General features: G+C 39.4%; 1 protein-coding gene across 1 annotated transcript; it reads left to right on the plus strand.

Moving 5' to 3' along the window:
* The first annotated feature begins 10,991 nt into the window (after positions 1-10,991).
* crhr2 (corticotropin releasing hormone receptor 2) lies at positions 10,992-51,784 on the plus strand. Its single transcript, XM_026149967.1, has 12 exons — positions 10,992-11,179; positions 11,311-11,430; positions 28,595-28,680; positions 29,600-29,706; positions 32,309-32,426; positions 32,527-32,680; positions 36,876-36,936; positions 37,036-37,108; positions 38,347-38,432; positions 40,913-41,048; positions 41,551-41,592; positions 51,198-51,784. Exons 1-12 carry the CDS (start codon positions 11,059-11,061, stop codon positions 51,336-51,338), a joined length of 1,245 nt encoding a protein of 414 aa, XP_026005752.1. The 5' UTR covers positions 10,992-11,058; the 3' UTR covers positions 51,339-51,784.
* Positions 51,785-54,636: the final 2,852 nt, after the last annotated feature.

The raw sequence follows: 54,636 nt of genomic DNA on the forward strand, positions 1-54,636 counted from the left end.
TTCCCGTGAGGGTATTATTTACTTAACCAACTTGTTGACGAGGGGGTGCAGGACCACCACCTGTCTTTTTTTGCTCTGCCCTTTTCTTGGTTGCTGTTATAAACAAACAAACAGATTATTTCAGGGTCTCTTTTCAAGAGACTAAAGGCAATATAAGTGATAAATATTACCATTCTGTAGAATATTCTTATATTCCACTTTTACTTGTTCCCATGTTCTAGTGGGTCCTGTTGTGGCTCTAATGTGAAAGAGGATATAATGTAATATAATAAATTTACCCTACTGCCTACTGGTGTTGGCCAGAGGGGCCGATGGCGCGATATGGCAGCCTGGCTTCTGTCAGTCTGCCCCAGGGCAGCTGTGGCTACAACCGTAGCTGCCTCCACCAGTGTGTGAATGTGAGAGTGAATGAATAATGGCATTGTAAAGCGCTTTGGGTGCCTTGAAAAGCGCTATATCAATCCAATCCATTATTATTATTATTATTATTATTATTATTATTATTATTATTATTAAATTACTTACGAGCTTAATTTGTCAGCAACTTTGTGCCAGCCCTCCCTCCTTGCTTTTGCAGCCTTTGCAGTGTTCCCTTGCGTTTTAATTAAACTCTGAAACTCCTGAAATCCCTCACTCAAGAGTTCTTGCTCTGCTGCCGAAAAATACCGAGCGCTCTCCTTTGACATTTTCGCCGACCAATCAGAGGGTTGCCGATCAATGTTTCTACTATCGATGCGTAGCCCCTGTTAAGCCACCCAGTGATCTCACATTACTTCATCCAGCTATACTAATCGTCAACGACAGGTGTGTTCGGAGAACTGGAATAGTGAGCTCAAAGTTGGCGCAATGATTTGATCTTGGATGTAGTAAGCGAGGTACGAAGAAAGGACCCCTGTACTGCAAACTAAACACCTTAGCACCAAACTCTCTCACACAGTATTTTCATGAATACTGCATAATGGAGACAAATTTAGTATATTTCAATTAGTTTTGCTCAGCATTTCATAATATGAAAAATTTAACTTAAGCCACACATCATGTGTAGATCCAATATCTGCAAAAAAATTCTAAAATGTATGAGGACATTACATATGAACTTTAGATTTTCACCTTATCAAATGTCACTTAGCTGCTCTTACCTTTAAGTATAACCTCTTTTTATCCTCTCCTGCCCTGCCTCTCTTACATCTTTCTCCATTTCGCAGTGATGTTATCTCACATTATTTTCTTTCTATGGGAAATACAACAGCTGGACATTTGGCTCACAGACATGCCGCGCAATAAACTGCATAGAAACAGTTTGTATGTTTACTGATATTTGTTGAACTGTTGAAAATACCTGCCACTTAAAAATGTTACTTCCTTTTTTATTGCTACATTAGTGAAGTGTTAGCTAGATGCTAAAGTACTGCAATGTCATCTTCACTTACACCTGCAAAAACACTGTTCTGGATCATTCTGGTCAACTTGAACCCATGAGTGTAATTCTATAAATGATATAACATTATATTTGGAAATTTAGAGAGTGAAAGTAAAAGTTGGCTGAAAAGTAAATTCTCAGTGAAAGATACTAAAAATTCGACTTAAGTGCGGCAACAAAGTATTTGTACTTCTACTACTGAACCTCCCACCTCTGCAAGAAGGACACACAAAATCCAAATGACGTTGCTGGGCCTCAACACACGGACACACACTGTGGGTATGGTGACACACACTTATTTTATTATTGCTGTGGTTTCAGCTTAAACACAAGGGACACAGACACTCCCGCTCAATGGTCACTCCACTCTCCTTCCTCGACTGTCACTGAAAACACAAGAAGAGTCACAATCAGTCACTCGTCCCAAACACCTGTTCAGCCCCGCCTCTGTGCCACCCCTCCTCTGCAGCGGGCCAGAGACCGCACCCGTGCCGCAGTGACCAAAAAGCTAAACAATTGAGCTTAATTGATCAGAAAAGGCTCTGACAATAGTGAGGATGCACTGAGTCTGTCAACTTTATACATTAAAAAAATAATAAAATTTGATACACTTTTTACATGTATGAACACAATATGTGCACATTTGATTTATATCGATCGTTTAATGCAATGAACTGAAGTTTCATTCTTTAGTTACAAATGCACAGAGGTTATCTAAAGAAGGACTGCAAAGAGATCATCTTAGTGGCTAATATTTATTATTCACTCTTCACTGGTGATGCACGTATTGTCCCTTGTGCAAATATTCATTCAGATTAAATTAGTATAAAATCAAGAAAACTTTCCAAAGACCTTTGACAAGGACACAACATAATGTTAGAAGTTCCAAGCCATTAAGTCTTTAAATAAAATGATACGTCTATCAAACAACCTCGGCTTATGGCTTTTAGATCTGCTTGAGACTTTAGAAACTGCTTGAGACTTTTGAGGCTTCAAAAGATCTGTCCCCAGGGTATAGTTTGTGGAGAAACCCAGCTTTTCATACTGCATACTACTGCTTTGCCATAATTGTGTTTGAAGTGCTTTCACTCACATTGGGGGCACTATTATAGACAAGCTCTCCTGTCTGGCAGAACTTCTTTTAAATGAAAATGTTTACATTTTGAATGATTACACAATTTCACCTCAAACTGTGCAGCAAGATGAGGGGGGACATTTCAAATCTTCAAAAGTTGGACCGAGAATGCTCTTGTGGCATAGGTTAATCGTTTAGGTTTATGGACCAAAAAGAACGCTGTGCGGCATCATTAGCTGAAGCGAATCTCAAACTGTGGTAATGTTTGTGTGTTTTTCCTATTACACTGTGTTCTTCCTGAGAGCTTCCTAAAAAGTCTCTAAAACAGATGTCTCATGTAACATTTAAAACTAGTAGAACTTGTAGAAAACTATAAAAGGCACTAATACGTATGGTCTAAAAGAGCCTCGGAAGCATATGCATTTCACACAAGGTTAAACCGAAGCATTCAGTGGGAATAAGATCCCATAAGGCAGTCCTTTTTGTCAAGCAATTTCACAAAGGCACTCAGGGCGTGCCAGTCTAGCATCAATAATATGATGAGGATCATGGATGGAATCAGCCTCTGGATAATAAGTGGTTGAGATCAACATTTTTTCTTTATCCTCTGTGAGTAGATCCAGCATCTCACACATGCAGCCTCCCATTGTGACACTTTTCTTATTAAACTGGACAAGCATTTCTCCACAAACTGCATTTTATCGTCTGTTCATTGTCATGCATATCTTTTTATAGGTGAAGAAAAGTATTTTCACGCTTACCCCGGCATTGCCTTGTACTCCGTCCTGCAGTGTAAAAAGACAACTAGAAATGTGTGTGAAAAGAACGCCCAAAAATAATGCAAAGTTACAAAGAATTAAGTTGTAGTCTGTAAACTAAACAAAGCTTCATTTGTTCTACCAGCTTTTCTTTTAGACTGTGTTTGAATAATTATTTCATGCACAGAATTACTTTGTTTTTCCTTCAGGGGAGAACCATATCTGAGGCGGTACGGTGTTCTGTTGGTGTTGCTTTGAGTTTTCAGAAAGCACAAACAGAGCAGCGGTGAGTTGGGCTCATTTAAACCACAATTTAAATTAACCTTGAAAGTAAGTGGACCACTCGAGCAACGTACAATATAGAGTGTCTGGAAAAATGTGAGAAAGTGAAGTCAGAGAAGAACATGTGGCCTCAAGGCATCCTTTCACAAGCGAATGTATTTCTGTTTGAAGAGCCTTTGCAACGGTGAGGGGACTACAAGGGAAAAAAAGAGCATACAATTAATAAGTAAACTTTATGTGGAGTCTTTTGGAGATATCATTACAGACACATGTAGTATGTCTATGTAGGTTGTCAGTCTTCCAGGTCATGGCAGTATTAAGAGCTTGAAAGAAGACGCTTTATGTTGTATGTCAAAACTGGTTGCCAGGTTGGAGGTAGTCTGAAGTACAGTCAAATAATGTATCATATAGTGACTCACACGGAAACAACATCTCAACAATTCCAGGAAACTTAAAAGGACAAACCTTTATATGAAAAAGAGAAACAATGAGCCGAATCCTTCCCTCAGGCTTCATTTGCGTCAGTGTTCAGTGATGAAGAATTCAGCAAGATCATAGAAGCATCTCTGTCGTGTTTCAAAGAGCATAATTTACTGTGTAAATTGTCCATAAAATATTATAAGTGAATTTGATATTTTTGGGAGACCTAAGTATGCGCAGCATGCAGCTGCCACCGCTGCTGTCTGAGAACGGGCCTTAATTGTATATCTGTGTTCTCTGATAGTGGTGATTTGGGAAAATTTATTTGACAAAGAATTTAAGCTGTGACAGCCAAAATAGATATATTCAGGTAGCACCACTCTTTATAAAGCTCAGGGAGGAAATTACATGCTTTGAGACTAAAGATTTAAAAACAAAGAAAAACAAAGGCTGCAGCTGAAAAGTCTTCTCTCATCTATGCCTCAATAACTCACACTTTAGAGTCCAAACTACTAGGAGTCATTTCAGATCCTTAGCTTTAGCTCAGTGTTGGGGGGTACACACACTCTGAATTGGATTCTCTTCACAGTAGATAAGAGGGAAACTACATGCAAACGCACACACATCGACAAATAAGCAAACAAGACAAACACATCTATCAGGATAAAAAGTCCAGGCTTCGGTTGAACTTTAGTGCGAGTGTTTGTTCGAAAGCTGGAGGGGTATTCACTAACCACCCACATCTCATGGTCTCATTATAGAGCCTCTTATAGCAAAGTAACGCACCTCTGCTTTTCTTTCCTCTCTCTCTCTCTCTCTCTCTTTTTTTACCTGTTTTGTTCTATACAGAGAACAGCCTCAAGCTAATTTTCTTCACTAGATTTTTTTTCTTTTGGGTTTGTTTTTAGTGACTGTGAAACTCCTTCAGTGTGCTGTTTTTAGCATCCCCCTCCCCGAACCCTAAGAATTCATTCCCAAAAGCAGACATAAAAACACCCACACTGACATTTATACCATCGCAATTCATGCAACACGCCAGTTTCGCTTGAATCTTCTATTCCCTTAATTATATTCAAATTGTCTTAATGTCACAAAATTGTCCTTGATGCCTTTATAAGCGCACCAATAAAAATGAATGGCACAAAACTACTAGCTACTCTCTGTGATCATCTCACTAATTATATTACGCATCAACTATCATTATGCAGGTGCTCAGTGGAATCGGATCATCTAATCCCTTCTTAAAGTTAATATAGGCAACATGTTGTTTTTCAGCTTCTGTTCCAAACATTAAAACCTGTGTTCCTACTCACAGGGTGGTGGGTGAACGATTTGCAGTACAACAAAGTGACATGACACACAAAGCCAGCGTCAGTAATACAAAGCTGCGTGTTTATCTACAGTGCGACAGCAGCATCACGGTTTGAACTCAGCCCACTGTAATGATCTGTTTTTGCAAGCCACGTTGAAAAGATGTGGGATTTCCATGCAGCCTTCATAATGCATAGGAAGTTCTCTGCCTGTGATAAGGCACTGCATTCATCGTGACTCGCTCTTGGAAGCCGAGCTCGCAGAGAAATGTAGGCAGTTATTTACAAAGACGCCGCTGACAACAGCTCATTTCGTTTGGAATATTAATTGCAGTGCGGTTGCCTCCCTCTGCCCCCGAAGAGGTCACTTATGGTATTTAAACATGAAAGTGTGTTTAAACAGAAATGAAATGGAGTGTTTAACCGCTGCTTCATGTCGGCGCGGTCACTCACTTCAGACGGAGCATCAATCAGCCTGCCGTTCTAGTGGGGTTTTTTGTGTGTGATACTTAGAGGAGTGTGTCATAGCTGGCGGCAGCAGGGAATCAACAAAGTGGACTCGACCGCTCACATCCACAGCCAAATGGTCTGGGAGTTAAATGGCTACAATGAGCAGGGCTTATCAATTATGCCACCTTAGCAGGAATCAGGATGTGACTGCTTAGCTGAGCTGTCAGATGGTTTCATGCTGTGAGGCCTAAAACACCGCTCACAAGGGTATTTCTTCTGTCATTTCATAGAGTGCAGTAAGTAGCTCATACTCCACCCTGCAGCCATGCAAAGTTTCTCAGCCTTGCTCATTATCATTAAGCCCTTCGATAATGTACGGTGTCATGTTAAAATCAGTCAAAACGTGTCACTGCCCTCTATAGTATCCATTGGCTTTCTGTATTTTTCACCAAAAAGTTATTGCTTTGACCTTTTTTGTTGCTTTTATCCGGTATAATTTTTTGTTGTGTGCAGTTGTTTTTAACCTGGAAGATCATCGAGGTGCTCTGAAGTGCACTTTGTGTCCTCCCCCCTACAGTTTTCTCTCTGCGGTTGGTTGCTCTCTTGTTTGTCCTTGCTCCGAGCTACTCTTGTGCATATTTAGCCAACATATCATAGCTTTCTTAGGAGTTTGGTTCTGTCTTTGCAAAGCGAAGGAGACCATTTTTGTGCAGAATAGCTCAGCTGTATAGGCTGCAGTCTTTAGAAACAGGTCAATTAGACTCAGAGTAACTGACAAAGAGAATTTCAAGTAATATAGGGAACTCTGATACGGCATATCTGATTAGTCATCCTGAGGCAGATGAAACTTGCATCTTATCTACTTATATTACCAAATGAAACCCTGAGTCATCAAGTACCCTTAGGCTAAGGATAGCAAAGAGAAGTCCCACATAAGAGTCAACAAGCTTTTAGAAATCAGAATGTGTGCTTGAGTTATGTGGGGTTAGGTTTAAATGCCTTTGGGTCCTGAGGTACTCGGGCTCCCAGATCTGAGGCTCAGAGATGCAAGCATGGGGCCGCGCAACCGTGATGAAATGTCCCTCATCTGAGCTCAAAGTGAACACACTGTTGTTCAAACAAAAAAGTGCTGAAATCACGAGGATGATTATATATAATGAAATGGCATGCAAGCAGAAAAAAGTTTTTCATTCCATCACAAATCTGCTGTGGTGAAATATATGCATCACATTTATATATGTTCTTAAAGCAGATTCATTTTCTTCTGATTTTCCACTGAAAAATTGTGAGCATTAAGTTTTAAGACCAAAACAAATTTACTTGATACTTTTTGTAAAATATCGGCATTAATCAGGTCAAAACATTTAAATAACTGAAGTCAAAAGGCAGCTGAAAAATTATGTTAAAAAAAAAAATCAGATCTTTTGGCCAAGAGTGAAGGGCTCTGGTTATGCTGTGCAGGGTATTTTGCTGGCATTGTTTGGGCTCATGTCCCCTTTGCAGGGAGGTCAGTCAAAATCAATACAAAGGAACTCTAATTGGTCACCTCTAACCTATTATGAAAGGTTTTATCCTGAGGGGAGTGTTTTCTTCCAAAGTGACAATACCCCAATCCACAGGGCATGGAAGGTCACCAGATGACTTGATGAATATGTCAGTGTTGTAAATCATATGATTTGGCCTTCGCGGTCACGGCCGGCTCTTATCCTCGTTGAACCCCTCTGAACAAAATGCTTTCCAGCATCATTAAAACACAAATGAGGAAATATCTTTTTGTTTCACCGCTAAAACAGAGATTCAGAGACTTCTAGAAATCACACTGGAGCTGTTCTGCCAGCCCAGCAACTTAATAAGACACAGTCCACTGCTGTGAAAAAGTATTTTTTGCTTAGACTTTACAATTCACAGAATACTTTCTAAAAAAATCTCAAGGATCATCAAATGCGAGACAAGATTGCTCCTTTTTGGTCAGCTGTGGTTTTCTCGGAATTCTCCCATGGATGCCATTTTTGCTCAGTTTCTATCTTATTGCTGAATTACAAACTTTGACCTTAACTGACCTAAAGTGAGGCCTGCAGTTCTTTAGATCTTATTCTGGGGTTTTTTTGTGACCGCCTTTGTTGATGTCCCCTCGAAGTAATTTTGACAGGCTGGCCTTTCTAGTTCTTTCTCTATTCCTGGATAATTTTCACACAGTGCCAGGTAGGTTTGAATGTTATTTTTTTCCCTTAATAAATGAAAAAATAAATGGAATCATAGTTTAAAAAACTGCCTTCTGCATTCATACTCAGAGGAGCTTTTCTTAAAATCAAGGTTTGTTTAAAGAAACATTAAAGTGTTACAAATATACAAAAACGAAGAAATCAGGAAGTGAAAAATGTCTTATGAGCATATGGGCGCATATTTCGACCAATCTGAGAACTAAACATTAGGTTGTGTGTTGCTGCAAAACTTTTAGGTCATTTCAGTGGTCAAATCAATCTGTGGGCTGCATCTGACAATCATTGTTAAATTTCATTTGCTACGATTTCATTGTACCTGAAGGAAAATTCACTGATTAAAGTTTAAACTGTGGCTTCAGAAGTTTTGTGGTGCAGTTTGCTTTTTGTTTTTTTTGTTTTGTTTTTTTACCCTAGATTGGCTGGAAAATTCAGTGGGAAAAAAAAGGGAACTTGCATTGGGTTTTTTTAGGATCCAGTAATGAAATTTTCACTTTGAGCCAGGTTTGATGTCTTCTAAGCTTGGTTTCTTTTTGTTGAAGGAAAGTGTTTTCTGTGTGAGCAGCAGAGAGGCTTTCATCTGTTTTTCACTTACGACCAGGAAAAAATAGATTAGGTAAGTTACAAAGAGACAGCGACTTCTTTATTGACATTATGTTAATGATTGGAAGCATTTTGTTCTCCAGGTGACAAATGGAAGAAATTTGTTCTAAAGCTATTCACAAAGCTAATAATCTCAGATATCCCGAGAATCAAACAATGAAAGATGTTTTCTTTTCTTCAACCTAAAGTGCTTTTTTGCCTTCCCATACCTGGAAGCAGTATAACACAGAGTGGATGCTGTGGGAGAATTAATTAACTTTTTGGTGCACTATTTATAGCTGGGTAATTACAACAGTGTTCATCACATGGCCAGGTCAACCCAACAATCCGATCTATGACTGCATGACTGGAGCGTAAAGTGACATGGAGTTCTGCATGTGGAAGCTAAGAGGGAGCTTAGACAGAAAGCCTCTCGCTGGTGAAAAGGTCACGTCTCACATTTAACAGTAAACAGCCAAGATATTAAACTCTGTTATGAGTCACATTTGCAGTCTAGACACTTTTCATTAATTTGAATCAAAGTTTGAGACAAAACATTTGAATTTTTCGTCGTGCTATATTTGCAGCTCCAGAATTTATGAGAAACTGGAAGATTTAATCAAATAATGTAAGCCTTGAGATTTTATTATTGATACAGTTTATTTTGTTTTGTTTTGCCCCATAGTTAGCAGAAATTATTGGGAATAGAGCTGCGTGAATCTCACTTTTACGTTGCAGTAATTAAAACATCAAAATTGTCGAAAAAAATAACAATAAATAAAAAATGACTGTTTAAAGCAAAACAGACCACATCTTTAATAAGAAGCATTCAGTATTTTGAGTCACTCATTTGTGGAATGAACTGTACTTTCACTCAAAGGGTACTCAAAACTGTAAACCTGGCAGGGAGTGTTGGTCTGCATGATCAGTGCCATTGTGGTCATAATTATTTTCACCTTTTTACAGAAAAACTACTCAATGTACAAAAGTGCAAAATCGGGCTCTGTTTCATGAAAAATAAACAGTTGTGAGTGTACACACTCTGAAGGTACACAGTAGTATTTTTTATTTAGTTTGTACTTTCCTCAGTCTTCAAAGAGACTACCCTCTACTGCACCATGGCATTTGTTTAAATGCTTCCGGTTTTTGTGAATGGGAAAAATGTATCAGGTGCACATTTGGAGCTGACAAGATACGTTCACAAAAACCCTCTGCTGAGGTGGGTGGTTGGCTTCCAAGTGTCAGACTTTAATGCCAGAGATACAGCTTTTCTGCTACTAGAAGCACATTTGGTTCTTTCACAGTCCTCGGGTAACCTCGTAACGATTTACAGGAGGAGACAACCCAAATCCAGGACACCAGGGGCAAGAAAAAGTCCAAAAATCCAAAGATTAATGATCACAGCAAGGGTCAAACACAAGATAACCAGAAGAGACAAGGGGAAAGCAGAAAGGGCACGTATTCTGAAAATCTGTGGACACAACAATGAAAACAAACTTGAAGGGGTTCTGGCTGAAGCATATAGGTCAGGGAGCTTGTATGTCCTTTTGCATGCAGATAAAGCCAAAAAAAAAAAAAAAAAAAACCCCAGAGAGAACCAAGAAATTACTAGAAGGCTTGAGTATAAGGAGTACAAGCATCTAGTTGGAGAGTCAGGTTTAAGTATACTGCCTTATAGTGACTCCATTACATAATAGGTTAAGGATGGTGTGCAAAAGTGACAGAAAACAAATCAGTTCAACTTAATTCAGTTGAATTCAATCTTCAGTTAGTTGTATTTATATAGTGCCAAATCACAGCTTCTCCTCAAGGTGCTTTATATTACAAGGTGAAGACAATAATGGAAAAAGTAAAGCAAAAACACATAAGAATTACAGATTTCAAAGTAAAACAGGAAATGATAACAGCAATCCAAAGCAAAAGTTAAACTTGGTTATGTCCAAACATTCCAGATTAAGCTCTGCATCATCTTAAAGAGTACCGACAGAGTTGTGTCCTTAGTGCTATTTAGAAACAAAAGCCAAAGGAGCCGACGTCATCACCGAGTCTAATTATTGTACGACATACAATCAGCTTTTCAGCTTCCTGCCCTGAAAACGTCCGTTTACTATTTGCATACAGAAAAAAGGGCTCTATGATACAAATATAAAACCAATAACTGAACCCAGTATTCTTCTTGCTGCTTTCTGTTCTGTTCTGTTTCTTTCCCTTCCATTCAAGTTTCATTCGCAACAACAGGTAACCTGGCTGTACATTTCATTCTAAATCTCTCCCACACACGCTACTTTGCATTTCAAACGCAGCGACTTTTTCCTCATAAATAAACATGACACGTGGGTAGCAGGTGTGAAATGTCAGAGTAACAAGGCTCATGATCCGGTCAGTGCGGTGTGACGGCTGTCTTTCACGTGGAGGGATGAGCGGATCCGCGGCTCTGATTGGCCAGGCGCGCGCTCTCCAGAAGGCGCGCCGGGCTCTCTACTTGTCATTACGGTTGCACCGATTCACATGCCCACGAACACCAAAAGTGGCGGCTCGCACTATGGATGCTACTGTTTATGAGATCATATTTGGAGAGCTCGGGGACCTAAATTGTAGTTTAATAGAGGCTTTCCAGGACACTTTTTTGGCAAATGCTTCATTGTCATTGCTGAGCACTGATGGTAAGGCGGAATTGCTTCATTCTCCTTCCTCAGTATTGAGATGTTTTGCTGTTACATCTTAAAAATAGAAAGCTAAGCGTCGACCTTTATCTTTTATTTTATTTTCATTTATTATGTTTCCCCCCTAAAAGGTTTATATTGCAATGCCACAACCGATGAGATTGGAACCTGCTGGCCACGGAGCAGCACTGGCAGGATTGTAGAAAGACCTTGCCCTGAGTACATTAATGGGGTGAAGTACAACACAACGAGTAAGTCTTTCCATCGTGGAAAAAAGTTCCTTAACGTGTGGGAAACTGTGGAGCATTTTGTGGAAAATTATTTAGACAGTTGTGGAAAAAGAAATAGCGCAAAGCAAAAGAGCGCAACATTAGCAAGTGCGTTAATTACAGCAAGACTTCATGAAAAAAATGATTTGTGCTGCAAACAACCGCCCGTTAATATAAGCAATAACAAACAAATCCAGCAGCTTAATGATCTCTCATTTAGCCCACCGTCTTATGAATTTTCATTTCTACCCTAATTAGATAATTTTTCCACAGGCTTATTATTAGTACCCCCCCTGTGTTCACAAGTAAAGCGGCATAGACAGCGAATCAGTGATCATTATTAAACCTCCTGTTACAGGAACAGCTGCTTAAGAATGTGCGTGTGTGCTTTTCACTTAAAGGGCAAATACACCTAAGATCGCTCAAATCTCTGCTTCTGTAAGCTACTTACATGTATGTGAGGGCATCTCTTGGTTTGATTTTACTGGAGGGGGAATTTTGTTTGTTCCAATAGACAGCTGGACAATTTGGCATTGCACTGGTGTTCCAGTATCAGCAGAGAGAGTGTGTGTGCGAGAGAGCGAGCAAGGTGATCTGCTGTAAAATTGAGACTGACTGCCCATTAGAACTATTGTATAACTGTTATCATAGCAGCACCGTCTAGTGTCCAAAATAAGAGAGGATATGAAACAATGAAAGCCTCCATTGGGAGGAGGTTGCGGTGGATGGATGGGTCTACTAAACATTGGACCTTAATACTAGCCTGCTTTCTTTAAAAATCTCCTTATCTTAAACAGATGTTCAGTATTCACATGCTCGACTTCTAACAGTTAGACTGGGGTTTGAGATTTGTCTGGTGTGACCAAACAATGGACTTTATGGACGCCTTCCACTTGGGCTGCATCATACAATATAAAACAGCATAATATACAAAACTTTTATGTGTAAAAAGTGTCATATTGTGATATCACTGCTATAGCAATGGTTATTGTGCAAATTCCTTATTGCGCAAAACAACAAGACACACCCAGACATTTAGTAAAAAGGGAGATATTTGAACATCTTCCAACAAAGCACAATACTTAGCAAAGTATTTTTCATCACTTGATGTGAAAACACACCATGAAATGCAAGGAGGCCCAAAAATGGTATAACTGAGCATCATTGTAGCACTCGCGGGCCTCACTCCCTATGACAGGAAGCACAAATGGTAGAAATTACCAGTGCTGCTTCATATTTTTTGGGCAAGTATATGTAATAATATGATGTCAATTGAAATGGTGGAAAAACAGGACATTAAGCAAATTGTTTGACCTAAGTAACAACATTCCCAGGTAGAAAATGTTTTCAGCTTCAGTTTTATTGTGCTGGTTGCTGATTAGATACAAGTTACTTTAATAATTGCTTAAAAGTATCAAATAACTGTGTGTCCCCACAATCCAAATGCAAACCACCAAAATTTCCACTGAAACCACTAACCAGGCTCCTTTTACACTTACATTTGTCTTATGCTGCATCACTGAATATAATGCTGTGCCACTACTATTGCACTGTGATATTTCTGCTGCTGGGGGCACCTTGTTTCAGTAGAAGCACACTTTGAATGAGATCGTCTGTCATCGATGACAGCAGCTCATTGGAAATGAAGGACAGAAAATGTCCATTATTTTGTTTGCACAAATAAACAGTGCTGCAGGCAAGCTGCAATCTCAGATAAAACATTGTTGAGGATTATTTCTCTACATCATCAGAAATATAATTCTTGCAGATGTCTTTGAAATATCATGATACAATTTTTAGGCGCCCACCCCCGTCCCTACCTGCGTGTCACCCTGGATCACTCAGCTCCTGTAGGCTACTTATCTCCAAAATGCAACTCTAGTTCATAAGAGCTTGCGGAAATGACTTATCTGGTCAATTTCTTTGGGGGGAGGGTGGGTGTGGGATTTCAGAATAATACTTTTCATTTTGCTTCTGATTTCAACAATACGCTAAGAGGATGGTTTTAATCTGCTGGCTTGACAGGCTGAGCAGTTTCCAAACTAATCTGTGTCAGCCAACAGTTTAGCTAAGAGCTGAGAACAGCATATCACAACTCCGCCACCCAACACTGTCACCTTATGTAACTCCTGTGTTAGTCATAAGGCTGATGAACTTGTTGCCGAGAAAACAGCACCATTCATTTCACAAAATAACCGACCTGCACCAAGTGTGAGTGTCCAGAGTGTCCATATCTGGACTTTTCATTTAACACTACTGTTATCTCTGTAATAGACTCAGGTGTAGTGTCATTACCCACCAAACCTCTGATACACACCCACAATCAACTGCTGTCTGATCACCTTTGATTCAACTTTGCTCTGCTGCTGCTTAGTATTAGCTGAACACGCCTGTTGGTTTGATCCACCAGTGTGAAAAGCATACCGAAAAGCATTGAGACACCTTGTCCAGTGAAGGTTTAGATAGCACCCTGGTGAGTCAATATTACATTTTTATCAGGCTCAGGTTTAGATATTGAGGCTGTAATATACTGACTGAACTGTGTGAAGAGTTTCCCGTTAGATAATAGGAGAAGTACAAAGAACTGTACAGCTGCAGTTTCCTGCATCACCCAGGAGTGAATGAATACAGCAATCAAACAGTAAATAAAATATTGTTTGAATGTTTGTCTCAAACATATGTGCAGTTCAGAAATTAGATAGAGGAGGTGACAGATTTTTCGCCCTTGCGCGAAAAAGTTGATGAGTAAGTTAATTACAGGGATTGGTTCTTGTGACAGCAGAGATTACAGGTTTTATTCTTTCACTGTCACCAACATTTGTAATTACATGGATTGTTATATTTTTAACACAGATCTGACATGTGACATGTGCAGCTAATACGCTTTGAAATGCTTGGATTATCTTAGCTATGTAAACAAATCTTTTTTTCTTCTTCCTGTCAAATCAGGAAATAGACTTTCAGTTTTTTAGGATGTCAAACATGCAACAATAAATGCATTGTTTTAAGTCAGACTATTAAAGAAGCCAAAGCAGAATATTTAATAGATTGCGGTTCGACACAGCAGGGAGGCCATTACAAAACTCTTCACAACTGATAGCTTAACTGCAGGATTCTGCGTGTTTTCACAGCAAAGTGATGTGACACCAGAGACAATGTAGGTGATTATTCTCATCCTCCTAGGTCACATTAGCAGCCCTCATTTGCATTCAGGAAAAAAAATACAAATTTTAAACCACAAAATAGGTCAGACTAAGAATAGAAGTAGGCCCTAACATCCCATGAGCAGGTGTTAATTAAAACAATGCAAAAAAAAAAAAAAAAGAACTGTGAAAATGCAGCGCAGCAATTTGCAAACTGAAGCCAAACAAGATGTGTTTTAAGCCAATCACTTTGACCACATGCCTAGCAGCAGCCATTTGCCCAGCATATATCCAAGAGCCAGGTATTTCATGCTTCTATACAAGCCTGCATATTAGAAATGAATGACCCAGGATATTTTAAGGAGAATCCCTTGCGGTTTGTACTCCCAGTTGTTGAACAGTACAAGATATAAATGCCACATCTTGCTTGAAACCGTGTAGGTTTTCTGTGGTGCTTTCAAATGAGAAGCTGAGCAAGTGTAAAGTAAAAATGTTGCGATTCTTTTGCAAAAATTAGAAGTTTAAGAGGCTTAGCGGGGCAGTTCAGGTAAGTAGCTATAAATTCTTTTCCATTTCATCTGGCTTGTATAAATATTAATGTCTGCGCAGAGTGACTTAAGAGCATTTATGCATTTTTAAACTTTCCTCTGTTCATGTTTTTTTTCTTGCAGCGCATTTATTCGTTCCTCTGGTTTACATGAAATGAAAATCGCCACCGTTGGGCCACAGTTGTTAGATACGGTGTGCTTTCTAACGACTATATGATGTGCTCTCTATCAAGCCTCAGGCAAAACAAGCAGTCCAAAGCAGTACTGAAGAGTGGCACTAGTGCTGAAGTATTAGTTTTGGAAGATAAATAAAAAATGTGTGACCTGTATGCTTTCTCTGTTCACCCAGAGCACAACTTTAATTATTCAGTGAATCGCTCATATTGTTCTTGTAAATTCACCTCCTCCCAGTGAGTGTGTGTTCATTCTCACATAGGCGACATCCTGTTAGCACATAATGTACCATCCTAGTCAACACAAATCAAAATCAGGGCAGCTGTTTCTACAATAGAGCTCTATTGATTCTCTTATCAGGATTAATAAAGTCTGAGACATATCAGTGCTGCTCTGTGTATCTGGTTCAGACTGACAGTGGAGAGAGTGAAGCTGATGTAGTGTTGCATGTTGGGGGATACAGCTTGTCTCTTTATTTTAAATCACAGCTAATTCTGTACCTCGCCTTCTGGAGGCAAATATGACACTAATATAAGGTGGTGGATAAATATAGACAGGCATTGTTAGTAATTGTGAAACTGGTATTAGCACAGTTTTTTTTGTAGATGTTCCCTATTAAAAATTGTTTAAGAGCCTATGGTGGCAGACGGACCCATGAGCACAAGTCTTAAAATGTAGAGCAGATTCTCAGGAGGACTGGTTGTGTGACGAGGAATGTGTAAAAGAAATCCTGCCTTATTTGTCAAAAGCTTACTCACTGCACAGCATGACCAAATGACTCGCTGAAGTTTAATGACAGTTCAAATGGCTATAATGGCTGTTTTGCATCTTCTTGTCTGTGAGCTGTCATGTCCCCACTCAGAGGAGAATTAATATGAAACTCATTTTCCTTCCTCCTAAAGCTCTGAGAAGAAATTGTAGAAAATTACATGTAGACAGTCAACGCTCATTGTTGCATTCACTTGTTTAGGTGTTCCCAAATCACAAAATGTCTTATTGTGACACTTATCTTACTGATGCAATCTACCTCATGTGCATTTTCTAATGCCGAGAAACATGCACATGCGTCTGCCACAACTTGTGCTATTTTTTCTTTGCTCAATCTGATGACGGCACCACAGGTCTCTGCAAAATACCTCTCCTACTGCGAATTCTAGCCCTTTGAAACCTTTGATCCCCTTCTCCACGGTGAGACTGAGTAAGAGGTTCAATCAGCAAATTCAGGACAGTATGTGTTGCAAACATTTCACTAGCCATTGCACACCAAGACCCAGAGGGGGTCCAATCAGCACCAGCCTTCGCTGGCTGCACTCACCACAGATGACACACTAAAGTACCGGAGACATTTTGAAGCTACCAAATAACACAAATATCTGCAAAGCATGTCATGATTATTTATTATGGTTTATTTTCTTTTCATTCCTACTTCTGTGTTCACTCGTAAATCCAAGTCCTCCTTCCAAACATTTTCATTTTATCATTTCAGACCAAATGACACATTTACATCCATATGTCCTGAAAACTGCATTCGTTTTAGTGTTGCACTTGTGTCTCGATAGATGCCTCAAATTAATTTTCCACCCTCATCCTCCCCACTCTATCTCAAAGTGGCGTTTTCACACATCCAAACTCAGACCATGGACCGCCTTTCTTGTTAAAAAAGTCTTAAAATCTCAGTACCTGTTAACAGAGGTAACAGTTTTCTCAGTTGTATACCACTGAGACTCCTGCAGTGCAGCTGCCACCCATGAAGAATTGTCAGTTAACCTTGCATCCTTCTTACTGTCTCCTCCTGGAGATGCATCTCCCTGTTGTTCATAACTGTCATCACACTCTGAATTGCGAGCCAGCTTTTGTTCGTTACTTACTATTTTGAGCCGTGCATGCGTACGTGCAAGAATAACTAGCTACTGGGGTATCAGGGATGTTCATTTTTGGATTCTTATTTTACCGTTGCTGTCCAAAGTGAGAAAATGACCATATGTCTGAAATCAAAGAGAAGAGTGCAGCACTGCTGAATACATCAAAGGAAAATCGGTCACATATCTCATATCTGGGGCTGCATTTTACAAATTTTTTCGATGTTAAATCCCCCAGGACTGAGGCGGGGATAACACATATGTGCTTAATACCATATGTTTACACCTTTGATTCATATAGGACTAAGGTTCATAAATACCTTTATCTTTTTTTTTTTAAAATTTAGCTAAAGCTTCATATTGAAGTGTGAAAATCTTTTGGCTTGACAGAATATTTTTTTCTCCCCACAAATCAAAACATGTGGTTAATTTTTTTTTTTTTACAAGAAAACAAAAAACATAATAAAAATATTGAAACAGTAAAAAAGACATTATTCATGTGACATCATAGCTTTTTTCTATATTGACACCAATATATATAATCTTAATCTAAGCTTAATATTTCAAAATTGTAAACACTGTATTGTGGGACCAAGAGCAATAGTGTTTCCTCCAAAACATATTGGATTTTATACTAAATCAGCCTCAACATTAAAGCAAATACACCCACACGTGGTTGAAACAGCTGTTACCTGTCAGCGCTGCATGCTGGCAGCAGATCCTTCTGGTCCTATTTATGGCTGTGCAATTAATCAAATTTTTATTTGAATTACAATTTTACCTTCCGCTGATTATTAATGTGAGGTAGCCTGTGTGTAATGATGTTGAATACCTCTGATTTCAGTATTGAACAAAGCAACTGTCGTGGTTTTTGCCATAACAGTCATATAGTTTGCAGGCTTCATCATAACGGAAATTTCTGAGTAAATGCCTTGAGCTCTTTTGTTTTGTTTCTTGAGGCAGTCCTAATTAGTTTTTGCAAATTGTGGTGTGCAGTGGGAAAGCACCTTCTGTCACGGAGCGGTGTTGCAGCGTTTGGTGCGGGTGCTTGGTCCGCATCAGTGTTTCGCTTGCTGATGAATGTCAACAACCAGAACATTGCACTGTTACAAGATTATAAATGGGATTTAATTCAACTGTCAGTGATTTTACTGTTGTGACTGTTCTGTGCACAGTTTTGCGTGTGGAAAACAGAGACCGAAGAGTTAAAACTCAAAGACTACAGGACCAAGACTCGATTGTGGCAACGGTCAGACTGAAAAGCCATTTTGTTATTTCACTGAGCAGCTATAAACAAGTCTTTGGTAAGGTTGTGGCCATCCTTGCATACTTTTCATTTTTGTACTGTGGGGTAATGTTCTCACTATCCTCCTCATGCCGTCTCTGTTTCCCGGAGGGACATAGTCTTAGTACGTGGGTTTTTGCTAATTTTCTCTCACCAGCTGGCTTCAGTGCAGCTGCTGAGGGTTGAAAGTTTGACAGCAAACAGGCACAAAAATTTTGCATTTGCAGTTACAGCTAATATGTCAAGAGGGCATGGAGAGAAGAAGGAAAGCTTAAGAGCCACAGCTGTAAGTAAAAGATTACCCGGTATCTCTTCCTCGGGCTCTGCTGACTTGTCTGCTTCAGTGGTCATTACTCAAGGCTTTTTAAGCTATTCAGTCGTCCTTGCTAAACAAGAGGAGACACCCTGACAACCCTACCCAATCTCTCTTTCATAGCAAATGTTCATTGTGTGGTACTTATAAGGCATGCCCAGTGAAGCTACTACTCGTGATTTTATGAAAGCTGAAAGTTGATTGTGTTTACTTACTTACTTATCGTCAAATTCTAGCACTCTAGCAAAACCTCTCTGGTCTCCACTTCTCAGATGTGAGTATTTGCTGGTTTCCTCAGTCTTCTGATGTTGAACTGATTAGTTCTGCCCTTTTCCCAGCAATAAACAGCCACAAATAATAATGCTCACCAGCCTTTGACATGTTCTCAAACAGAAGTGGTCAGATGCTTCCTTTATTTTTCTCTTCCCATAACCTTCCAAATCTGTATATTCAGTTATGAAGCTAAAAAAACAAACAAATGGAAATCTTCACTTGAAGGAATGGTAATGGTTGTAGGCGCTCTGTCTCCCTCCTGGTGCGTGTGTGAAAATTAAACAAAATCTGTCCTCTTCTCTCATGTTCAACTGAGAAAAGTCGGTTCTTTAAACTTTAAAGTCGGACTGAAAAAATGATCCCAAGCACTGAGCACATTTGAAAAGAACATATGGTATGGGGAATAAACAAGTTAGACTTAATACTCACCACATTCAGTATGCACCGATGTGATCATTCTCATTAGCTCGTTTCTGAAATTCATTGAAGCGTCTAAAGTGAAGTAGAGTGGCAGTCATAGATTCTCTCTTCCTCCCTTCATAAGGGATTCATTCTTCAGCTTGTCAGTACTGTGTACAATCTACTTGTTCGACATGATGAACCTTACAGAAGTGCTCAGTAACCTTCAGCTGCCTGCTATTACCTACTCCAAGGTCTTTGTTTTGCTTCGCCTTAAAACTAAATGAGCTGTTCGTCATGCAGAAACTTTATAAGCTTGCTCAGCTACTGTTTCCCTCTTAGAAACCGTGTTATCTGACCAGGTCGCCAAGCCAGTGAAGCAGCTGATTTGTTACAGACAGCTAATAAATAGAAAGTATTAACCTCTGATGATGATGGGCGACACTGCAATAAAACAAGCACCAAAATAAGCACTACTTTTTCTCTCATTTGTCATACATGTCAGCGGCTCCAAGCAACCTGAACTCGGGGACAATTGAAATTATTGACAAGAACTAAAGATGCCAATAATGCCTTGACAGAACAATGCAGATTTTGATTAATAAAAGAAAACAGACCATTTCTTTCACTAGCAGGACTGAGCGTTCATAGGCTGCGTACGCCTGTTATTAGGCACAATAGGGCTTAATGGTAAAAGCTAATATTAACCTGCAAATGTTCATAAATGTAAACTCAGATAACTGTATCACCAGCATCATTATTCATTGGATCTGGGTGGGGCTGAAAAAACAGAGCAAATACATGAAATATATTTTAAAGTTCTGTCTGGACTAAAGTAGGAGACTGAGCAACCTTTCCATACAAAACTTAACAAATGTTAGTTTTCTGTTTGCATATTTCTGTTTCTTCACGATGAAATATACAGTAAAGTGCAAAAGTCTTGAGCCCGCAGTACAGAAATGATGGCAAACACACTGCCAGTGCAGTAAAAGTATACCTGGATACAAAAACACAGACACACACAATGGAAATACTGTTACTCGTGGATTAGCCTACCGAGAGCCCAGATCTTAACATTGCTGAAACAGTGTGGGATCATCGTGACAGAGAACAGAACAAAAGGCAGCCAAGATCCAAAGAAGAGCTTTGAAGGAATAGTTTCTAAAGGACATTCAGACTACTTAAAGAAATTACAAGAAATCTGCCTAAGAGAGTTCAGGCTGTGCTGAAGAATACTTGAAAGTAATATTTTTTGGTATGTCCACCTGTTCATACCAAAATATTCCCTTTTGAGCCTTATACACTGTATTTCCATGACCACACACACGTTTCAATAAATCATTTCACCTCAATTCCTGCTTTTTCTGACAGAATATGAAGACATGAGTACTGTACATGCATATAGTTTTTGATTCTATTATAGGTAATGTACTAATGGAGTGAGTAATTATATATTAAAGTAATTATATACTTATTAGAACATTGCAAAAGTCATGATATACTGGAATGAGCATGTTTGAGACCAAGAGTTTCCTTTAAATTCCTTTAAATATCCTTTGAATTCATATAATTTCTGGATTGAAATTAGGCCATTTGTTATAAACATGTTCTGTACAGATTGTTAGCATTTAGTGATTATTTCGTGATGTATCCAACCCACATCTATCTAATGAGCAGTGAAGGGTTTTATAGACTGATTTCAGTGTCCCCCCCCCCCCAAATAATTCTATAAACTGTATAAATTGTAAATGAGACTTTATGGCCTATATAGAATAATCAGATAACGTTGTTAGATTTTTATGACAAATCATTGCCCAAACGTTGGCTTTTTACTAAATGAAGTCGAACTTTAAGAAACTCAAACTTGATTTTTGCAAGTGAACTTTTAAAGAAAGACGTTCCTGCTCTGTGTATTCATCATGGATGTAGAGTAAAGACATCAAAGCCAAAGCTTTTAGAGTAGCCCCATATGTCTTTTGTTGATTAGCTCAGTGGGGCTTGTGTGGTTAGGTGGCCCATGAGGCTGCTCCACGTCCCGGTCTTTCTGAGAGTTTTCTCTCTGTAAACCTAGTGAAGCGTTTCTGCAGCCACATCTCCAGCTGTTGTCAGCTGTAGGAGGAAGAGCATGACACTAAGGCTTAAAGTCACTCTGAGAAAACACCAAGGCTACAGTGGGATTTTCGACTCAGACAGATTCCCTGCGCTAAATTTAAACATCCATGTGTTAATGGCTTTAGTACATATTTACACAAGTTGTTTTTCTTATCCATGGTGGCTGTGTTCTCAAGATCTATGTTGCATTTAAGCTATAAGATCTGTTGTACAGTAGAAATGGATGACTAATTTTGTCAGCAGAAATATGTCAGGAACACTTCTGCACAAGCCTGTGTGCAGCACAACTGTGCATGAGCTACTGCTTCCCTTCGGCTGTTCCCTTTATAGAAGTCATGAGTGTGCGTAGATTTCACACGAGTCTGATTATAAAACAGAGATATTCACCGCAGTCTGCTAAATGGGTGTTTGATTTATAAACTTTAAAAGTTTGCATTTATTTTTCATTTTAACAGTGGCAACATCTAATTTTTTTGTTCGGTAAAAGATATAATACTTGAACGCAAACACTGTTTTTTTTATCAAGCTGGTGACAGGCCTTGCACTAAGGTGTTGATTACTGGTAGACATAAATGCATGTGAAAACAACAAAAAAGCTCAGTGCTTAATGGCACCAAAAGGGCCTTGTCTGCGAAATGAGTTTAAATACTTTGTGATGTATCCTTGACTTTGATCTAACAAAGTCTGGGCTTTTAGTAATGTCGTAGAATGAATCACCCAGAGATTTATTTCAGGTAATCCAGCCTCAGAGTGTGCTGATAATGCCAGAGAGCCAGAGACTGTTTTGATTTGAAAAGGATCAGCACCTCTGACAAAATGTATAACAGAGTTAATGTGACAAGGACGAGACAGTAGGTTTTTGGAAAGTTGTTTAGCTGCCATGTTGTCTTTGATCAAACTGAGGTCAACGAAGGGCTTCAGAACAGCTGCATTTTAATGCTGACATGTCAGTGTTGACGGGTTGGGCTCACTGGAGACATTTTATGATCTGAACCACCGGTGATCTGGGTCAAATATAATATTTTGGAAGCTGGAGGCAGTAAAATATTTTTTAAAATAAAAATAATTACTTTTTTTTTTAAGGCAGAGAATGCTTGCTTCCTGCTTTCATCAGCACAAGTCAATCACAAGTGTATTCTCTGTGTGTTTTGGGCTGACATACCATTTAGGCCAACTCCTTGTGGCAGACATGTGATCAAAAGGAAAAAAAATGCCCTTTGAAAAGGACTCATTTGCAAGAGAAAAAGGGCTAGGTCAGTCGCTGACACATAAAAAAAGCACATGTGATGCTATCCCAAAAAAGGAAACCGTCCTGACAATGTTAAACAAGCAACCTAAAAACTCACATTATAAAACAGCTGCAGACAAATAGTGTAAATACATATGAAAATAATACTATGAAGCCATTTTCGCAGTTATATAGCATCTGTTTAAAACCATGTCCTTGTAAAAGCTTACAATATTAGAGAAAGAACCCCACAGATCCAGAGATAACCTGTGTCCAAGCATTAAGATGATAAGAATTTCTGGAACCAAAAGGCAGGACAAACATACTCAGGTTGGCAGTGACTCAAAACAAGCTTTTAGTGCGAATGCTCAAGTAGCTGTATGTGGATGCGATGGCTCTTTGGAGAAAGAGCGTGCAGGCTCAGAGAGCAGAGAGGCAGACAGAGGATTGATGGCAGCGGCAGATAGTGTGTGGTGTGGCAGCCTGAGTGAGAGTGGGCAGGTGACTCTCCCGTCACTCCTCCGTTGCTGTAGATAAACTGACGAGCGGAAGCTTGGGTGGGCAGGCAGGGAATGCGTTTGTAAGTCTAACCATCGCAGAGTTCAATTGGTTCCAACCAAAAGACATACTCAGAGTACAAGGCCTTAGCATAACTACCACAGCAGCAGTCAGAAAGCTGAAACGAGCAATGACTGCAGACAAGGGCATACTGCACAAAATTGAGCGCTTGAACCACAGGTGTGCACACTGATTGGAGTGGATCCAGGAGAGTGGGAGATGGAGGGCGCCGCATAAACCCTTACAAACACAGATGCAACACAGCAGAGATGGAAAATAAAACACGAGTCAAAAAGAAGAGGGGAGAAAAAAAAGGACACATGGGGGGAAAGCAATGGCTACAAAGACAGCATGACAAATTAAGATACTGCAATATATGACTTTCAGTAAGCAAGAGCAGTAGTTGTGTTAGATAGTAAGAGCTCACACATGCTGGAGGATTAACTTTTACAGAGACATAAAATAATGATTTTTGTAATTATCAGTGCTGTTAATTGAGGTCAGCTGCGGCATAAACAGAACAAGGGTGGTGGTCTAATAAAATTGTTAAGCTCTGCGGGAATTTAACAAAAACCTCAACTAACTGAATGAAATCAGTCATGTGGTTCAGAAAGTAAGTTTCCCAATGCAACTCTAGTAAGAGTGAGTGAGTGAAACATAACTTTAACTAAGAGAAAAACACATTTTAGAGTAAAATGTGTTTATTTTACTGTAGTTTTACTGTGGCATCGTATCGCTGCTGAACCACAAAGCGTAGATGCAAAGATGCCGTTTATTCAGCAGGATTTTGAAAATCCAAAGCAACAGAATGAGTGATGTCACCCTTTTGTTCCAGTCAGAGTTTCTTTTTCAAAACGACGAGACTTACAGTACTTAATGAATTTATTAGGCCACCTGTCATAAAAATAAGGAAGCACAAATATTTTAGAAATCTCTCAAATTATTTATCAGGCAATTAACAAACTGAATTAATGTCTTTCTACCCAAACTTGAGCCGGCACACTGAATTCATCCGAGAAGTCAGAAATTAATTAATGATAATAGTGGAACACTAAGACCGTTTTTTCTGTTTAGAAATCCAAGCAAATGACTGTAATTTGTCATCTTAATCAAAGAATAATAATAGGTTTTACTATTTTTCCCCGCTTTTAAAAAAATAGGGAATTTGAAAAATCATTGATAATAGCAATGATAATAATTTAGCACTAAAAACATAATTTTGATTAAAGAGCTTGCACATACTGCTGGATTAACTGTTACATTGATAAATACCAATACAGTTCATGTAGGAATTAATTTATGGAATTTTCCCACCTAGTAATTCTAGTAAGAGTGAGTCACCACCAAGACCAGCCCGATTTTAAAAGATAAATGCAACAGAATGAGCCTTTTTATCTCACCCGAGTTCTTCTTTTTCAAAACTAAGTAAGACGTATATACACATATATGTCTTGCAGAGGCCCATAGTGGCCACAGTTTAGTATAAACATTAAACTGGGACCACCGTTTACTTAGAATCATTTATTGGACTAACTGGCTGGTAAATAATTCATTCATTTTCTTTAATTCTCTTGAGTTTATGTCCTTGCCTGTTCTCGGACGTAGATGTCTGTAATATGGCAGCTTTGCTCTAGTTCCTGCTGCTTGAATAAAATATCAAAGTGCAATGAGCTATGATAGTCCCATGTTATTGTATGGCCTAGTTTATTCCATCTACCCAGCTCATGAAATCAAATTTCATATGGCTCGAAGTAAAAGCTGCTGTAACTGGCTCAGGTGCATGGCTTTAATGTGATGCGTTCACTCAGTTTTTAGATATCGTAGCCTTTCAATTTCACTATATTTTGAAACCTATCCACATAAAAAACCTCAGATTTAGTGACTATTTCTCAAAACGGCAGAAAAAAGTGGGTAATTTTTGATAACCTATAAAGAGCGGCTTGGTCTTTTGAGGAGGCGTAAAAGTCGTATCAAGTTTTTCTTTTCTTTTTTAACCCAACCACCTGGGATAAGTGGAAGTCAGAGCAATCAAACACCACAAAAAGAAAGACAGCCTTGTGCAAACACTAAGTGAAATATTCCTGTTTATTGTCGCTTCACAGTTGGTATAGCACAGCTGACAGCACAACCCACAGATAAAAGAAACAGGTCAAGTTTAGCTGAAGTGAAAAGGCACTGATTTGTTCTTTGGATTAGGTGTTTTTTTTTGCCAGATTTATCTTACAATTTCAATCAAGATCAAGCAATATTTAGTCTTTTTAATCATCTATCTGAACATTTATGCAGGAATGACCAATCCAGACTAAATTTAAGCGCTCTTTTCCTCATTTAGAGCTTCCAATTTTTCTAATCTTTGAACAGCCGTACAGTGTTTGTTTGCATGCCTCCAAGAAAGAGGACTGGCAGAGTGGCTAGCTGAAGAGGTGGGCATTGTTGGCAAAGACTATATCAGTTGGAAGTTGCACGTTTCTTCCATGTTCTTGTGCGTCTTTACCCCCAGTGGAGCGTGGTCAGTGTTAAGTCGCTTACAGCATTGTTAGCACCTCACATGGAAGCTTTTAATCCTCCTCCCAAACTCACAGAATGAGTCATTTAGAGATTTTTTTTAACTGCGTGAATGTAATACCCTGTAAGGATAATGCGAAGAAAAAAGCCTCATCATGCCCACTGCACAGATGGTTTGTCAGAAATGTGCTCTCCCTGCACCAGTGCTTTGAATTAGTCCTGCCTCAGTGGTGTAGCTCACAGGGAGAAATCCACAACCTGCTCCCCTTCCTCTGTTTCTTCACCTTCGCTGATTGATTCGCAAACACAGTAGGATACTTGGAAAGTAACTGGAAAGTACTTTGTGCTGCAGTTATAATAATAGCTTAGCTTACTTGAAGGCGTCACGTCCTATTAAAATGGATATTAAGTTAATGAGATTTTAAAATATGTGTTTTTTTTCACACAGATTAAAAATAATGAATCAAAAGTGCCTTGAGGAATTTTGTCTGTTAATACCTTTAAGTAATACAGTCATCCTGTTAATGTCATCATACTGACTTTTAGCTTTATTCGCCTAAACTGAGACACCTGTGATTACTCTTCTTTTGTAATAAATGTGAAAAAATGTTTTTAATACCTTATTTATTTGCTGCTCAGTAGCAGCCACAGATTGAAATAAAAATAATTTGCTGTTCTATTTTTGTTAATTCAACAAGCTTAAATTTACTTCCCTGAGAACCATTGCAGTAGCTCAGTAAGACAATTTGCAAACTGCAAGTAATGAGTGAAGTGGTTATGGTGACACTACACTACACATCAAAGTCTCGGCATGTTTTTAAAATATCTTGGCGTTGTGCTTCACAGACATGTGGTGATGCAGTATTTAATCAGTATTTAATTCAAAAGAGTGTCTTTTCTACTCTGAGCACTACAAGCCACATTCACGTTGCACTCTTTTCTATGCCTTTAAAGTGGCTTTCACACCCACAGCTGGATGCCTAGGTGGAAAACTGAACCACTGACCTTATGATTGCTAGATGGACCCGAGTGCAAGACGAGCACGACCACACCTGACATTTCTAATTCTGCAGTTCAGTTTAAACTGCTATAATCTTCCTTTTCTCTCTACTATTATAAAAAATACAATTCACTTGTATTTTTATTTTTATTCCTATTTATTCTATTTATCCCCTTCGTATATTTTATTTTATTTATATATGTCTCTGTATTTATATATATATGTGTGCGTGTGTATATAATATTCTGTAACTCTGTAACTTCTGTCGGTGCTGTGCTTTTGGAAACTGAATTTCCCACAGGAACCCACCCGAGGGATTAATAAAGTTTTATCTTATCTTATCTTATCTTATCTTACTAAAATGATCCTTTTCAGCTATTTTATGCATGTTGCCTCCAAATGAATGCAATGTGTTGAAGTAATGCTCCTGTTAGAGATCCTTGCCGTCTTCACTGCTTGTAAAAACAACAAATTTAAAAAAAAATGCAGGTTCTCTCATTTGTTTGAATCAAACTTTAAACCCTGCAGACATGGAACCTTAAATGCACCGGGACTTTGCTGAATGCCACATGGCACTTGATCAATAAACACACTGAGGCAGTTTCACACGATGAATATGGTTTTAGAATACATAAAAAAAACAAACTAATTCACGGTGTCGTATACCACAGAGTCAGTTGTTTTATTGGTTTCACTGAATTGCCACTATGCCTGCACAAGTCGATCCCTCTCACATGGCTGAGAACTAGGATTTTCCCTCATGAAGAGCACAAAACATTCTGCAGTCACGACGTGTCGCCATCAGTCAAGTGAAGAGCTTAAACCAAGCTCATTTTAAATCTTATTTCTCCTTGTCTTGTGTAGCTGCCACAAGCAGTTTTGTGGTCTCTGCTGTCAAAACTGTCACATTATATAACATTAAATTGAATGCAAAGGATATTACTCTGTTCCTGCCACTGCTTCAAAAATTGAGGTGGACGTTGTCCTCGCTTTTTATTTTGTTGTTGACAAGAATGTTTGAATTAAGATGGGTTAATGTGAATGTTGCAGTTTACAGTTGGGTATGATATCAGTTTTCTAAACGTTCAGAGGAATGCATTTATTCATTCAACAATGCTTATTTTCAGGACAATATCAAAACCTTGCAGGATAATAAGTTACATTAATGATTGCATGGATTTGGAAAACTGCACAAATTAGTTAAATAAAGGAATAAAATTGATTAAATGAATACTTTAATTGGCCATCATAATAATACAAAGGCAGAAACATGCTGCTGTGTTCCCCCCTGCCCTCTATACATTTCCTAGTGTTAAAGAGATAACAAGAACCCACTGAATGCACAAGGAAGAACTTCAAAATGGAAAATGCAGTTCAAAGTTGATTATGGGGAGTGGGTTTTAAGAGATATGCAAATAAACTGACAGAGTAAGAGGCTTTGCATTTCCCCCTATGAATAAAAATTTGTATTGCTAAATTGGTATTCTGGGTGAGAGTCAGACGGATAGTAGTGCTCAACTTTGAACTGAGCTCTGAAGAAATTACAAGGATGGTTTAGCTTACCTACTTGGAAAACACTTTACTGTAACAGCAAAGCACTGGTTTATGCCTGCTCTTGACTTAGCTGATTGCAGTGCTTTGGAATAATGAATATGCAAGATCTGTATTTATCTTTATAGCTCAACATGCATTTTAAAACAATATGTTTGCAAGAATGCCAAAGCTTTACCGTTTTCTCTTTTCTTGCAGGGAGCGCTTACAGGGAATGTATGGATAACGGAACATGGGCGCTGAAGAGTAATTACTCCAACTGTGAACCCATTTTGGAGGAGAAGGTAGGTGACTGCAGGCGGGAGTAAATCCTGCAGTTCTTCAGAAAAACACTCATCATCGTCAGAAAAATTGCAATCGGATGCAACAATGAAAAAGAACCAAACAGAACCGTATGTCCCTTTATGATGCGGTGCGGTTAAACCCCCCCCCCCCACTTTAAAACATGTTCTTTTTGAGCAGTATTGTCTGTGTCTTTGTAAACAAAGCCGGAGGACAAACTGCAGGAGCGATGCACTGTATGTAGCAAGTTTTGGCCTGATTACCTCGTACTGTGGCTCCGATTCTGTGTCTTGCTCTATATTCTTAGATAATTTTAAGCCAAGACTGAAGTATGTCAATGACATTTGCTTTTTATAATCATAGTTAAATCTCAGTACAATGAAGCCTGGATTGAGTAGCAGCTGAAATGATGTAGAGACAGCCCTCTCATACAAATTATGTTCTTGTTATCATTCAAATTCAAAAATCTCGGACTAAAATTATTTAACTGCAGCCTAAGGGAAACGTATTTGCTCCACCAATGTTGGGATCATTAGGTCTCTCAATAATGTTTGCAAATGGAACAGTTTAAAAGACAAAAAACCTACTTTCATTCAAGCATAGAATACTTTGCTAACTGCTTCATTAAAGATGAATGATTATTTGCATCAGTAATGTAAAAGCTTGGCTTTGAATGCACTCTGCATGCCACTGCCTCTTGGTTCCTCTACTATTGTCACGACCTAAGCATGTAATTACTTGTGACGACCTATTAGTGCACTGAACATGTATTAACATCTAAAATTTGCAGGGAAAAGGCACTCTTGTTGTTAAACTGCATGCACTAGATAGGTTCTTCCACTGTGTTTATACATTGCTTTGTCTTTGTTTCTATTATGCAGCTGTAACAATAAAGAAGTAATTCATGGGCTGTCTTTTCAGAGAAAATATCCGATGCATTATAAAATAGCGCTGATCATCAACTACTTAGGCCATTGCATCTCTGTGGGAGCTCTTGTCGTGGCCTTCATTCTCTTCTTGTGCTTAAGGCAAGTACAAAAATAGTGCATATTTGAAACGTGTCCTGTATGCACCTCATGGAAGACAATCAGTGAAATCCACATCATACTCACACTGCTTATCATTAACTTGCTTATGTCAGATGAATAGAACTCTGCAGCTCAGCCGCGATGGAGCACTCAGGCACGGAAGGGCCTAATGTGCGTTTCCCAACACTTGTGTTTGAAGTTGTATCTCTTTTCATATCCTGGCTTCAAAACACACACACACACACACACACACACACACACACACACACACACACACACACACACGATATATCAGTTATGACAAAAGAGGGCAAACACCAGCATCCTGAGACACTTTGTGTACTGAGGTTAGATCAATATGGGCTTCTGAAAGCAAATACCGATTATTTCATGGAGACTAAAATAGTTATTGTCTTCTGAGGTTAAATCTCCCTAGACTTCACAGAGAAATCAGCAACTATTTCTCCACATATATATTTATTCTTGGCCATTTCGGGAAATGCATTTGAAGAATCACCTGCAACTATAAGTCAGTGCTAAATCTTGTACAAAGATTAACTTTCAGCAGTGTTTTAAAGCTGAAGATGTCTACATTTTTAAAAAAAGTAAAACCCTAATTTGCATGAAAGTGCCTGTTCCCTGAGTCATAACTGTGTCAAATCTGAGCACACAAACATTATACATGCATTTTTAGAGTTAGCACACTTTTAGTTTATCATGAAGTTTTATGTAGTTCGAAACTAATCTCGTAATAATTGCCTGCAAACAGGAACTGGCAACTGGAAAAAATTGATTGGCCTAAAAAAGGCTCAGTTTTCACACACTGACTGCAATTACAAAACTGCCAGAAAATTGATCAAAGGTGTAAAAGCCAATAACCGGGCAAACCATTGCAGCGGCTTCATCCCAAGTATAAACTTATTCTGTCAATATTCCAGCCTATAATGTCATCTCACTGTGAATAAACGGTCCTTTACTTTTAAACTTTTGACACTTAGACAATGATGCAGGAGAGCACAAAAGAAGCAGAAAAAAAGTGCCTTGTGAAATTTTAAGACATTCTCTAAACACATATCAGGAGGCTGTCAAGGCCTTGAGAAACAAATGCTTTATTTATTTCTCCTTACTCCAGCAGATGAAGGATCCTGTTCAGCACTATCAGTTTTGTCCTTAACCACACTGCCTCTATCTTTCCAAGTCGCTCTCCTGCATTGTGCGACAGCTTTCTAAATTTTTTCTTCATACGATCTCACTTCTTAGAATTAATGCTGCATTGTACAACTGGTTCAAAATGCTGACTTCTGACAGGTACACAGAAGCACAGTCAGAAGCACAGTCGTATTTAGCCCTGTCTTAAAACGCAACACTGGCTTCCTGAGACATACAGGTTGAATTTCAAAATATTGTGGCTCACATATAAGAGGTTGAATGGGCTCGCTCCAGGTTATCTATCAGACATTTTACAGTCCTACATCCCATGCCACTCACTAATAGGGCATAGGATGTAACGATATATATCGGATGATGATATAAAAACGTCTATCGTTTCATTTGACGCTATCGTTTGTTTCGTGGTGTCGCAAAATAAACTGTTTACGGCAATATTTTTTTTATGGTTTTGATGGTCACTGTAGTGGCTATGTTAATTTCTTAAAGTTCTCTCTTTCTCTTATATTTAATATAACCACACTGTGGACGGACAAGCGCCTGTTTTTATGCGTTGTCATTAGCAACAATGACGGTAACACCATCGCGTGTCCGCTTGTTTATGTTCCACATAAACCTTTCACAATAAAGCTCAAGATCCTGTTGAGACTTTTCAAAATAAGCTGAATCACGTGAAAGAGCAGATTATTTACTGATGAGAAGTAAAAAAGATCCACCAGGTGCTAAAAAATAAACCTTAGACTCAAACGTTAGAGCAGGCGTTTCCCCGCAGCACGCCGTGTAATAAATACTCACAAAGAAAACAGCGGCTGTTACAACTTATGCCTAAAAATGTATAGTTTCATGCATCGGTTAAAACACTCGACTCCAGGTACGCAACGCGCAGCTGGAAACACTTAAGGCAAGATGAGCTGCCCGAGATTCACAGAATTTACAGAAAATGTTACATTTGTGTGATTTATATCGTTATCGGACGATAGAATTCTTATATTGGGATATGAGATTTTGGTCATATCGCACAGCCCTACTCACTTATGTCCGCTGATTAACGTCTTACAGTAATTGGCTTGTGCAGATCACCCTGCAGTCTTAGTCGCAGCCTTGGAATTGTCTCTGTTTCTGGATTAGATCATTTTCCTCAGTAACCCAATCCAACTGAAAACCTACATCTTCTCATTAGCTTTTCTTTTCAGCTCAAATTACTGTAGTTTTAATTTATTGTGCCATTTTCATTCATTAATTTCATTAATTTAGTAGCTTAAATAATTATATTTTATTTCTTGTTCTTAAATCATTTTGTATTGTTTCTGTGATAGCACGTTGGTTCATGTGTCGTGTGCTTAAACGGTCTAGATGCAGTAATTAAACTGACCTGACTTGAGTTTGTTTTTCAAAACATCTTAATCAGCCATCTGCGTTTGGCTTATTGTTTTAGGAGCATACGATGTCTTCGAAACATCATCCACTGGAACTTAATCACCACCTTTATACTGAGGAATGTTATGTGGTTTTTGCTTCAGCTGATTGACCACAATATCCATGAGAGCAATGAGGTAACAGTAGTGATGTGTTATGGGGTTTGAAAGTATCACTGAGGTGTTAATTTACCAATACAAAGTCTTTAAAATCTTTTCTGAATTCTTTTTTTTTCAGCCTTGGTGTCGCTTAATAACGACTATATACAACTACTTTGTGGTGACAAACTTTTTCTGGATGTTTGTTGAAGGATGCTACCTTCACACAGCCATTGTAATGACATATTCAACTGATAAGCTGAGAAAGTGGGTCTTCCTGTTTATCGGCTGGTGTAAGTATGATTGTTATCAATGCATTTGTCATGCTATATTCAGCTCAAGGCATTTTTTTATGAAACACATTTCATACTCTATGGAAAAACCATAGTGCTTTATAAACTCTATTCAAAGCATAAACAGGCTGAATATACAGACTTTAGTTTAATAAAATGGTAAAATGAAACAAAATAAGACAAAGTATTATTAGGTGACATTACCTTTACCTTAAGCCAAGCTATCATCTGTTTGGACACAATGAACATAAGCTTTCCTTTGATGAACCAATACTTTTAAATGAGTGGATTGTGTAAAATGCACCATTTCAAAGGCCTTGAATAAATCTAAAAACAGGGCACAGCAATGATATTTTTATCCACTGTGTTATTAAAATCTGTCACTGTATTTATAGAAGTTTTTTTTTCCATTTTACTATACTCTGATCTCTCTAAAAACTAGCTGATAAGGTTATAAGACATTTCTTTAGAAGATTAAAGTACAGCAGAAAAAAAATTGGAAAGCGGCTCGTACGAATGTCAAATATTTATTTATTTGTGTTATTGATTCTTGAAGGACATACATAATCAGGTAATCATTAAATCAGCAACCAGGGCACACATGCATTTAAACATGTAGACATGGTCAAAACGGCCTGCTGAAGTTCAAACCAAGCACCAGAATGGAAAAGAAAGGTGATTTAAGCGACTTTGAACATAGCTGGGATTTTTTTAATAAATCCTCTTGAGAATTTACAGAGAACGATTAAAAAAACAAAAAAACAAAACAAAACAAAAAACAGTTCCCTGGGTGAAAATACCTCTTTGATATCAGAGGTCAGAGGAGAATGGAAAGACTGCTGCAAGCTAGTGGAAAGGCAGCAGTAACCACTCATTACAACCAAGAAGAGCATCTCTGAATGCACAGCTCTTCAGACCTTGCAGCCACGTCAGAAGATCAGACTTGGCGCCACTCCTGCCAGCTAAGAACAGGAAAGTGAGGCTCCAATTCACACAGGCTCACCGAAATTGTACAACAGAAGATTGGAAAAATGTTGTCTGGCCTAATGACTCTCAATATTTTCTGCAGCACTGTCAGAATGGTGGAAACAGCATGAACAGAGGTGGCAATGTGATGATAAAATACTAGTATATAAGTATACAATTTTTATGTAAATTGAAATAATCCTTAAATGTACTCAGCTTGAATCAGTTAAAGAGAACATGAGCAGAAAAAAAGAAGGAAAATGAAAAATAGCTCTGTTTTTTGTTGCCTACATTGTAGAGGGTAACTTTGCCTCTAACGAGGAACATGAGTAGCGAAGAGGTTAAAGTGGGATTCAGCAGGTGAGGGAACCCTAATATTAGTTGTGGTTCAGCATGGGGAAAAAGAATCGCAGCTCACAATAATTTCTATTGAGAGCTCCAGTAGGTTTTCTTAATGTAGCGGCTGTGATCAGCTGATCTAAATCCACCACAGTGCAGCAAGTTAACCAGTTTATCCTGCACTAACCTGCAGAGTATTTTCATGCAACCTTTAACCTCCTAAGACCTAAACTCTTCCACGGCATGCATTTTTTTTTACCTTGTTTTTCTTTTTATGAAAAATGAGAGCCGCATATGAGGATATTCATTTAAAATTTTGATAGAACAGTAGCAGTATAATGTCCTCATAAGTGGATATCAGGCCCTTGTAGAGCAAAACTGTATTTTGGTCTAAATAACCCAAAATGTGATGTCCACATATGTGGATGCCAGGTCCTAGGAGGTTAAATAGCACAGTTAGTCTTGCTCAGTTTGTTTTGCAGCATGTTTCACAATATGAAAAAAAAAAAACATGTCGCATTTACAGACCTGTACATACCTGATTAAAAAAATTGAAAACTTGCATATCCAATTTATCAAACACTACTGAGCAGTCCTTACCTTTAAATCTAACCTCTGTTCTTCATCTCCTGTCCTGCCTTTCTTATCTTTCTCTGAGTGACGTTAGCGCTCTTTCTTTTCTCTCCCTGTGAAATACAGCAGCTGGACCTTCAGCTAGAAAAAAAACTGCGAAATAAACTGAACACAGACAGTTTGTTTGTTAAGCTGATAGAAACACTGCATTTGAAATTACCTGCCACAGTGACAAAACGTCACTCCTTTAATACTTGCTTGTCTTCTGTAGAGCTGACTATGGCACACGTTTGGTTTTGTTGTGTGTGTGATGCTGTTATGTCAGTATGAACCAAAGGCTTTGAGGAATTCAACCTTGTTCGATCTATGCCATGAAATATTAAGGCAGTTTTAAAGGCAAAATTGGATCCAACATGGCGCTAGCAAGCTGTAACTAACAGAGTGACTGGTGAATGTGCTCAAAATTAGAAAAAGAACAGTTTGTCAAACAATACATATACTCAAAAGGAGAATTTCACTTTTTTTGCATTAATTGAAAACCAGGTTGTGACAAAACACTGTTATCAGGCGTTATTGTTTGAACTGAACATGTGCCCGAGAGTACAATCACTTCTCCAGTGAAGAGGAGGGAAACTCTTTAGTGGTTCATATCCGAGATAAGACTTTAATTTAATGAAAGAACCGGCATGCAGCGTGCTTGACTTTGAGTCCTGAATATACAGCAGATATCCCATCATGACCCTATAAATGATCTCACCTTGACTGATAAATCAAGCATATTATATGCTGTACAGAGCCAACATCATCAGGGACAGAAATACACAAAGTATTCTGCTCGCATGCTTCCCGGAAACACTGAGATTTTCTCCTTCTGTTTATGTAATGGACATAGTGTGCTCAGCTGAAAGAAAAAACCCCTCATACTTTACTTCAAACTAGGTCATGAGAAAATGAGTTAATGGAGCTTTGTGAGCACAAGATTAAAATATGAAGTCTTATCAGCAGATGTAGAGAGTAGATGACGGTGAATGACAGATGGATGATATTATTGGGAAGCTAATGTTAGCTTTGAAATAGAAATAAAAAAAAGATCTCACACATATTCATCAGATTTTTAATTCTCTAATATGATTTTAATAAGAATATAATAGTAAGTACTGGCAGCTTGTCTCAAAAAGATTAGATTAGCAGAGTAGTTCCTATTTGCAGGTCCACTCATCCACTCCACCTCCATATATAAAGTATTATCCATTTAAGTCGTTAATTTCATATTAACAATCATAGAGTATGTACAATATAATATATGCTTTATTTTAAATGGGGTTATTGCAGGTGCTTTCTCATTGGGTTTCATTTGGAGAGGCTTCTAATTAATTTCATTAGGAGGTGATAGAAGTGGGGCGCATGAAATCTGTCCGCTACCACAGGTCTGATGAGCTGGGATCAAAACTGCTTTTGATGTGTGTTTTATTTAAAGTGATTTTACTGATGCTTTTCAGATTTACGAACATTTCGTCCGATTTGTGGACATTTTCCTCCTGCAAAGCTGTTATATGTTACATGTAACGAAAAATTTGATGAAAAACAGTCTGAAGACAGCTAATAAAATTAGTATGCTCTGAACGGTGATTGCATTCGCGTTTGATTGATACGGTCAGTGCAGTTGCTCTTTTCTGGAGAGGTCAATGCTTTTTATAAGAAATCTCAGCCTATTCAAGCACAGTTGGTCTTACTTTGTCAGGCCTGGCACCTAACACGCTGATTTGACACGTTAACGCATGGCCTTTATTCAGCAGTGACTGATTTTAGAGGTATGGTGAACTGGTCCTTTTTTGTTTTATTAAAGCAGTTAAAAAAGATTGTTTTGATTTGTGTTGTTTGTTTTATATGTGAAAAACCTTCTATTTACTTTGTCAAAGCATCAACATCAAAACTTTCCAGATATACATTACATGCTGGACTAGGGGAAGCAGTTGTGATTCATGAGTTATATGGTATGACTCTGAAGCCCCTTTTGGCAGAGATTATGCTACTGTTGCCGTTACTCTATAACCCTTGAGGGCAGTAAAAATTGGAGCATGTTCTGTTTTAACTTGATTCTTTGTAGTTGAAGCGTGTTAGTTTGTTATCCCCTCCCCCTCCCCATGGCTGTGCATGTAACAAAACAAAAACCGAAAAGCAAAGAAAAAAAAAAAAATCTTTGATTTTTGTCTTTATTATTCTGACCTTCTTTCTTCAATTCCATGAAAAAAAAAATCTGTTTACCAAATACGTTTTATTTTATTTCCACTTACACGACTCTTCCTTGTTACTCCAGGTATTCCGTGTCCTATAATTGTGGCTTGGGCCATAGGAAAGCTGTATTATGAAAATGAACAGTAAGAAATCCCCTAATAATTTGTGGCCACATAATTAGAATGTTTTCTGGATAATTTCTTTAATTAACGGTACGTTTCTTCTTCTTTTCCTGTCAACAGATGCTGGTTTGGTAAAGAACCTGGAAAATACATGGACTACATTTACCAGGGACCTGTTATTCTTGTGCTTTTGGTGAGCTACAACAAAGAAAACGGACTGTAAATTTATTGCCATTAATTTGACATTATTTGCTAATTAACATAGAAAATCTGCCCTATACTGATTTTTTTTTTGCATTTCTGTGCAGTGACTAGATTAGAAAGTCACAAAAGCAGTACAGTGCAAAAGTACTGAGCCCCTCACTTTTGAATATTTTGTGCAGCCATTTATTGAAATGTGCAAACATGGAACATTTTTGGTGTGACCACCTTTATTCTTCAACACAGCCTGAGCTCTCTTCGGCAAGCTTTCCAGCAATTCCTTTAAGCAGCCTTCAGGCTCGAAAAAGAACTTTTACAATACCAGCAAGCTTCAAAGGCAGCACGACCAGCTGGTCATACCAACATATTGACTTTAAAGTATTCTTCAGGACAGTCTGGACTCTCTTAGACAAGCTTTTTTTGTAATTTCTTTAAGTAGTCTTCAGAATTAGGCTTCTTTGAAGGACATCAAAAGCTTTTCTTTGGATGTTGTGTTTTGTTCTGTTCTCCATGAAGATGATCCTACACTTTTTCAACAATGTTGTGGTCTCAGCTCTGTGGAGGCCAATCCATGACTAATAGTATTCCACTGTGTTTTTCTATCCAGGTAAGACTTTAGTATATAGATTGTTTGAAATACAAAAAAACCCCAAGCTGTTGCCAATCAGATGCTTTAGATATGATATTACATAGTTAATCAATATCAATTAATTTCACTTTTCTGCATTTTTGATTCCATATGAAAAATACAGCCCCAAAGCAGGACACAGCTTCATGTTTTTACATATGGCCAGTGGTCAGCATTAAGTGAACTGACAAACAAAAAGCATCCCACTGAAAATGGTCAGGTGCAAGGACTGGACTGAAAATGAATTAAAAAGGACTCAATGTCCAAAGAAAAACTTCTGACTCCTTTGAAGCTAAATATAAAGAAATGAGGGATGACTCATGACTTTTGCACAGAACTGTAGTCTTAAGGGTTTCCAAACAAAAGACTTCTGAAAATAAGAAATTGATTTCACATAAATGTTTGTGCTTATGTAAGTCCTTAGCAACATGTAATATGATTAATCACTGTCTTGTTAAGGAAGATTATATGCTGTGACGAGTGTTACTTCTTCTCTCCCAGCTCAACACTGACTGAGCTGTCTGATATTTTCCCCTCTGTATAATATAAGTCATTAGCACAGCATTTTAAAGTAATAATTTCCTTATGTCTTCTTCTTCTAGATAAACTTTGTTTTCCTCTTCAATATAGTTCGAATTCTTATGACCAAACTAAGAGCTTCAACCACATCAGAAACAATACAGTACAGGTGAGTTGATTCTGTTGGTAACTGCATATAAATTTAGGAGCAGTACACTTTGTCTTCCTTCTTTCAAGGACATTAAGGAGTGTTTCAGAAGAAGTACATTTTTAGAGTGATTAGACTCATTTAAACCTTTATCATCAGCATCAGACCTCATTTCATACAAATCTAAGAGCGTTAATATCCTATCAGTGAACAGATGTTTGGTGATCAAAGGGTCCGATGTTAATGATAATTAAATCAAACTGCTATTAAGGAAGAAATCTGTTATTGTGGTTGTGACTTTTGCCTTATGACTTTAAGGCTAAGTATTGGAAATTTTGTGGGAAAAGAAACTAACTTCACTAAAAAACTGTGCTGTGATTTGGTGTCTTGTGAAATTTGGATGGTAGAGTCATAGACCACATGAAAGCATCCATCCAACCTTGTATGAATGGTTCAGGCTTTTGGTGGTGCTGTGATGGTGTATGGGGGATATTTTCTTGACATACACTGGGCCCTGTTGTACTACATGATCATCATTTAAACACTGACCACCTCCATCCCTTCATGACTACAGTGTACCCATCATCTGACGGCACAAAGCTCAAATCATCTCCAAGTGGTTTCTTCGACATGACAATAAATTCACTTCGCAAATGCCAAATGTCGCCACATGTCAATTCAACAGTGCACCTTTCGGATCTGGTGAATGGGAGGTTCACATCATGAATGTGCAGCTGACAAATCTACAGCAACTGCGAGATGCCGTCATGTTAAAACGGATCAAAGTCTCTGAGGAATGTTTGAGGAACCTTATTCAAACTATGCCACAAAGGATTAATGCAGTTCTAAAGGCAAACAGGGGTCCAACACAGGTCTAACCTGGTAACCAGTGTGCTTAATAAAGTATATAATAATAATAATATAAGCCTGAAACAAAATAAGTATATTGTCTTGTCTTGTAACTTATTACAGGACACTGCAAAAGTACTACAAATGTGCTTCTTACCCATAAAATAAAGATTCAAGACAAACGCCTCAACCTTAGTGAACTCAGTTGCAATACTTCATGCAAGAAGTTCTTTCATTTACACGCACTAGTAACAGTTAAAGGGGAAAAACCTTGGGTTTGTCTGATTCTGTGTGCCTGAGAAGAGAGCAGAGATTTAGCGTGCGCTTGAGAGGCACGAGCTGAGTGCATACCTGAATTATGCTGTTAGGTTGTAGATCTGGAATGGCTGAAATTGCTAAAAGAGTGAGCTTGTTTACCTACCTGCTGTTACTGTGTCAAGTGTGTTTTTCTCCAGTGGGGATTATTTCAAGCGCACAGAGTGTTTTCAGTGTCACGGCTCAGACAATCTGAGTGTAGTCTTTTCAGGCTGGGGCTGGATTGCTGGTGGTTGTTGTGAGCCATACAAATTTAAGCAAATGAAGCACAGGGGTTTCAAGCTGAACTTCTTGACCTTAAAAAAACCGATTGTTTTAAAATGAAAATTATAATCAGTAAGGGCAAAGAAAGGTTTGTGGTCATCCCTAAATTATGGGACTGTCATAGCTCATATTAAAAGTCCCCACCATGGTCTTTTCTGTTATTCCTTGAATTAGGTTTGGCTGTTGCCCTTATGATCTTGAATCTTTTTCTCACGTGAGTGCTTTCAGAGTTTTCCCTGTCTGAGCCTGTGTGTATTTTGTTCTGCAAGTATTGGTTTTTTTTGTCCTTCTTTCTTTTACTTGCCCTTTTGTTTTCCTCATGTGGCTTTATGTGTTTTCACTTTCTTTTTCCACCCTGATTTGATTGATTTCTCCTATCTCTCGCCTGTTCTCGAGACTCCCTTGTTTTCTGCTGCCTCCCTGTGTTTTGGATTGCTCCTGTTGGGTTTTAGATTCCATGGATTTGGATTCATTTGAGTTTTTCCATCACACTTCACACTGCTTTTGGTTGTCTATGAGTTCTAGATTAAGGTTTCTAGTTTATCCATCCACTTGCCAGTGCCTGCTGTGTCTGCTTATTGGATCCTCTTGTGAACATTTCAAAGTATGGGACAGTTTGAGCTTTATTTTGAAAAACAAATTCAGAGAGCCGAAGCAAAATTGGCTTGGACGTGCTCAGAGGAGGCGTAGTGGACATGTTGGACATGTGACAGGACCACAGAGGAGGTTTATGGATGCAGTGGAGGAGGACATAAATCATCCACATTTTCATCTATAGATGTGATGGCTTATTGTTGCATTGCAAAACCAAGAAAGCTAAACTTTGCTCTTATTCACACTGTCAAAATTATTACAGAAGAGCTAGAATTATATGTGACATACATATTTTTGCTACCCCTGAAAAGGGGCCCATCTTCCAATCTGAAACATCCATGTGGTGGAGGGTGACATTTTTATTTTTATCCCTGTCTGCCGCTGACACAGAGTCATGCATTTTCCAGAATCCACTGGGCTGACATTCAAGGCTCAATTTTTGCAATTCTATAAATGAGACTCCAACTCTGTCTTCACAGAAAAGCCGTGAAAGCAACACTAGTCTTGCTACCTCTGCTCGGCATCACCTACATGCTCTTCTTTGTGAATCCGGGGGAGGATGACATCTCGCAAATTGTGTTCATCTATTTCAACTCCTTTCTACAGTCTTTTCAGGTGAGATTATGATTAATAATACAGTGTGACAGTGGCCAGAGTTTGAAAGCTCACACTCACTGCCCACAAAGCTAAAATATGAATCATTCTGATTTCTTAATGTGTTTTTATCTCAGAGTTGTATCGCTACTTTAAAGAGCGACTTTTCAGGTTCTAAGGCTTCTTGTGGGAAGATGATTTGAAGTAGCATCCTGGCTGCGCTTACACACAACATGGCCCTCCTACCTCATGTTCAGTGCTCTCAGCTGTCAGGAATAACAGAGCCATGTGGGCATGATTTCTGCTCTGTGGCTATTATGTATTTATTTATTTATTTATCTCCTGTGCTTAAATGTAGGGCTGAGTAGGGGGAGGGGGGGTTCGAGTAGAGCTTTAAAAATTCTATATTTTGCTTTGGAAATTTGTTTTGCCTTTTCTTTATAATGATTGCGTCTAATTACAGTGCCATTACATAATACAGGCACATTTTCTGCTTCTAATTCTAATGTGTCTTATTTTGCAGGGGTTCTTTGTGTCAGTGTTTTACTGCTTTCTAAACGGAGAGGTGAGTCACTGGAGTTTAGCAAAACGCCCGTTATTTATGATGTTAATTTTACTGTCAATGTCTTTGGGTTTTTTTCTTTGATACACAAGCTTAATAAAACCATAAATTGATAGCCTTAATTCGTTTTAATATTGTTTTTCTAACTTGCCTCCAAGTTAACATTTTTATGTTCAACCAGGGGGAGGATCAAGTAGCTGTAATAGAAAAGAAAATGCCAAAGAGTTTCCGTGCAGTCAGTGAAATAACAGCATAGAAAACTTTTATGAGGCTGTCTCATTTTTGCCTGATTGAAATAAAAGCAAATTACCAAAACTCCAGCTGGTTGAAAGTCATTAACGCCATTATGATTACACATAAATTGTGATAAATTGTGATAGAAAAAAAATGAAGGACTCTCTTGCTGCGCGCTCTCATCCCTAAAATTATTGAAACTCGGGGGTAAAGAGTTTGTTAATTTAATGACGTGATGTGAAGAAATTGAGTCATACTATTTGAACAGATATTAATTGCAATTTAAGACTCTGAGTGGCAAACAACAAAACGAAAAAAGCAATTGTGTGACTTTAGGCCACATTACAAACGACTGCTGTAAAGCGGTCCTTATTTAAAAAATGAAAAATTAGGAGGCTTGACTTAACTATTGCTATTTATTATATGATTTTGCTAGTATAGTGCATAAAAACCACCCAGCTCTGTCACAGCTTGTTGTTTTCCGATTTTGGTTTTTGTCCATATGGACATTCTGGCTTCCTGTCTTTGTCTGGCTTTAGTATCATTTTTAGAAAAAGAAATAGTGCATAAATATGTAGAACACTTTTCAAACCACAGCTACAAAATGCTCCACTAATATAAAACAAAATACAAAATGACAAATACCACAAATATAGAAATGTCATCAAAACTTACGCTCCCTTTTTATGTGAGCTGTCAGGGTGGGTGTGACACTTTAATATAACCCCTGATTTGGCTTCATTAGTTGGAAGGAAATTTGGAGCTATCCAGCTTTTTATTGCCGAAAGACGGACAGGGATCTGAGAATTGTCAGTATAGTTTATATATCATCTGACATAAATAGAGCTTAACACAAGTAGAATCAAGACTAATGAGAGACTAATAGATCTATTTGCAGGACTCAAACTGAAATTGATTCAATTGGCTACTGACGTGGTTCATAAGACAAAAATATCCAGTACCAGGGGATCCAATTATTAATTTCTTCTGCAGTGGTCAAAGTCAAACCGTGTTATGTTTACTACTGTCAGTTATCTAGACACAGAACAAGTGTTAATTGAAAGAATTTGTGTCAAAACATCCTTTTTCTGTCATAACGCTGTGTGAGGCAGGCAGGAATAGGACCCAAAAACGCAGAACACACATGCAGGGCTGAACTCACTTTACTGCTGGATTCAGAAACTAAGCTAACTGAAAAACTAAACAAAACAAAACTGGAATGACACTAAGAAACTAAACAGCCAGAATATACAGCCAGAGGAATGAGGGAGATCAAGAAGAGGCCGGAGGAGACACAGGCATATACACACCAGGATTAAGGGCAGAGAGGAAATACCTGGGAAACACGGCTGGACATAATCTAACTGACGAGACAACAGTGGCGTGTCTAGAAAATTTTTGTTGGGGGGGCCAGGTAGGGGCACAGATTTGGAGAAGGGTGGCAGATTTAATTGGCAGATAATGTTTAAAAAAAAAATTCTACCAACCATTAACCATAATTCAATAATCCTATAAACCTAATAACCAAATGCACTTTTAACTCTTATTAGAATGAGATTTTAACCACTACGGTGCAAAGTTTTTAGATACTGCGTTGATAAAGTACAAGAGATACAATCAGTGCTTTGTCAGTGTTTACTCAGCATTCAAGGACAGCAATATTTGCATAGTATTTTTACTGACATATACTGCACATATGTTTTGGGCAAAAACATTTTTGAATATTAAAATACGAACATTTGTAGCAAACAATTGACAAATTAGCCAGTTCCAATGTAAAACTTTCTCTGCCTGTTAAAAAAAGAAGATAATCTTCTCACAAACTGGTGTTTGATTTTGAAACAGGAAAAAAGTGGAGAAACAACTGAAAAGACTAATATTTGAATAAAACTTTCTATGCTGCCTTATGGTAAACTTTGGTAATATTGATAAAGAACAACACTGGCTGATGATGAAATACATTCAGCTGGCATGGTGACACTGCCAGTATAACCTGCAGGGCTGGACTGGGACAGAAAATCGGGCATTGGTCCCGCCTTCACTGTTGTGATTGGTGTGGGGGTAGGGACAGGCTTAGGGCGTCGGGGGGTTCCCTGGAGGCATCTTCCTTGGGGGGCTCAACCCGGGGTAGCGGTCATGTCCGGTTAGGGACTCTGTTGGCTCTCAGGTAACTGTTTCCTCGCGGCTGCGTGCAGCGGGGCTAGGGGAGGGTCTGTGCTGACGGACGTGGGTTACTGACCTGGTAGCCTGGCTGCCCCTGGGTGGGTCCGGGATGGGCGTGAGGTTCTGGGGGCGCTCCGTCTCTGGGCTGGGACCCGGACCGGGCCTCGGGGGCTTGGGTCCTGGTTGGTGTGTTGCCGGGGTTGTGGGCGGGTGGGTGCATGGGGGCCCAGCCCTGGAGCAGGGTGCCGCCGGTGCGTCGAGCCACCTGGGGGGCTCTTCAACTGGTGGGGGAGATTGTCACATCTTGCAGGAGCTTTCCTCTCCTCAGGAGCTCCCTCTGCAGGAGGGGGAGATACAGGAGAGGTGGAGGAAGATCTCAGCCTGGGTGTTTATTGTCTTATGTAGTCTGGAAGATGAGTGGATGGTGGGGTGGGTGCAGTTTTCTCTGTGGTGGGGTTGGGTGGACTGTCCCGGGCTCTGTGGGGCCGGGCGGCGCTGCTGCACTGGGCCCGGTCTGGATGGGCCTGGGCCCCCTTTCCCTGGCGGGTCGCGGAGTATGGGGGTGCCTACTGGGGTCAGCGGGGGAGCTGGCCCCAGGGAGGGGTCACTTGCCCCTCCCTTCCTTCCCTCCCCATCTCCAGCTGCCTCCCTCTTCCCGCTCCACCACAACCACCCACACATGCAGGGCCTTGGAGTAGGGGTATGTCACCAGGGTGCAGAGGAGGCTACCCCCCCCCCCCCCCCCTCTGTCCCCTTCTGGCTGCCTCTGCCTCAATTTTATCCCACAACTTAGACATTCACATTACTCACACTCTCATCACACATACATATAGGATCTTGGGGGTGGGCACGATACACGGAGTCCAAAGTACCATCAGGGTGTACACCCCACCCCTGGCATCGTTGCCCACCTCTCAATTTTAAATACACGTAGACATTGAGGGCTAGCAGGAGGGACCATGCGCTTACCTGCTGCTCTCTGGCAGGTAGCTCCATGCCCTCCTGGGTTTTAAATGCACCTTAGAACACACATGCATCAACACTACAATGAGCGGGTGGAGGGAGGTTTGGAGTCTTCTCTCACCCCCATTCTCTGCGACCTGCTGGAGCGGGGGGGCTAGGAGGAGTTGGCTGTCCGACTGCGGTCTGGAGTGTGGAGCCTTCCTGCTGCTGCGGAGTCGGGGCGGTCTGCCTCCCCCCACCGCAGGGAAAAGGGAAACACCACCTGGGTCTGGGTGCAGTTCCCCCCTCCAGGGGCGGGGGCACCTAGACCCGGTTTGTAGAGTACGCTTGGGGAGTGTGATCGCGTGTACAACGTCTCTTTATGTCTGTCTCCACGTTGGTTGAGTGTGGAGTAAGTGCATATGAGAGCATGAGGGTGGGAATGGATGTTTGTATCTGTGTGTGCCTGTATGTCTGTGTCTATATGTCAGGTTGGGTGTCAGGCGCCACCTCTCTGGGGACATCTCAGGCCCTCCAAGGTTTGGAGGCCTATCTCCCCCTACAACCACTTCCCCTGCCAGTGGCGGACCCCCTCAGACATCGGTGCGTTGGTGGTTCTTTGTGTCCGGGGATGGGCGTCCAGGTACACACCGGCTCACTCCTTGGCGGCCGCTTATCGGGGCCTGGAGCCTGGGGCTCGCTCGGGCCACTTCGGAGGTGGGGTGCCCCCGGCCTCTCGGCCTGGGGCTCGGTCACTCAGGCGCAGCTGGCTGCCGGCGGAGCTCACGGGCGCGTCACTGCAACCCCCCCTGGCTTCTGCTCCGCGGCTGCTGAGTGAGCCCTCATCTGGGACTCTCCTCAGCTCTTTCCGGGACAGTGGCGCAGCTGCCCCTCTGTTGGTCTTCCTTGGTCTCTTGTGTTCTGGGGGCCTCTGGATGTCTGGAGTTTTGATCTCCTCCACGCCTGCTTCACGCCCTGGAGGACGGGGCTGTGGCCCCCCCACACCCTCTAGCAGATTATTACATGAAGGAACCTTTTAAAAAACAAAAAACAAGCGCGTCCATGCTCACAGGTGTACACACGGGTGATCACACCCACAAACTACAACCTTTTTGGCTCCTACCTCAAAGCACACTGTGTTCTGTTGATCTTATGTGCTGGACAATAATGTTTAACATTTAGTATTTACTGTCATATTCCCATATATCATTGTGATGTTGTTTATTCTATTACTCTTGTTCTCTTCTGCTTGCTTTCTTTTTTCTTTCTCAGCAGGTGATCCAGGTGATTGATATATGCATTTTTTTTTCTCTGCCCGTTCTGTTGGTTTAGATAATTATTTAATAAAAGCTAGATATTTTAAATGAGAATAAGAAAGAAAAGTATTTCTTTGTGCCCCCTTTCCCTGTTAATGCCCTACCTGGCCCCCTGGCAAAACTTTGCTAGACCCGCCCCTGCACAGTTACCAGCTGTCAGCTACATAAAAAAGGATCCTGGTGGGTGGTCTTCACGTTTCCCTCTCACCAGATATCCAAACCGACATCATGACCAGCAGCTTTACAGCTGTGGCTCCAGCAAACATCAGCTGATACTAGAAATTAATATTAAATAAATTCTAACAACAGCCGATCAAGCTTAAACGTGCTGCTGTTGTTTAGCGCAACATCTGCTGGTTTCGTCTTTCTGGCGCAAAGTGGGCGATAAACAAGAGAGAAAAGCCGATCAGCTGATCATTGATCAGTTTCATGATTGAAGTAGCAACAGGAGAGGCAGGATGAGAGAAGAGGCAGCTGTGCAGCGTAAAGACAGAATAAATCCAGCTTTGTGTCTTTTTCCATTCTAGCTGAAGTTCGGGACAACCTGCGTCTCTTCTCAGCTCAATACGAAACGTGTAATATTTTCTCTGATTGAGGGACCATTCCATTTTTTTAAGGAGCCGTTGGCAACTCTACTAACTAACCTTATGAATAAAATAAAGTTCACTATCAGTAACATCATAGCAACCGAACAGCTGTATAAAAACTCCAAGCTGGCTAGAACGCAGTATGAGTTATTGCAACTGACAGTAAAAAGTCAGCACAACGAAAATAAACTCCACCTAAACTTGGTTCATATCTGACCCAGATAGACTGCAGGTCATAACTTCTTACCTGAAGTTCAGTTCACCTGACACTCGGACTGGCGGCTGCTTCGGGTCTCTCCTCCTGCCTCCCCTTCCCTCATCCACCTGTTGCCTCTGTGGACGCCCCGCCATAGCCACCACCAAACAACGGAGTTATTTCTACACATCGACCTGCATCTGGCCAATCCACCACCTCTCATTGTTCATGCCGTTACAAAAAAAATAAAAAATAAGTCAAATAAGCCCGATGGCCAGTCCAGCTATGTTAACCTGCAACCAAATCTGCAGCTCCATACAGCAATGTTACGACTTAGATTACATCTTGTAACTCATAACTCTTATGTTAGCTCCCCTCTGTAGCATACTGTCTGAAATATTCCACGGCTGCAATAATTCTTTAAGTGTTATTTTTTCCTTGGTATTCTAATTTCACCGAAGTTTACTAAACTCAACAAACTTAATATTACTTACCGGGACATTTATTCTGTCCTCATTTTCTTTCACCGAAAAATTGTTTCCTGCAGTGCCGTCTTTCTGCTTGGCTCTCCTACCTTTGCTAACGTGATGCACATAGCGCAGAAGCCGATGCTGCATTCACTTACACTCGGATATCTGAGCTTCACCGTGAAAACATAATCGGACATTTGATATTTGATTGAATTTTATTGTTTTGCCTTTGGGGTGGCACCTGGGGTGGTCAGTCTGGTTGGGGGGGTGGCCTGTGCCCCCCCAGGCCACCCCGCTGGACACGCCATTGCGAGACAAGGGAACCAAAACTGAACAAGATGCACACAGGACAAGAGACTGTCAGAATAAAACAAGAAACATGCACTGAGCCGCAGACTGACTGAATACAGGGAACAGAGGGAGGAGAAAGAGACGAGTAGGTAGACACAGACAGGGGGCAAGAGAGTGAGAGCAACCAGTCAGACACACAGAGACATGACTGGGAAACAGGCGAATAAACAGGGAGACAAGAGAGACTTCACAGGGAGGCACAAATAACTAACACAGGAGATTCTGGGGAGGATGCACACAGACCGAGACAAACGGGACACGAAAGGGAACAAAACTTGATGTACGAAGAAATAACCCCAGGGCTCTCAAACTGAACATAATAATCACAAATACTCCATGAAGAAAGAACAAGAGCAAACAATGCAAAACAAAATGCCTCATGAAGCCAAACAAACTCAAAACACTAGGTCAACGACCCAGGTCCATGACAGTTTCAGATACTGGGTCAATTATAGACCGGCAAGCCATTGAAATCAAATGAAACATTACGTCCTTCAAGTCTAAAGGATGCATTTATTTATATAGTGAGGCATAGTGTTAGCATGTTTAGTAGGAAATTTGAAGCGTTGACTTAAGTCAGTGGTGTCCAACTCCAGGCCTGAAGGGACGATGTCCTGCAGGTTTTAGATGTGTCCTTGATCCAACACAGCAGATTTAAATGGCTAAATGACCTCCTCAACATGTCTTGAAGTTCTCCAGAGGCCTGGGAATGAACTAATCATTTGATTCAGGTGTTTTGACCCAGGGTGAGATCTAAAACCTGCTGGACACCGGCCCTTCAGGCCTGGAGTTGGACACCCCTGACTTAAAGGTATACTGATTGAGTTGATTATCTTGAGTTGAGGTAACGTGGTTGTAATTTTGTAGCAAGGATTTTGCTTTTTGAGACTTTTGGATTAATATTGATGTTATCTGGAATTGTTGAGGCTCTTTAGTCAAAGATCTTGAATTGATCAAAGCAAACAGAAACACTGAGGCATATGCATCATTGTGATGGAAAGAAAGATTCCTGAATAAAACTCTGTTGGAGGATTTCATAATGAGAGGGACCGCATTTTCCGCTCTTAACCCAAATGAATCAATCAGATGCTTTCTGGCAGCCAAACCATGAAACACTTGAGGGAAGATGAACAACTTTAATAATTGACTGACACTTTTCGGCTTGTGGCCTTCATCAGGGCCTTCATCAGGCCACATCTTCCCTCAAGTGTTGCTGGAGTTCCTGCATTGTGAATTCTTTCATCCTCTCCATGCACCTTGGAAGTAGGTGAAGTTGTGCCAGAAATTTTTGCAGCCAAACCATGAAACAAATTAGTAAGTCATGTTGTTACAAGTGCACAGTCAAGTTTCAACATTTTGGGGATAGACATAAATATGCGTAGTGTTGTTTTTCTTAGTTTACTGTACCCATATTAATTAAACTGGCTTTTCTTCAGTGGTCTGGTGGAATGAGTCAGGAGGATTGTGTTGGGACTCTTGATTGAGCCGATAGTGAAGCCAAAATGCTGTGTAACTCTTCACAAGTGAAGTAGACGTATAACTTCTGAGAAAGAAACCTTTTTTTTCCAGGGCAAAGTTGCCAGGCCTTTTAAGCAGTTTCACTCAATGATTTGATGCATGCAATTTTTATGTTCTGGGGGACCATTGAAATTCCCATTCTTTTAAATGGGGTCTTTAAAATAAGTGCCCAAATAACTGCCTAAAAGTGTTAAGAAGATGTCAAGTCCTAGCAAGTGGCAGGACCTGCATCAAAAAACATTGACTGCAGTCATTAAAATTAATGTGAGTGTGGAAAACTTTGTACCTGACTTGGATTCAAAGGACTGAATACGGACACGGGGAGGTGGATGAGCAGCAGAGACAGAAATTAGGTTTTGTGGCCAAATATGCTGAAATCACCATTTATTTGATTTTAAAATATAACGCCAGATCATGGTGGAAGGTTGTGAAGGTGACTTTTATTAAGAATCACATTCAGAAATTTTTAATAAAAGAAAAACCTATAAATCGAGACAAAAGGACAACAGACGGGGAGTATAACGATTATGTCACGTTTGATCGTAATCGAGAGGAAACAGAAATTAAATCAGTATAATAATGGGGTTTAATTTATACATAAAGACACACATTGTGGGAACAGAGCCCTTTAAATTATTGGCAAAAAAGTTATATTTTTTTAATATAACATTTTTACCTGAATATTATTTTTCATTAGTTAGTTAATTAGTTAATGTGTTTACGGTCTCATAGTCTACCGTTAAAGTCATACATTTACAGTCATGAGAAAATCAGAGTTTTAACAGGACTCATTATAATCTTGTTAAAAACTTAGCACACCCTTACTGCTTCCACAGGAATGCAGTAGGTATTGTAAGTAGCAGCCAGGTGCTGCTAATCAAATGCACTCGATCAGCTGCTCATCAACAAGTGTGACAACCTCTTTGGTGACAGAAACAGCAAAAAATCCAAGAACCACATCGCAGACTCTACAGGATTTAGTTAGCATGTTAAGTGTTAAAGTTCATGAAAGTATAATTAGAAGAAAAACGAGCAAGCACGGTTTGTTTAAAAGGGTTGTCAGGAGAAAGCATCTCCAAAATCACATGGCAGGAACGCTTAGGTTTGCAAAGTTGCAACTGAACAAACCACAAAACGTCTGGAACAATGTCCTTTGGACATGTGAGGCCAAAGTAGGGATGTTTCGCCATAAAGCACAGTACCATGTGTGGAGGAACCCAAACACAGCAAATCAGCACAAACACCTGAGACCAACTGTCAGCACCGTGTTGGAGGGCTGATGATTTCGGCTGTTTTTTGCTGTTACAGGACCTGGGTACCTTGCGGTCACTGAGTCGACCACAAACTCCTCTGTATACCAAAGTACTCTTTCAAATGTGAAGCCATTTGTCCAATAGCTAAATCAGCAGCAAATCTATAACAGAATCTGAAAAAGAAAAGAGTCAAAGTGTTATAATGCCAAAGTCAAGACCTAAACGTGACTGAAATGATGGAGCAGGACCTTAAGAGAGCTGTGCATAAACAAATGCCTACAAACCTCAATGAACTGAAGTGTTGTAAAGAAGTGTGGGTTCTTCCAGAGACTGGAAGTCATACAGAAAACAATACTTCAAGTTAAGGAGCGCTAAAGGTGCTTTCTACAAGCTGAACTGAATAATGGAGTTTCACAGGACTGCACAGAATCTTCTAAAACAATTATTTATTCACATGGCTCTATCTTTACATTAAACAATTAAAATGACTTCCCAAAATGTTGTATAATATCTTAAAAAATAATTTGAAGTTTATTGTAATATTATTTTATTCTCTATATATCTTGTTATCGTTGTAGGTTCGCTCAGCAGTAAGAAAACGGTGGCACCGCTGGCAGGACAACCACGCTCTTCGAGTTCGAGTGGCACGAGCCATGTCTATCCCGACCTCTCCGACCAGGATCAGCTTCCACAGCATCAAACAGACCACAGCCGTGTGACCACAGAAACACGCAATCTCCATACTGATTCCTCCAGCAAGGTCGCTGTTTGTCCGGTATGACTAAGAAGTCATGCGATTTATTTTGCCTGGTGACAAAAGTTCATTTTAACTGCACAAAAATGACATGAAGTTCTCGTTATAAGGTACCGTTCGGGACGTAGACGGGCTGGGTTTTTTCGAAACAACGAAATGGTTCAATGGTCACATTACATCAGGTTTGACCCTATAATTTTAGTGTTGTTACTGGTTATGAGTACTTGAAATTTGACTGACCATGACGCATTCATATGTTGCCAAAACTGCCATTTGTATCAATTATGATAAAAATGCTAAACTGCTCTTTGAATTACCTGCTCTTTATCAGCAGCTTAATTTGACAGAAAGAAGCTTTTTGGTAAGGAAGAAAACAGAAAACAGCACAGAGTAAAAACAAAATAATAAAAAATGAGTCATAACACTCTGAAGTGAAAACAATTTAACGTACAGTCATCAACTGCTTTTTTTAAACTAAAACACAATCTCAACACATGATGTTTTGGTTAATGTGAGATGTGGCTATTTTATACAAACAAGCCATTGTTAAGAAGCTTTTATAATGTGTCTTTTTTTAAAATCATTTTTCTTCTTTCTTTTTTACATCTTTCTTACTGTTGTAAACATTGGTAAATACTTTTTTCCTGAGGATTTGATTTTACAACTATTTTTATTTCCTTTTGTTAGACTTGGTCTTATTTTTTTGTTGCTTTTTTTTTTTACTGTGCAAGGAAGGTGTTGACATAAAGAGCAATTTAACGTATTATGTGTTTGAACTCCCCGAGAGCGATAAATGAGCGTTCCCAACTTAGAGTTCTCTTGCAGACGAGGAAAGGTATGATTATATATACATTATTTTATGGAGCCAAGTGATTCTCATTTATGTAATCTGTTAAGTGCTGCGCATGGATTTGTCATGCAGGCACAGTGGAAGCAGATTAAATTCTTTTGGCTTTACGAAATCCTTGTGGCTTCCTTATAATCAGTGTCACATACTAAGCTTCTGGGTCAAAGGAAGAGGAGCTTGACAATATGAGGACCGATCCTTTTCCTAAACCCTTGCTCTGGTGAGATCAACCTTCTGCTTGCCTGTAACCCCGGCTCTTACACCTCCTAAGGCTGCTCACCCAATAGTAATTTAAACAGCCATGTATGGACAGATAATAATAAGGGAGGAAACGTTTGTTATAAAAAGGTTTATCGATCAATTACAGCAAGCTTACATTTTGATGCACATATTCCCTTCTGTGTTGATAGATTAGCTACACATCTGTTAAATAAAAACTGTCTGACATTTGATGGGTGGCAAAATCAGCACCCCTCATTTCTGTTTGATGTGTGTTTTGTGTGGATTTAACAATAACGCTTAATACTGTGATACTCCAGAGGGGTCATTAAGAAGATTTTGCAAGCTTCGGACAGAAAGTGAATGACCTTCCCATGTTTTATTTATTTATTACGTTTATGTATTTATTTCAGATTATATTTGCATTGATATCGGGGTTTGTATTTAAAAGTGTCACATAAAACATCCAGAATTTATTTCAAAAACTGAACCCATGTGAAGATGGTGTATATAACACAAAATATTTAATCACATCTTGATGTAAAAAAAGTATTTTGTAAACTTTTGCTACATTACAACATCTGTTTCTGTTGATCTTAGTTCATTTTTGCTGTTGCTGCTTGATGACGCTTGATGTTAGCTGGTAAATACTGATCACCTCTCATTATTTACCCATTAATATATAACTCTGATCAAGGGCGTCATAAGTTAGCCATGACATTGCGCATCCTCCCAAGACTTCAATATGTTACATACATACAAAGTGTACCACATTACATTACAACTGTGACGTATTTTCATAAAGAAACTTTTTTTAAACAAATGTGAATAAAATATAAATAAAACTATATTTTATTTGAACTCACCAAAGAGAGAAACCATGTTTACTGACATACTGACTTTTTAACTGCCTATGTATTTCTATTATTTCCACTGGACTTTGTCGACCAAATCTTGTTTATTTTGTACATCGTTTGTTGTACATGATGTGTATTCAGTGCTGTTTGATGTCAGACATAATTTTATAAAAACTCTTTGTTGAACAACCCAGGTTGCCTTATAAACAAAAGAAAAAAAAGTTTTGTGAAAATGAAGCCGTTGTCTCTGTAAATCATGTATCTTTGTGTTACTTGTATACACTTGGACTGTATGTGTGAAAAAATGATTTTGATTAAAATTTTACTTTACTTTAATTATATAACACACTACATATTTTGGAGGGGGGCATTTCAGTGCATTGGGTCCATACAGTTTGAAAATCTTACAAAAGTCACAGATTGCACTAATAGAATCTGTTCAGCTGATTCATTTGCTGTGTATCTCCCTCACCTCCAGGCACTTTATAAAATAAATACAGCAGTTTTATAATGATCCAATCTCATACTTATTTTTCTGATAGACTGAACGACTGCTGCTTCACTGGCATTTCCTGATCTGAAATTGTAGTTTTTACTCACAGAATGGAAGACACACTCAGAGAGCACTTGCTAGACACTGTTTCATACACTTCAGGCTTGACTGGAGTGAAATGGAGCAGAAACTACAGCCTATCCCCAGAACCCTCAGGATTTGAGTTATACATCCCCAAACAATCGGCCGGGACTCTGATGTAGCCCAATCAAGCCTTATTGTGACAATTAATGTTTCTAATGGTTTCCAGCATTGCAAAAGATAGACAATGCTATCAGATTCTTCAGTATCATGCCAGACGTGTGCAGCACATCTGCACAGCATCATGGATTATTTGCCCTGAACTCCCATGTGTCTGCATTAAACTGCATTTCACATTGCATCAACTAAAAATAAATAACCAGCATGACAACAAAAGGCTGCCACTAAGCCTCGAATTTCAAAATAAACCCATCTGTAATATAATATTTATATCTTAAGCTCAGATAAACTAATAAATGACCTCGCTTAATGAAGTATCTCCCATCACTTAATTATTGCTGCTTTAAGCCAAAACTCCTGCAAAGGTCACCCTGCTGATTTTATACATAAAGGTAAGTTAATAGCAATTCCCACAGGCAGCATCCTTCAGCCTGGCTGTAAAGGAACTTTATTAAGTTTGCGTTTTCAACTTCAGACTTCAAGACTACAAATTTCTAAAAGATGGTGTGCATCACATGTGCACATAGAGGGTGGAGTAAACCTTAAAAACACATTTACCAGCCTGGTGGGGCTAAGAAAACAATGT

Source organism: Astatotilapia calliptera, chromosome 18 (genome assembly GCF_900246225.1).
Source record: "Astatotilapia calliptera chromosome 18, fAstCal1.2, whole genome shotgun sequence".
Taxonomy (NCBI): Eukaryota; Metazoa; Chordata; class Actinopteri; order Cichliformes; family Cichlidae; genus Astatotilapia; species Astatotilapia calliptera.

What these genes read in the sequence shown, in the direction of transcription:
- crhr2 (XM_026149967.1), top strand. Translation starts at nt 11,059, where the DNA reads ATGGATGCTACTGTTTATGAGATCATATTTGGAGAGCTCGGGGACCTA. An exon ending in ATTCTCTTCTTGTGCTTAAG is followed by an intron (nt 29,707 to 32,308) that starts GCAAGTACAAAA and finishes TTATTGTTTTAG; the next exon opens with GAGCATACGATGTCTTCGAA. An exon ending in ATATCCATGAGAGCAATGAG is followed by an intron (nt 32,427 to 32,526) that starts GTAACAGTAGTG and finishes TTTTTTTTTCAG; the next exon opens with CCTTGGTGTCGCTTAATAAC.